Consider the following 71,397-nt stretch of genomic DNA (forward strand, 5'->3'; position numbering starts at 1 on the left):
CTGAAACGGTTGGCAGGTCTCTGTTCAGTCCGTTCTCTCTCACGGTCTCCTTTCCCCAACGGTTCCCCTTTTGAATTTGCCTTTGCTGATTGGGAAGACAGTTTCTCCGTGATGGAGTGTTTATAGTTTTAAAAGCCTTCTGCTCATTGCTTACGCTGTTCCTTATAGCCCTACTTAACCGCCCTGGCCTCTGGTGCCCTTTTCTCTTTCCCGCATGATCCAGGATGAATCACAGCCCCAGGCCCCAGCTGTTTGCTAGATAGTTCCCATATTTCTGGACCCCCTTTTCCCAGACTCTAAAAAAAGTGCAGCAGGAATTCCTTCCCAAGGGTGTTTCTCAGCTCTTCCGAATGACCGTTCCTGGAGTCTGAAACTGACGTCCTGAGTCTCCCTCATTACCAGATGTTTCCTTCTCTTGCCCCAGCTTCGCTCCTTATGCCAGGAGTAGGGAAGTAGCAGAGGCTGGTAGAGTGGAAAGCAGGACCCTGTGGAATTCCCCCTGGACGGGGCTCTCCAGTTTTCAGAGCTTGCAAAGAGAGTTCCCATCAGGTGTGCCTCCTCCTGTGGCAAGTTCATATGGACCCTGAGAGGGTTTCTTTCGCCCAGGCCTCCTCCATGTCCTTGTGGCTGCTTCATGCTCACTCTCCCAAAAGCCCCATTGCACACATGGGTGCTGATCCTTTCCTGGCCAGAGCAGTTACTCTTGACGCTTTGGGGGGATAGCTCAGTGGTTTGCGCATTGGCTTACTAAGACCAGCGTTGTGAGTTCAGCCCTTGAGGGGGCTATTTTGGGGTCTGGGGCAAATCTGTCAGGGGTGGTACTTAGTGCTGCTGTGAAGGCAGGGGACTGGGCTTGATGACCTTTCGAGGTCCTCTCCAGCTCTGTGAGATGGGTATATCCCTAAGTATTATATTAAGCAATGTGAGTTGCTCCAGCCCTTCTTGGGCTTCCAATCCAGTGAGCAAGACCAGATCCAGATCTTCTGGACTGTGTACATGGTAGGGGTGTAAAATCCTGTTTAATTCATTAACCAGTTAAAGATTAACTTTCACCGATGGGGCAGGCAGGCTAGAGGGGGCCCCCATGTAATCAGTTAATCACAGGGTCTGAGAAATGGCAGCCTGCTGCCAGGCCAGAATCAGCAGCTGGGGGGGGGGAGGCACCCCTTCTCTCCCCCAAGCTGCTAACTCCCAGCCCATGCAGGCTGGGAGCTGGCAGCCCCCCCAGGGCTGGAGCAGCCCTCTACCCATGGTGGGCTCTTCGCAGGTAATTCTTACCAGGTAACGGATTAACATCCCTAGTACATGGACACTCTGGACCTCAGTAGGGATCAAACCTTGGACTTTCAGCACCCAAAAGCACAAGCCCCTGCAGGAGTGATGCCATTACACGTGAATGACACTGCTTAGGTACATGCCAACAGACGGACAACAGCTCCCCCCCCCCCCCTTCTCCAGTTGTACCTAAGTAGCACATCTCTGGAGCCCTGACACCTCGGTGTATCATGGGAGAATCAGTCCAGCTGAGGAGCTGCCCAGAGAGAATGCAGGCCCTGGAGCTGCACTTCACGGGAGGCAGGGAATCCAGATTAACGCCGCGCTGAAACAAAAACATTTTGATTCCGTGGGTGTTGAAGTGGAGCCCTTTGAGTAGCACTTTCTCCAGGATTTTATGGAAGGAGTTCAGCTGTTCCACTTCTCCCACCCCTTCTCCCAACTTGGGGCCAAAGCAAATTCTGAAAGAGCAGAATTTTCATGAGGTTGGAAATTCTGATTACCCCCCATTCTGACACCCCCCCCCCCCAGCTCTGATTATTAGTCTGTTGAACCAGCCACCAGGGGGAGCGATGCCCGGTGACACCAATCCAGCCAGCTGCCAGCAGGAGCCAGCCCCCTCTCCATCCCCCTACGTGCTGCCTTTCCTGGTCAGTCTCGGGGATCCGCGAAAGGGAGCAGCTCTCTGTATCGGCTGCCAGAGCAGGTCCTGGAGTTATCGGTGCAATCCTCCTGATAGGGAGGTTGCTGTCGCTCGGCGTGCATTCCCCACTGTCTGCAGCCTCCGCCTGCCCTGGGAGAGAGCTGCTTTTTGCACTGCAGTCACACTAGCACTAGGGGAGTGATACCCGGCATCTGACTGCAGCCACTCCCCGGCCCCATTTTCAGGGCCCATCAGGCTGGCACCTTGTAAATGTCACCGGCTCACTCATCCTGCGTATCAGCCTTCCGGCTCGCTCTGCTCTGTTCCCAAAATAGGCTGTGCTGCTCTGTAGCAGAGATGCCCCGATTTCCATCCCCGGAGGAATGTGACAAGTGAGCCCTGGCTAAATCCCAGCCCCTTGTTTCCCATTGCGGAGGATGCTTCTCGTGACGAATCGTAGTCACGCCCCTGGCCTGGATTCTCCCTTCAAACAAGCGGATTTAGGGAATCAACATGCATTGCCTCATTGGGACCGAGGTAGCTGTAGTGGGGGGGGAGGGAGAAAGGGGAGGAATTTGCTGCAGGTGTACCCAGGCCTGGAGAACGTCGTCTGGAAGTTAAGGCACCATTGTAGGACTCCAGCATCAGAATTTAGTTCTTGGTTCTGCGACAGTCTAGTCCTGAGTTTCTCAGTCTGGGTGCTGGGACCTAAGTTGAGTCACCAGAATGTTTCAGAGGTTTGCGTGGACACTCCTGTCCCATGGGGCTGGCTGGGTTGGCCTCCCTGCTCCAGGTACTGCAACTTCTGGGCTCCCTACCCCTGTTCCCTGTAAGCTGTGCGCTTGTGTGGCTGCTCAAGAGAGAGCCAAATGCCACCCAGCAGATTAGCAGAGCAGCTAGGTTTGTTGTTTCTACAGGTGGTGTGCATCCCAATTCTAATGGGGCAGAGCTGCTTGCGAGTAAAAATAAACTTGTATACCCCGCGGACATGTGTACCCCGCGGGGGGGGGGGCGGTGTTTGTAAAAATGTGTATAACCCCCGAGTTATATACACTAATTCACAGTACTTGTTGTTTTTAACATTACAGACTAACCCGGTGACCCCTCTCAGCCTCCCTGGGTAAGACCCGGAGTGGCTCAGTGGATTTCAGTAGCGTGATGCTGGACTGACGCATGCGTAACGCAATTACACCCGTGTAACTGAGATCAGGGAAGCAGGATCTGGTTTTCCTCTTTTGCTAGCCTCTACGGTGCTGCAGGGCCATTCGTTGGTTTTTAAGTTTCTCCTTAAAAACACCCCCACTGGGGTCAGAGGAGAATCCAGCCTGTTGACTCACCTGGGTGAGGATGGCGGGGTCTGTAGCGCCTGGCAGGTCATCTAAAATCTTCTGGTGTCTTTTGAGATGAAGAAGGGAGTGATAACAGGTCCCATTGGGCTGCTGTGAAAAGCTCTGTTCCCTTCCCTTTCTCGTCCCATAAGATTCTGACCTTAGGCCGAGGATGGGCCAGGGGTGCAGATAGCAAGAGCCCCATTGATCATGCGGTTATCTTCAGTAGGAAGGGGAGGGCCGAAAGGAACAGGCGAGAGGAGCCAAAGGCCCCCGAAATAGAACGGTTTGTCAGCATTTTCCATCAGGCATTAAAAACTCTTTATCTGCCCCCTCCTGCTCTACAGACCCATCTCTGTTGTACACATTGCAGATGCAAGGGCCCTGCCACACCATGTATTTTCAGTAACTGCAGGCTGACATTGCTCGAGCAGTGATTAAAGTGCAGTCGGGGCGGGGGGAAGCAGCTGAGGCGTGCACGGACAAGCCCGCCTTTCACAGAAGGGCTAATTGGATCGAGGCCGCGTGGAAGGGAGTGATACCAGTTCAGCAAACGGATGGAATGCAGGGATCAGAAAGGTGATGAGAGCTTGAGCAGATCTTTGGCAGCTGGGCGTCTGGAGCCGTGAACAGAACACTCTCTTGGCTGGAGTTATAGGGCAGTCCTCTCCCAGCAGGTCTGCCGGGGCCTGGCGATTCGAAAGGAGCCCCGGACTCCCGGTTGCGGCGGCTACCGCGGTGATGAGCTGCTGCTCTGGGTGGCGCACTCCAGGCAGCACTGAGGGCTGGGGCATGAGGTGGGCAAAGGTCCAGGCAGCACTGCGCCTCCCCCCCCCGAGGCCCTGTCCCTTGCAGGAGCATGAAGCCCTTCCTTGTCCAGGGACCTGGCGAGGCTGGCGGCTCCCCTGAGCTCACAGAATGGTTTGCCTAGAATTGCCAGGTGTCGGGTATTGAACCGGACAGTTCGGTATTTTCGACACCTGTCCTGTAAAAAAAAATTCAGAAAATACCAGACACCTAAAATGTCGGTTACTTTCTGAGTTTTTCCTGGACAGGAGGTGAAAATCCCAGGCTGTCTGAGGCAGCCTGGCAACCCGAGTGCTTACTGGGCAGCTGTCCGGCCCAGTGCAGGGAGGCAAGATGGCAGGCTGCAGCCTGTTAGGGCCAAAAAGCCTTACCACACGATTTTTAAAGGGGCCATGGTGGTTTTTTTTTTTTTTTTTTCCTCAACAAACTTTTTCCTGGCATGTTTTTGTTGTTGTTGTTCGGTATTTTTTCTGAAACCATCTGGCAACCTTAGATTTGCCTGTGGAGTTAACCGCAGTTTCCCCAACCTGTGAATCCTAAACAAGAGGAGAATTTGTGGAAGGTGGGAATTCCATTTCTGCAGTATTTTATTGCATATGCCCTGGTCTACACTAGGGCTTTATTTGGAAATAACCCCCCTTAAGTTGAATGAATAAGCGGAGCATCCACACTACCAAGCCACGTTATTTCAAAGTAACAGGCTGCTTATTTCGAAATCTGTACTCCTGCTTTCCTCGGGGAATAACGCTAATTTCAAAAGAGCTATTTCAAAATAGCGGAAGTGTGGACGCGCTGGTGCCTCTATTTTGAAAAAACGACTCCCTTGAGTCATTTGAACTAATTACTCCCCAGTGCTTCCTGCGGCTTTAAGTCAAGGGTGCAAAGCCACATTAACAGAACCTGCCTCAGACTCATTTGGAGGCTTCCCTACTACGTGGAGAGGGATAGCTCAGTGGTTTGTGTATTACCCCTTCCCCCCCAAGCCAGAGTTGCGAGTTCAATTCTGAGGGGGCCATTTAGGAAGCTGGGGTAAATCTGTTAAGGATGGTACCTAGTCCTGCCACGAGAGCAGGGGACTGGACTTGATGACCTCTCAAAGTCCCTTCCAGCTCTATGAGATAGGTTTATCTCCATATATGTGTGGACATGCTAGTTTGAGTTTATTTCAGGAGTTATTAAATCGATTTTAGTTATGTTGAAATAGTTACCTTGTGTAGACGTGCTGTACAGCTGCTCGTGCCTTCCTAACTGCTGTAATATCTGAGTACTACCCGGTAGTGCATGGCACGACGTGGACCGTCTGTCATGTGAGGCTTGGTCTTTTCTCATGCTCTTCCCGAGCGGAAATAAGAAAATCTCCCCTAGGAATCTCTCCCTCTTGTTTGATGCCCTGAGGAGAATACTAGATCCACGGCCTGCCTGTTAGGTTCTCTGTGGGGGAGGAGGGAGCAAACCCCCAAGGGTGTTGCATAGAAAGGCCAAGGTGTCACAACTGCCCTGCCCTTCCAAAAGAAGCAGCAATAGGGCCTCTTTGAAAAGCCTGTGAATCACAATACAGGCCTTCTGGTTCCCAGGTGGCTTAAAACTTCGAGCCACTCTCTGGAGAAGAGGTCGCCCAGCAATACGAAGAGGCAGCGCTATGGATCAGAGGCATTTGCCCGGCAAGAATGCTGTAGGCCCATCATGCTGACCGGTTTCGTCGTCAGTGTTGCCCCAAGTATCTGCCTTTTTTGCCGGATATTTAGGTTGTAAACGCCTTGGCCCAGACACACCATCTGCCAGCACCCCACGGTGGGGCCCTGGCCTGTCCCTGGGGTACAAATCGCCATCATCTTCCTCCTCCCCTGGGTTTGGTGTGGCTTGGCTAACGGCAGCTGTGGCAGGGTTGGTATTATTGGCCTTGTGGTAGCGCTTAGAGGCCTAGATTGAGTCCTTGAGCCTTGTGCCAGGTGATGACAGACACCTTGTCAATGGCAGACTTTGCCCCAAAGAGCATAGCGTATAAAAAGTTTGCCCCTGAAACTTTTCCCCGGCTCCACATACCAGCAGTGGACCCCTTTCATTTATTTGGTTGCTGAAGCTTTGCGAGCAGGTCGCTGCGGGTCTGGAATCCCCTGTGGCCGCTGCCCGTCCATCTGAGCAGGATTTCCTGCAGTGCATCTGCACACCCGCTGTTAGCCCTGCGTGAAGGTGATGAAAGATCCTGTCATGGTCCATCTGACCCTTCCTGGCTGACACGCGCTGAAGCCTGGCTGTACATTAGCTCCTGATGCTCTACAGCAAACAGTTGTGGCTTTTCCCTCCTCTTCCCCCTTTGCAAGTCACAAGGATCTTTGGAACATGGGCTCCAGTTCCCATGTGCCTCAGAGATGCTGACCCGTCACTGGCCGGAGACTGTAAGTAGGTATTGCATTGTGGGGTGCTGCTTGTAAGCAGACTCGGCCCCTGGAAAAGGACGTTTGATTTATGGAATAGACGCTGATGATTGGGTGTTCATATGCTCACGTTAACACCTTTAAACAGCTCTCTAATTCCTGCCAAACCCCCGGGAAGCTTCGATCCCCCTTCCGGAATTCTGGGGGACAGCTGACGTTCTCCTAGGGATGGATGAGCTGGAAAAGGAAGATTGTGAAAGCCCCAAACTCCTTGTGTAATTCAAATCTACCCTAAGACGAGCTATGACAACTGGGGGGAGCCATTCAAATGTGGGTGAAATTGGAAACCACAAAAGCTCTGGTAGGCCCACCATCTCTTTACCATAGGGCCTAATTTATCCTCCTATGTTGCCACTGAGCGGAGTAGAGTTTCCCCAAGGAGGAATTTGGTCCAGACAGGGTAAAACCTAGGAAGTGGCATTTTCATGATCCAGCATGATTTCTTTATTGCCTTCTTAGACAATGGCAGCTGTTTCGTTTGTGTGTTATTCCATTGCCTTCCTTCACTGCTTGGCTCACCTCATTCAGCTCGGCAGCCTGGAGCTCTTACAGATCCGTCAGACACCTATTAGAAGCTGACAAGCAGTAGATCTGACCGTTGGGCAGCACATTATTGATTTCCTTTGCTGCTCAGACTTTCCAGTCCAGGTCCCTTTCCAAGACCTGATTCTCTGCTGTCTTGAATCTCATGAAGTCACTTACACGGGTATAAAAAACCCCATAAGAACGGCCATATTGGGTCAGACCAAAGGTCCATCTAGCCCAGTGTCCTGTCTTCTGACAGTAGTCAATGCCAGGTGAATGAACAGAACAGGGAATCATCAAGTGATCTATCTCCTGCCACCCATTCCCAGCCTCTGACAAACAGAAGCTAGAGACCTCATTCCTACCCATCACTCCTGTTTGTCAGAGGCTGGAGAGGGATGGCAGGAGACACATCGCTTGATCATTGTCTTCGGTCCACCCTCTCTGGGGTACCGGGTGCTGGCCACTGTCGGCAGACAGGCTACTGGGCTAGATGGACCTTTGTTCTGATCCAGTATGGCCGTTCTTATGTTCTTATGTACCCATCCTGGCTAATAAGTATTGATGGACATAACCTCCGTGAATTTATCTAGTTCTTTTTTGAACTCTGTTAAAGTCCCGGTCTTCCCAACATCCTCTGGCAAGGAGTTCCATAGGTTGACTGCATTGTATGAAGAAAAACTTCCTTTTGTTTGTTTAAAACCTGCTCCCTATTAATTTCATGTGGGTGACCCCTAATTCTTATGTTATGGGAATAAATAAATAACTTTTCCTTATTCTCTTTCTCCATATCTGTCATGATTTTATAGACCTCTATCATATCTCCCTTTAGTCTCCTCTTTCCTAAACTGAAAAGTTCCAGTGTTTTTAACCTCTCTTCATACAGGAGCCATTCCAAACTCCTAATTATTTTTGTCATCCTTTTTTGAACTTTTTCCAGTGCTAAAGTATCTTTTTGGAGATGAGGCAGCCACATCTGTACTTAGTATTCAAGAAGTGGGCATGCCATGGATTTATACAGAGGCAATAAGATATTCTTGGTCTTAGGCCTAATTTTTTTCAGGAAAAACGGCTCTTGCGCAAGACGGTTTTTTTGCGCAAAAAGGAGCTGTCTACCCAGCTCCTTTTTGCACAAAAGCCTCTTGCACACAAGCAGCTTCTAATTAATTATGCAAATGAAGTGCAGCGATATTCCATTCCACGCTTCATTTACATAAGCTTTTCCAGAAGAAGGCTACAATGTAGACGTAGCCTAATACACTATCCCTTTTTTAACGATTCCTAACATTCTGTTTGCTTTTTTGACTGCTGCTGCACACTGAGTGGATGCTTTCAGAAAACTATCCACAATGACTCCAAGATCTCTCTCTCTCCAGTGGTAACCGCTAATTTAGTCCGCTCAGCTGGGCCCCGGCGGGGGAGCAAGAGGTGGCAAGGGGAGCAAGTGGTGGGGGAGCAAGTGCGGACCCCAAAAGGCCATTTGCCGCCACTTGCTCCCCTGCTGGGGCCCAGCTGAGCAGCACAGCGCTCGGCCGAGCCGCCATGGAGGGAGGGGAAGGAGGGCGGGGCGCTGATGCGCACGGCCAGGGGGCATGGCCGTGTACGTCAGCATTTCAGACTCACAGACACTGTGCTACTTTATATATGATGGGGAAACTAAGGCATGGAAGCAAAATGACTTCCCTAAGGTCACCTACCAGTCCAGGTCTAGAACCCAGGTCTTCTGTTGCCTAGTTTAAGGCTATGTCTACACTACAGAGTTTTTTTAGGAAAAACAGCTGTTTTTCCGAAAAAACTCATGGCGTGTCCACACCTCAGGAGTGTTTTTGCACAAAAAAATTGGAAAGAACAGAGGTTTTTCCAGCATAGGTATTCCTCATTCTAAGAGGAAGAACGCTGTTTTGCGAAAGAGCTCTTTTGCAAAAAGGTGTGTGGACAGGGAAGGGGGTTTTTTTGTGCAAAAAGAGGAGAGAGGAAAAAGCACAGGTGCCCCGGTGTCCATTCTGTGCATAGCAATCAGCGCTTACTTTCGAGAGAGCATCCATGCAGTGTGGACGCTCTCTTGCGCAAGACGTTTTTGTGGAAGATCTCTTCTGATAAAAGCTTCTTGTGCAAGAAGCCTGCAGTCTAGATGTAGCCTAAGGGTCTAGCCATTAGGCAATACTACCTCAAGCCAGGGAATCTTAAGCTTTCAAGGCTGGAGGTTCAGTCTCTGGGCTGAAGGTCGTCATATTGGACTGAAGTGTCAAAAGCAGAGGCACATGTCAAGCAGATATTTAGGTCTTATTGCTCAGAAACCAGCTTTTAATTTTAGAGTGGTTCAGATGATCAGACCTTCCAACTAACCGGCCAACTGTTGTGCAGATCCATGGAAAACATTTAATGTCTTAAAAATACTTCGGGCGGGGGGGGAGGAAGGGAGTACTCCGGCTGTTGAAGGATTTCACTGGAGATGGCAGCTTTTTATGTTTTGGTGACTTCATTTATTCAGCGAATGCCTTTTGTTGACAGATATTTATCAGCCTGAACTTGCTTTTCCTGGCCTTGGAAAAATAAAAATCGTTGCTCCTGGCTCAGATGAAAAACCCAACCCAGTGTCCCTGAATGAGCTGTGCCGAAGATCAGTCCGACTGACATCACAGCCCTGGGACTTGTTACAAGAAAAAGGGAAGTGCCCCAAACTTCTGTGGCTCGATATTGTACTGCCTTAAAAGCAAAGCCAACCACGGTTCGAAACAAACGGGCTTGGGGGTTATTTTTCAGCCAGGAACATCCCCTGCTTAAAGAGCTGGCTGGTACAGCGTGCTCACTGCTGACCTCTAATGATGTAGGTCCCAAACTTTAATGCCACGACCTCCTTTGGGTTCACTTCTACTAACACAGTCACCAGGGGTATGTCTACACTACAAAGTTAATTCGAACTAACAGCCATTAGTTCGAATAACTTTCATAGCGTCTATACATGCAAACCACTAGTTCGAACTTAATTCAAACTTGCGGAGCGCTTAATTCAAACTAAGTAAACCTCATTCTACGAGGACTAACGCCTAGTTTGAATTAAGTAGTTCGAATTAAGGGCTCTGTAGCCCCTTAATTCAAACTAGTGGGAGGCTAGCCCTCCCCAGCTTTCCCTGGTGGCCACTCTGGGCACCACCAGGGAAACTCGTCTGCCCCCCTCCCGGCCCCGGACCCCTTAAAGGGCCACAGTCTGGCTACGGTGCTTGTGCCAGTTCCAAGCCTGCCAGCACCCAGCCAGCAGACCCTGCACCTGGCACGGGATGAGCCAGCCACCCGCTGCCACCCAGCCCTCCGCCTCTTCCCAGGACCAGGCTGGTGGCTCCCAGGAGCCTGCCCGGGGCTGCAAGAGGTGGGCACCTGCCTGGTTTAGTGCGGAGATCGTGGACCTCATTGAGGTTTGGGGGGAGTCCTCCAATGTCCACGATCTCGACCACTATGCGGGCCCTGGTGAGCCTGGCATTGAAGGCCTGGCGGGAGGGGTTGAGTGCCCCGTGTAGGGCTTCTTCAGTCAGGGCTGTAGGGGGTAGGCCGCATCCCCCACCAGGCAGACAGGCATGTTCACGTCCCCGACCCTGATGTGGTGGTCGGGGAAGAAGGTCCCGGCCTGCAGCCTCTGGCACACAGAGGAATTCCGGAACACCCTCATGTCGTGTGCCTTGCTCAGACGGTGGATCTCCCCGCACCGAACTGGTTCCTGACAGATCGGTAGCTGTCTGGCGTGGAAAGCTTCCACAGGGCGATGGCCACACGCTTCTGGAGGGGGATGGCGGGCCTCATGCGAGTGTCCCGTCACCGCAGAGCAGGGGCGAGCCACTTGCAGAGCTCCAGGAAGGTGTCCTCCTTCATCATGAAGTTCTGGGTCCACTGTTGGTCTCCCCAGCGCTCCAGGATGATGTGGTCCCACCAGTAGCTTCTGGTGTCCAGACGCCAGATGCGGCAGGGTATGCTGGCGTTCAGGCACTGCTGCCGCTCCTCCACGACCCCTGGGGAGGCCAGGGGGAGAGGCAGGGGGCTGACGTGCACCAGATGGTACCAGGCAGCCTCCACCCATTGCTGGCAGGCTTGCAGCAGCAAGTCCAAAAACTGGAGCAGCATGCCCAGGGTGAGCTCTGGCTCCGTGGTGCCAACTGCGGCGGCGTCTCCAATGGGAACCACCGACACAGGCAGACAGAGAGAAAAACGCTTTGCTGTCCCTCGGCGAGGTAGGCAAGCAAGCGGAAAAGCTGAGAACCGGCTGTCCAGGGGGGTCCCTTTAAGCACGAGCCTCAGACAGCAGCCACACAAAGCAACTACTAACCTGATGCCCTGCCGGAACCGGTTTCAGCTGCCCTTAAATGCGCCCCAGCCTCCAATCAGTGTGGACGCGCTAGTTCGAATTCGCAAAACGCTCATTCGAATTAGTTTTGGGGTCTAATTTGAATTAGCTTAGTTTGAATTAATTAATTCCAATTAAGTGAGTTCGAAGTAGTGCTGTAGTGTAGACATACCCCAGGGGACTGAGAGCCCTGCAGCCTGACCTCCACCGGAGATCCGGCAACAAGGGTGAGGTGTGGGATGGGTTGGCCCCTCGTGCTCGCTGTGAGTGAATTCCCTTTCAGCCTGGAGGAGGGGGAGAGGGGTCAGTTTGACAGTGATGGCAAACTCTACTCCTGCCAGCCACTGCCTTCTTGCTGAGCGGTGTTTGCCCGGGCACCTTTCATCTCATAGCAAGGTGGTGTTGGCTGGGGTACACAACTGCCTCTCACTGCATAGCATGCCTTCCCCATGGACACCCCCCCTCCTATAATCTTTGGTCCCAACCCATGGCTTAGGAATTACTTTGGCAATTGCTGTTCTAGTGGATGGAAGTTCCACCTGTACTGAAAGTAAACTTTGCTTCATCTGCACTGTTGAGGCTCATACATTAAGAGCAGGAAGAGCTGGGACATCTTTTTATAATACTGCAGCATAAGTGCATGTATTCCGCATATAGAACTCCTTGTTGTTCCCCCGCCTATCCTTCCGGAAGAAGCTCTGCCCCTCTGTGCCAATGTTCTAGTCATGAGATTTATCCCATGCGATGCCAATTCAATAATAATTTATCTTATGTACAAATACCTCCATTTCCTCCTGTCACGTCAGATGATGATGGGAAGAGATTGGTGACAGAATAGTCCCTCTAGGGCCGCGAGCAGGTGCAAGACAGAAATGAACAAACCCATTCGAGTATGGGATTGTTGGCGCTGGCGTGCTTCCAGGGCGATGTTTCTCTAGCATGAGCATTCAGCTTCCGCTGATAATGTGCCCTAGGTATGTGATTCCTCCCCAGGTGTACTCATGCCTGGATTCTGATCTCACTCTGGTATCAATCAGGAGTCACTCCGGTGGAGCTAGTAGAGATCTCTAGTAGTGTTCCCTGCCAGCTGAGTGCCAGGTGAGAAGAGAGTTGGATACCACCCAACTGAATAGCAGAGCGCCCACAGCCGATAAAATGTATTACTACTGATGGTGCACATCTGCTCATGCCCCTGTGTACGCAACAAAATTTATTCTGCACACCAATGGAAAAAATTCGAGAGAACATTGGCATCTAATATAAAACTTGATTAGAGATCAGAAATAGACTTATAATTATTTTCACTGACATACGCTCCTGGTGCCGTACCTAGCTGCTGTATGTATGTCATAGGTCCGATTCACTTCTCATCTGCATGGGTTTTACACTATCATCGAAGACAATGGAGCTGCCCCAACATACACCAGTGTAGGGAGAGAATCAGGCCCAGTATATCTAGACTGAGGTATGGCTATTTTACAGACGAGGGGCCATATCTTCAACTAGGACTAATCAATGGAGCTGTGACAATTTGCACTAGTAAAATATCTAATCTACGCTGGTTCATGTTGTTAGATCTCTTATCATGGAAGCAATCCAGAGCCTGCGATGTACTGAGCTTCATCCTGGGCATGGAGCGACACATTCCAGTGCAAATGGAGTGTCCCCATGTCGCCTTAGCTATGCCGACACAACATTAGAGACGTTTTTGAGGGATCATGGAATTCTAGGGCTGGAAGAGACCTCAGGAGTCATCGAGTCCAACCCCCTGCTAAAAGCAGGACCAACCCCAACTAAACCATGCCAGCCAGGGCTTTGTCAAGCCGGGACTTAAAAACCTCTAAGGATGGAGATTCCTCCACTTCCCTAGGGAACCCATTCCAGTGCTTCACCACCTTCCTAGGGAAATAGTTTTTCCTAATATCCAACCTAGACCTCCCCCACTGCAACTTGAGACCATTGCTCCTTGGTCCCCACCAAGAACATCCTCTCTCCATCCTCTTTGGAACCCCCCTTCAGGTAGTTGAAGGCTGCTCTCAAATCCCCCCTCACTCTCCTGGGCTGTGTCCAGACTCAGGGGTTTTTTCGGGAAAAGTAGCCTTTTTCCGAAAAAACTTCCCCTGCGTCCAGACTCAAGCCGCGTTCTTTCGAAATTAAATCGAAAGAACGCGGCTTTTCTTTCGATGGCGGTAAACCTCATTTGACGAGGAAGAACGCCTTCTTTCGAAAGTTACTCTTTCGAAAGAAGGCGTTCTTCAATGTAAATAGGGCTTCTTCAAAAGAGAGCATCTAGACTCACTGGGTGCTTTCTTTCGAAAAAGCGGCTTGCTCTTTCGAAAGTTCTGCGTGCAGTCTAGACGCTCTCTTTTGAAAGAGGCTCTTTCGAAAGTGCCTCTTTCGAAAGAGCCTCTTTCGAAAGAGGCTTGCAGTCTAGACATAGCCCTGTAGACTGACTAAGCCCAAATCCTTCAGCCTCTCCTCATAAGTCACATGCTCCAGGTCCATGGTACTAACATTTACTCAAGTGATATCTTACAAATAGTGCCTGTGGGTTTAAAATTGTCATCCCTCGATGGAGTCCAGGAGGGTTTTATACACACGCACTGAAAAGGAATCGGCCCCTAGTCTGCACAGACTAGTGATCTGCAAGTTCACTCGGTGAGTATTTTGCGCCAGCAATGAACTGTGAATAATACTTGGAATAATTTTTGTAATTAAATTGGCGCTTTAACCGCAGCTGCTGGATTTTGGCCACCGTCTTGCAGGGGAAATAGAATGACATCATGTGTGAGAGTTACAGTGTGAAATAAACCAGTGTCCCTCCTGGTGGGTGACTAAAGCATCCGCAGGAGAACTCAGGATTTCACAGGGCGTGGTGAATGGAAGCTGGGTGCAAGCTACCTGACATCATTTCCCATAAGGTCCAGGGTTGTCTGGGCCTGCTTTTGAAGCCTGAACCTGAGTTGACCCAAACTTGAGCCAGTATCACCAAAACTGCCAATGCGAGCAGCTCCATGCCTGGCGGTATTTGTGTTGGGCAGTGAGAGGGGTTGCAGCATACGCGGCGAGGTGGCAGCGACTGGCAGGAACAGGGTGTGCAGCTGCTGTGCCCACCCCATTGGGAGGAGGAGGAGGAGACCCGATCCATCCTGAGAGCGTAGGGTTGTTTTCTGCTCTGATTCAAACCTGACACTGGTCATTGGGGCCTGCCAGGTTCAGATTGAGTTGCAGGACCTATAAGATGGACAGTGTTGAGTTACCCAATAGTTAGGATGCTGGACTGAGACTTGGAAGGGTTGTGTTCCAGTCCTGACTCTGACTTGCTGTATGACCATGGGCATGTCACTTTGCCTCTCACAGTCTTTATCTCTCTTGCCTGCTGAAACTCTAAGCTTTCTGGCTGCAGGGAGCATATTTTATGATGTGCTTATTACGTGGGCTGGGCAGCAAAAGTTGGGTTACATGGAAACACCTTCAGAGGTTCTGTTCCCCGTCAGGACTAGCTCAAGACCTTTTCCATTTTTTAATGAAAAACCAACAAAAGAAAGATCCCACAGTCTAGGCACTCAGCCAGCACGGGCCAGACCTAGTTTTAAGTCACATCTCTGATCCGGGCAGAGCAGCGATTCAACATGGGTCTTCTGAACCCACGTGAGTGCCTTAACCACCGAGCTCTTGTGAGCTAGAGAGCTCACTCGCTTCCATCCTGGACCGGAGGAAGCATCGGTGACACATCAATAGCCAGGACACATTTCAGTTTGGACAAACGAGTCTTTTCCTATGACACAAATGTTGTCGAAAAATTCCTGGCTAGCTCCACCTCGCCCAATGCAGCTCTAGTCTCAAAACGGGTCACTTTTCCATCAGGATGGCTTGGAAAATGCCAGTCCCAAATGCAAATCCTTATTTCCCTAGTCATCCAGGAGATGACGAAGGGTGAGCAATGTGCTTTCTCAGCCATGGGGCTGAGTAAACGGGAATTCCACCCGTTCCAAGCCATTACAGATGGAGGACTGATGTGCGACTTACGTGGTGTACGACTCTCACACAGAGTCTGGTCATCAGGGGGGTTTGGGAGGAGCGGGGACATGTCATCTGTCATGAGCACATTGAAAAGGCAGCTGCAGAGACGCTGCCGTGTTCTCCAGGGGAGCGGGCACAGGACAGGGATGCAGGAGCGTTGGATTCTGTTCCTGGCATGGTTGGTAAATCGCTTTTCCTCCCACCCCTCAACAGCCTTGTACGTTTGCAAAACGTCTCTCTCGGTGGGGTCTGTGCAGTGCCCAGCACGATGAGGTTTCCACTTGCAGGGCTCGTGTCATCTAAATAGTAACACAGAGCTGGGGCAATGTCCTCCGCCACTTTAAACTGCCACAGCTTTCGGTTTACACCAGCCCAGGATCGGGGCCATGTCTGAGCACCCTGTCCAGCTGTTCTTAAAGTTTACACTGTGCATCCCAGGCTTCTGCCTCTTACAAGCCGTGCTGTTTCCTGTTCCCATCACCCTACCTTTGTTATGAAACAGACCTCGTTGGCTCCTCGCCAGGCACAGATTGGTAAGAAAAGAACATTTTCCACAGGCCCATCCCTACTGGCCCCTGTGAGCTCTGAAAGGCGGGTGTCTTACAGGACGGGGAAGCTGATCGGCATTACTCCTGCCACGTGCCCATGTGCAGTGCGTCAGCCTGGAGAAAGAAACAGTCAAGGGGAATGGGGCTATGAACATCACAGATCAGCCAGGACCCAAGCGAACTAATGCACGGAGGGGCGGTTAATTATCTGGTGACATACTACCGGGAAGAGCTGGGCAGTGAAGCTTTAATCTAGCTAGCACAGGTAAGATCGTAGTGAAGACATGGCGGCAGAGGTGTCAACATGGGCTAGCAACCAGACTTCCTCTTGGGCTTGTACTTGGGTGCTAGATGGGTACAGGAGTAGCTGAAGTTTCTCAGTGGAGAGCGCATTAGACTGCAGCTCTAAAGAGCCCAGGTTTCAGCAGATGTTGTGGGGGGCTGGACTTGATGATCTCCTGAGGTCTCTTCCAGCTCCATGATCTGCAACATTATTGCCTTGGCTAGCTGTGAGTATGCCTCACAGGGCTACAAGGACACTATCCCTGTGTCATTGAGAACAAATTGAAGTCCCGTCTTTGCTCCCCGGAAGATCGATGCTGCCATGATCGATCTTCCGGAGTTTGATGTAGTGGGTCTAGTTAAGACTTGCCAAATCAAACTCAGAGGGTGCTCTTGCCAGCATTCTACATAGCTGGAGCTGCATACCTTAAGCCAAGCTGCCTAGTGTACACCTGACCTGAGTCTTAATGCGCAGCCATTTGTTACTTAACTCCTTAATGTAACTCCATGGGGCCTGATACTGTATGATGCTCTGATCCTCTCTGTCACTACTGCCCCCTTCCTCACTTTCCATCTATCACATCTTCTCTCCTCTCCTTTTCTTCTTGCCCCTTCCTGCTTCCCTAGGCTCCGGCCCCTTAGGGGTAGAACGCCATGTTCCCATCTCTTTAAGAACAGTCCAGCTCAGGCAGGAGTGACCTGTTCTCACCGGCTGCTGGAGCTGTCTCAGGTATTCCCTGGTCATGCACTGGGCCCCCTTCCTGGAATCCAGTCGATCAGAGCCCCCCGGGCAGTCTGTACTGTCCTGGCTTGCAAAATTGCCAAAGGGATTTGGATGCCCAAATCTCATCTATTTTAATGGGCACTGAGCACCCAAACCCCTTAGGCAGCTTGCATAATCCCAGTCCCCCCGCATGTAACTGCAGCCACCTCAGTACAGTGACACCCAGTATCAATTTGGCCCTCTCCATTAAATAGCCCCACAAGCCAGTCAGCTGGCGGGATTTCAGTGCAGTGCAGACGAACCCTCCGAGCCAAAGTCTGCCCTGGCGGAAGCAGGTGAAACGCCCAGTGAAGCGGGTTTCTAATTGCAGTGTGGACGTACCCTCCGAGCTCCAGGAAGCGCCTGAGACTCTACTGCAGTGGCTTCCTCCCCGACAGCCTGTGTAGGTGTCTCAAATTGCACCCCACTTGTTTGTGCAGGCAGAGTGCGAGGGCAGGGTAGAAGGGGGGTTCAAAGCCAAGAAAAATAATCTTGGGTCCTGGCTGGGGTGCTAGGAAAACAGAAAGTGCAGTGACTAATTTGGTTTAATAAGTTCTGAAACACATCATCCGTCTGTCAGCACTTCCGGCAAGTGAAATGCAGCCAGCCGAAGCTTAGCCCGCAGCAGCTTAGTCACTCTGGATCTGGGGTCCCACGCGCGAGGTGCTAGGAAGGAAGGGCTGCACTGGCACGGTGCAAGCCAGCCGGTGTGACCGACTGCGCTGCCTGCGGAACAGCACAGGGACTGAATGGCGATTCACTGGCATCGTCATCTAGTGCCTGCTGGCCCTGGCGCTATGGCGGTGTGGCATGCAATGGCGGATCACTTCCCCCTCTGTGCCATTGGCTGGCATCCTCGAGAGGTGGAGCTAAGGGTCCGGCCACACCCTTTCCCTGCCCACCTGTACCGGAGAGGGAGGAGCGCAAGGTTTGGTGATGCAGCCAGCCAGGAAGGCCTGTCCCCCTGCATTCCTTTCCTCCCGCAGGTGGGGACATAGTCAGGGGCATGACCGGAGCTGGGAGAAGATTTTCAGACACATAATTCATCTGCTGATAAAAGGCTCTTTGGGTCGACCCCAAATCAGTCCCCAGTGCGGGGGGTGGGGGAGGAACCTTTTCTCCGGTCACGGGCTCAGTTGGGGGCCGCATGCAAGTGAGAAACAAAGTGAGAAGCCCCTGACTGAGAAGGGGAAAGACACTCCCCACAGTCCCCTCACACACCAGAGCCTGGGGGACCCAGGCTAGTAGGTTTTCTGGGCTTCAACCCCCCGGGTGGGTGGCAGGTACCCCAGTGCTGAGCCTCAGGGGGCTGGACCCAGGCAAGTTGGGGACAGGCCCCGGGAACCACCCTTGCTGTACTCAGGGCCGACTTCTCCATTAGGCACAGTGCCTAGGGCCCACGATACTTTTAGGGGCCCATGAAAATGTTTTAATTTCTTTTAAAATCAGAAGAAAAAAATGAACTTTTAGGGTCGAAGAAAATGTTTTAACTTTTTTCTCACATCAGAAAAAAATGAAACTTTTAGGGCCCACGAAAATCTATTAAATTTTGCCTAAAACAGAAAAAAATAAAATGTTGAAGTATTTAAAGTGATATCAAAAATAATTTTAAATATTTTTTTTAATGGAGGAAGGGGCTCATGAAGGCAAAAGTGCCTAGGGCCCACCAAAGTCATAATGCGGCCCTGGCTGTACTGTGACATTTTTGAGTTCACTGACTAGTTTCAGACCATTTCTTTGTTCAGGAGGCAGCTGCTAAGCATGAGTAGCCTTTACCTCAGTGGCTGTTCCCGACCCAAGTTCAATTCTACCCTTCTCCTTCCTGTAGGGGAAAGATTAGCATGTGGGTTTGCCATGTTACAGGAGAGTGCTTCATCTCTGGGTCTCCCTCAGTCTCTCCTGCTGACGCTGTTTCACTGCTTACAAATCACGAAGTCATTGAAGCGGGGACTTGAGTCTCCCACGTCCCCGCTAGAAAAACTCTCACACGCTTTCCTTGGCCCAACGACTGTTCATTGTCATTGTCACTCCGAAAGACCACGGATTGCCACCGTGAATAGCCCTGAGGAGCCAGGCGGGATGAAATCACTGAATATGTGTTAACAACTTTCAGGAAAACTGGTTCAAAGCAGCTGCAACAGCTGGGGGGAGCAGGAGCAAAAAGGACGGGTCTGCGGCAGGCCAGTGTGGTATCCGACAAACAGAAGATGCAGGCTGCGTGGCAGCTCGGGGGCGGAGGGGGGGTTAGCAGAGCAGCAGCGTCTCTCCTGCTGGCTGATAAGAGGGCACAAGAGGTTTGATGCATGAAGAACGCGCCCAGCTTAGTGAGTGCTAATCTCTGAAACGCTTCCAAGAAGGGCACTGGCAAGGTGAAAGCATGCGGCAGAAGAAAGAGAGGCGGGAGCTTTTAGAAACAAAATGAGGAGGCTCCGGCCGGGAGACGGCTCTCCAGGGAAAGAAAGAAAACTTTGCTGCAAAGCAGACAAGATTCCCAGACAGAAGCGTGGTGCAGAGTTTTGGCTGTCCTCTGCTTTAAGCAAGGGTGTCAAAGGGATTTCACGTGGCCCGCCAGCGCCGATACCTTGCCACTTGACACAGGCCACATTCCACCGGCAAAAGCCATTAAAAAAGAAATGGATCAAGATAGAATCACAGAATCCCAGGGCTGGAAGAGACCTCAGGAGTCATTGAGTCCAGCCTCCTGCCCGAAGCAGGACCAGCTCAACTACAGCATCCCAGCCGGAGCTTTGTCAAGCCAAAACCTCTAGGGATGGAGAGTCCATCACCTCCCTAGGGAGCCCATTCCAGCACTTTCCCACCCTCCCAGGGAAATAGTTTTTTTCTAATATCCAACCTAGACCTCCTTCACTTCAATATGAGCCTATTGCTCCTTGTTCTGCCATCTGCCACCACTGAGAACAGCCTCTCTCCATCCTCTTTGGAACCCCCTTTCAGGAAGCTGAAGGCTGCTATAAAATCCCCCCTCCCTCTTCTGTTCTGCAGACGAAATAAGCCCAAATCCCTCAGCTTCTCCTCATAAGTCATATGCTCCAGCTCTGCCCTCAGCCAGACTCACTCCAATGTGCCCACATCCTTTCTGTAATGGGGGGCCCCAGACTTGGACACAAGGAAAGCCATGTTGGTAATTCCTTACTTTTATTTTTGATTTTAGGCCCTGCTGCTCACCGATACCTGGCATCTTTTATTACAGATCTGTGTATCAATATTGAAGCGAACCACTGGACTTGACTGAGACTAAGTTGAATATCGAGTTCAGGAGTGGGCTAGTTGAGAACATTGTGTAAATGTGTTGATATTTACAATGAGGAATAACGATTCGCACACAGCGGTGCTTTCAATCATAGACAGAATTCTTGATGCAAAGAACTCCAGGTTGGGGTAATTTGATTCCAGATATTGAGAAAACTTGGAAACACTAATATCGGAAACGTACCCTTCCACAGAGCATGGTACTACTGTTTGTTAAGTTCCACTTGGAATAAGTTGCATTGAACTGAAGCTTAATTTTAAAAGCATTCTGTATTCTGTCACTGCTTGGGTGTGCCCCTGCATTTGTGTGCTGAGCTAGGGATGTTAAATTTTGATTAATCGGCTAATCGAGTAGTCGATGGAATTTCTATCGACTACTCGATTAGTTGATAAAGTGGGCGCTTGCTATCCCACTGCACCTCGCCCTTTGAAATGTACAAGAGCTGCCCACGGCTCTTGTATATTTCAAAGGCAGAGAGGCAAGGGTTCCCCTCTGTAGCGCTTCCTTTGAAATGTACAATCCTCGCGCGCACTGTTTCCCGGCTGCTCCCTGTCCTCCGCTGAGACGGTGCTGGCGGCAGAACCAGCTTTTAAGCTGGCGCCCTCCCAACACCGGCTCGTGCACCCCTACTTGCTGCCTCTCTCTGCTAGTGACATCTTTCCCTTTGACTCATGAAAAGTAGATGTCACCATGCAGTTCAAAAAAGCGTGTCCACACAGCGCCCAGATTAAGCCACCGAACTTCAGTGTGATACAACAGACCATGATGAATTGTCACGTTCTTCCAACAGCCAGCAGATCCATTGGGAGTAAGGATGTTAAGGACTAGTCCCCAGCTGACCCCAGGTTCTGGGGAAATGCAGCACAGAGCCCGGGATCAGCTGAGGAGTCTCCAGCTGACCCCGGGCTCCATGGCTTTGAAATGCACGAGAACCCCCACTAGGGGCTCTTGTACATTTCAAAGGAGGAATGCGGAAGTGTCTATTGACTAGTTGAGTAGTTGATGGAAAGTCCATTGAATACTCGACTAGTCAATTAACCGCATTTGAACATCCCTAACTGGAGGTTGAGATCCCATGCTCAAATAGAATTTACAGTTTTAAGAACCACATCCTTCACATGAATAAGGACAAGAAGCAAGGGGCTTAAATTGCAGCAAGGGAGGTTTAGGTTGGACACTAGGAAAAACTTCCAAATTGTCAGGGTGGTTAAACACTGGAATAAATTGCCTAGGAAGCCTTGTAGAATCTCCATCACTAGAGATATTTTAGAGCAGGTTGGATAAACACCTGTCAGGGATGATCTAGATGGTGCTTGGTCCTGCTGTGAGGGCAGGGGATTGGACTCAATGACCTCTCGAGGTCCCTTCCAGTTCTAGGAGTCTAGGATTCATTTCAACTTTAAAGCACTGTTATTGGGAGGGTAATGAAACCTAGAGGTAAGGTTCTTCAAAGCACATTTAGCTCGTGCTTCCCCCTCCCTTTGTTCTGCTGCAGGATTGCTAGCTTGGTCCATACTGCAGGGGCTGAATCACAGCTCCCCAAAGCTGAAAGCACAAGTCTCCATGATTTGAGTGAAAGACCCAGGCTCTCCAGTAGAGAGCGGTAGCAGACTTATATCTTCTGTAGGACTGGCTCAGGAGGCCTGACTAGGGATATAATAGTGTAGTTGATTAACCGATTAACCAATAAGCAAAAGCTTATCGGTTAATGCTATGGGCTACATGCATTTCCTGCCCCTCACTCTTGCCAACAATTTTTTTAGCAGGCTGGCCAGCAGCCTGGCTTAGTCCTGGCTTGCTCTGGGTCTGGGACCTATCTCTGCTGCGGCTCTGCATTTAAAGTGTATTTGGAGTCAGGCAGGCAGGCAGGCAGGCAGCCTGGCTCAGTTTTGGCTTGCGCTGGGTCCGGGAACTCAGACCCCCACCCCAGACAAGGATGCTGCCACCCCGCGCTGCTGCTTCTGTATCAGAGGAAGCAGCACAAGGTGACAGGCAGCCCGTCCGCGAGGGGAGCTGGTTTTTCAACTGGCTCCCTAGTGGACCAACTCCCGCCTGGCATCCCGCGCTGCTGCCTCTGATACAGAGGCAGCAGCATAGAGTGGAGGGGGCTCCTCGGTAGTGGGTCTGGAGCACACTGGCTGCTGCCCCCCCCATGCCCAAGAATAGTTGAATAATCAATAGGAATTCATGAGGTTACTTGACTATTCAATTAACCGATATTTAACATCCCTAGGTCTGACCAGTGGGTTACATATTGCTTACAAAAGATCTCCACCAGGGCTTCTTATCCAAGCATGGGGTGTCTGCTTCATCTGTCTCCGGCATCCTCCAGCTGTCTTCGATACCCTTGATTGGTCTCTTCTCCTTGGTTCTGCCCTACTTTGGCTTCCAGGGCCTCTCCCGGTGCCCTTTATTCCTCTGCTGTTGCTCCCCTTCTCTGCCGGTGTTCTCACAGGATTCTGTTTTTAAGGCCCCTCAGTGATGTTTCCTGGGACTGTGAGTCACTTTGGTGACCCCACCTACTCCCGTGACTTCAGCTTCCTGACTGATGACTCACAAATTACTCTCTGCCTCGACCTGTCTCCGGTCTAGCTTTGTGCCTCTTGCACGTTTTTTTTGGCTTGAAAAAGTTATGGGCAAAACCCCATTGCTTCCAACCTGAGCAGCACTCTATGCTCATGAGCCTTCATAGAAAGCCACCCAGGGTATGTCTACACAGCGGGGCTATTTCGGGATACCAGAAGTATCCCATAATAGCTCCCCTGCATCTTTTGAATGCACCTGCTATTTCGAGATAGGTCTTGAAATAGTGGATGTGTTATTTATTTCAACATCCCTGGAAGCCCCATTCCAAGAGGATTAAGGGAGGTCTCAAAATAGCGCGTTATTTTGAAGTCCGGCACTGTGTAAGATAAGCCAAATTTTGAAATATGCTAGTTTGAACTTTAATTGAAATAAGATGCGATTTGCATAGCACAAATTGCATATCTTATTTCAGGTTTAGGGTGCTGTGTAGATGCACCCCCACTGGCTGACATAGGCTTTGAATCCAGTCTGTGAAAATCAGACCCCCTGGAAGATGGCAGACCCCCTAAAACACTAAGGCTGTATCTAGACTGGCCAGTTTTTTCAGAAAATCAGCCGCTTTTCCGGAAAAACTTGCCAGCTGTCTATACTGGCTGCTTGAATTTCTGCAAGAACACTGACTTCCTACTGTAAGAAATCAGTGCTTTTTGCAGAAATACTATGCTGCTCTCGTTTGGGCAAAAGTCCCTTTTGCGCAAAACTTTTGTGCAAAAGAGCCAGTGTAGACAGCTGACATTTGTTTTGCGCAATAAAGCGATCGCGAAAATAGCGATTGGGGCTTTTTTGTTCAAAAGCGCGTCTTTTGCGGAAAAGCGTCCGTGCCAATCTAGACGCTCTTTTCCGAAAATGCTTTTAACGGAAAACTTTTCCATTGAAAGCATTTCTGGAAAATCATGCCAGTCTAGACGTAGCCTAATTATGTTTGACAACCTTGGTCCCTGGCATTTCTTCAGTCCATGTTTACTCCCCCCGGGAAATGGATCTTGTGCTTTTGAATCCCTGGCAAGCTAGGGCCGGGTTTTCCATTCCTTGCTCTGGAGGAAACTGTGTCCCTGGCTGCCCCAGGGACACCTGCCTCTGGGAAAATTGCTTCATGTGGCAGGACTGGCTTCTGGGTGTAAAGGAGAGCAGGATCAGACTCATCTACTTAGGGGAGTGTGACAGGGTGGACCAGCTCCTCACTGGGAAAGCTGGGCCTAACCAGGCTCACCTGGCTGATGAAGCCCCACCCCCCCAGTCCTGCTGGGCATGCTCAGACTGCAGCCCAGGTATAAAAGCCTGGAGAAAGGCTCAGTCTGGGCTGGCTGCTGAGGAGGAAGGAGGCCTGACCAGAGCTGCTGCAGGCGAACCGCCAGAGGGACCGGCCCTGGAAACCAGCCAGCGAGACACCAATGGAGGAAGGACCCTGGAAGGAGGCCTGCGGAGACCGGTAGGAAGTAGCCCAGGGTGGGAGGTGGTGTCCCATGGCTCTCAGCGTGTTGCGGTGGGATTCCCCAGTGAGAGAGAGCAGTGGACTGTGCCACTGTTAATAGGGCCCTGGGTTCGGACCCAGTGGAGATGGAGGGCTTGGGTCCCCCTACCATCTCCAACCCTGAACTCAGGGGCTGGCACCCATGTGCTATAGACTCTGGCTGCTAGGCTGCACTGCCCTACTGAGAGACTTGAGACTCCGGCCGTTAGGTGTGAGAGATATTTACCATAGACTCCAGCTGCGTGGCCACACTGCCCTGGTGAGAGGGGCGTGGGTGTATAACCACATTGCAGGAGATACAGGGATGGTCGTGGTCTCAAGAAGCCCAAGGACTCAGCAGCGCCCCCTGGGAGAGGGACGAGTGTAGCACCCCACGACAGGGAGTCACTCCGGATCGACATCGGCATAAAATAGCTGGAACCTCTGTCCAGCGCATCGTTTCCTAGCAGAGCTGGGGCCTGTGCTTCGGAAACACACCCACACTAAAGGTACATCTGCATTGCAGTCATGGGGTGTGGGTGCAGCTCCTAGACCCGTCCTCGCTGGATTTAATCTGCCTCACTCGGATAGTGCTAGGTGCCAAGCCCGCAGCACAGGCTGCAGCAGGGGCTGGGTTACCTGTCTGCATAATTACGTGCGGTTCTAGGGGGCTGGGACACAGATGTGTGCACTGCTGCAGAGTCACTGTTCCAACACCCAAGCAAGCTAGAGCAAAGCGAGCCCAGTGGTGTCTACATGAGCCGCAATCACACCCCAGGCCTGCGGTGTGGATGTTCTCTGCGACTGGGTCAGGGTTCTAAGTCCCATAGGAGACCCCGTGGATGCTGGACTCTCTCCTCTCTGGACACAGATTCCAGCACCAAACCGGAGAAGCCGCAGGGTCCGTCGCAGCAGCGTCCCGACTGCAGACACATCCCGGCTGGGCTGGGCTGGACTCCCTCTGTGCACACAGTGGTTTGTCTCTGCATTTGGCCAGCCAGATTGCAGGGGCTTCCCTTGCGCTTTGCCCACCGAGCTTGACGGTGGGTGAGCTGCGTCTCCAAGTACAAAGAGCAAGCAAACCCAGGTGAATGGTGGCTGCTTCCCGGTTTGTTCCCAGTGGCGCTGAAGTGCGATTCCACAGACCCTTCACCCAGTGGCTGCACGGTAGCTGGAGAGAACTTGATTCTGCTTCTGGGACTTGATTCTTTGGCACCGCAGCTTTACCGGCTGAAGAATAAACGCTGTGGGTATGTCTACACTAGCCCCCTAGTTCGAACTAGGGAGGCTAATGTAGGCATTTGAAGTTGCAAATTAAGCCTGGGATTTAAATATCCAGGGCTTTATTTGCATCTTTCCATCCGGGCGCCATTTTTAAATCCCCTTAGTCCGAACTAACTGCCCGCAGCTACATGCGGCAGTCAAACGTGAACTCGAACTCAGTCCTTAGTTTGAGTTAACTGTTACACCTCATTCCACGAGTTCGAGTTCACGTTTGACTGCCGCGTGTAGCCGCGGGCAGTTAGTTTGGACTAAGGGGATTTAAAAATGGCGCCCGGACAGGAAGATGCAAATAAAGCCCTGGATATTTAAATCCCGGGCTTCATTTTCAACTTCGAATGCCTACATTAGCCTCCCTAATTCAAACTAGGGGGCTAGTGTAGACATACCCTGTGATAGCTGGTGGGCCCTCCGATGCAGCTGGCTTTTATCTCCGCATGTACATTGAAAATAGAAAGAGCACGAGGCTGGATTCTCTTTTTCCATTTCCAATCCCTGCCGCATGGTGCTCATTTGGAATGAGAACGTCAGCGCTTGGCCTCTGGGAAGCGCCAGCTGCACTGGGTTTCTCCTGCCCATGCATTCGCTCTGCTCTTCATGTTGTTTTAAGGCCCGGAAGAACCATTGTGGCATCCTGCTGCTTGATACGCCCTCCTGTCCTCCATTTTCCCAGGACATGCTGCATGCAAAGCCAAGCCGAGAACCACTGTGAGCTGGAGCCAGGCAGTCCAGGGCAGCCACCTTCACTCTCAGATGGAGAACTGAGGGACAATGAAATTAATTCAGTGGCGCAAGGTCGCTGGGAACTGAAGCGAGAACTCCTGCAGCCCAAATCTGTGCCTTAACAGCCATTGGATTCGCATGCCCTCTGCAGCGACAACAGTATTAGCGCTAATTATGATGGTGGATACTTGCCCAGTAGGAAACGAATCAAGGGCTGATTTGTTGGCCAGCCAACTACCATGAGGTGTTACCACCCTGGACTGGATTTGGCCAGGAAGCACATAGAGGAAAAGGCTCTGGCATTGTAAGTGTAACCCACACACCTGGTGGGCATGGTGTACTAGCCTGTATGGCACTCAGACCAGTTACCACAGGCCTACTCAACTTTTCCCATGGCAGTAGGAGACTTGGCCTGTATCCTGCAGGGCCTCTTACTGGGCCTTATCACCTCCCAAGGTTCACTTTGTTCACAAAGCACCTCAGATAAACCCATTGGCAAAGACTCTGTATTCTGCCCAGGCATTAAGAACTCAGGGCAGTTTTGTTATTAACCTCTGGAGTCCCTCAGAAAACAGAGCCCAGGCAGGCCGCGAAGCTGGGACAACAAAGACAGGCCCCATTCCCTAGAAACAGCAGTTACAACAGGTGGCTGGCTCGCTCGGGATCCTGTCTGAAGCAGCGACCAATGTCAGATGCTGTCAGCCATCTTGGCAGAAGAAAGCAGCTCATCAGAGTTAGCCCTGCCTAAGCCAAATACAAATCCTAGCTCTGGTGAAACCTCGAACTTCCAGCTAATGAAAAACAGGAAACGAGACCCACTCATCGGTTTATCTCAAGGGGAAACGGATTTCATACAGCCCTCCTCTTTTTGGCAGGCGAGGGACATTGTCCTGCTCTCAAGAGGTTGACTGTGTGTTTCCAGGTTGTGAACATTCTGGGAATTGGAGCCATTTTTAGAAATTGTAAAATGAATGGAAAGGCTCTTGGGGGAGATGTTTACTCCTTTCTGAGCATGGGGGTGTTTTTTTAATTTGAGAAGCCGCCTCTGAACAAAACCTCCCCGCCCATCAGCGGTCTGAAAAAGCAGCAGCAACAGCTGAACACCACATAAATATCTCACACACATCCTGGTGAGGGACGGGCACCTCCGGAACATCACACGTGAGGTAAACACGTGACTGTCATGCGTGCACACGTACTGTGCACACGTACTGTGCCACCATAGAGCATTTCACCGACAGGCTAGCCATGGAGCCATCACATATGAACACCTCTGAGGTCCTGATGCTCTAGATCGGTTGTGCCTGGAATGGCGACCTCGTGAAGCTAAGAAAGCCCAGGATGCTGAGCCGAGTTTGGTTCTCAGGGAACTTGTCGACTGAAAAGTGAATCTTCCTCCAGTGGTTTCCTGTCTCTGCTGGGCTCCATTGTGCTGGACAGCCAAGATTTTAAACACGAGACGTGTGATTGTTGACTGTCCAACCTGAGACACCGGCAAAGGCCTGATTTCTGGAAAATGCCAAGCACCTGCCTAGCTTGAATCAGGCCCTTTAAAAAAGTGTGTGTGTGGGGGGGGAGGGGGAGTGATGTTTACGTTTCACAATGTCTGCCTGGCTGGGGGCTACTGCCCCCTTCCCTCACCACTCCTGCAGAATGCATTTGCCTTCATTACCCTGCATTCACCCTGCATGCTGGCTAAACAAGATGGAATGGACCAGAGCCTGCTGGCTCCTCCACCTGCCAAGAGAGGAAAATCAGGCTAGCGGAGACCGTGAGGGCTGCAGTGGTAGCTGCTCAATTGCCTAGTGTTCCTCTTCAAAGACAAGGCCGGGATGTGGTCTCCATGGCAATATGTGTGTGGGAGAGGACTGCCCAGACTGTTCCTTACACGGATCTCTTGACTATCCCCCCGGAGGGTTCAGCTGGAGTGACATGGACGTCCTGGAAAGAGGCACAGTGGGCTACCCTCCTGTATTGGGGGAGAAGGATCAGCCACTTGGGGCCCATGAGATAGCTGGTTTGTGCTATATTCCACACTAGAAATGAGCAAAGACTGGGAGAGCATGGGGCCTTGTTTTAGAACCATAGAACAATAGAATTGGAAGGGACCTCAAGAGGTCATTGAGTCCAGTCCCCTGTCCTCACGGCAGGACCAAGTACCAGATTCAGGATCATCCCTGAGAGATGTTTATCCAACCTGCTCTTAAATATCTCCACTGATGGAGATTCTACAACCTCCCTGGGCAATTTATTCCAATGTTTAACCAACCTGAGTGTTACGAAGTTTTTTCTAATGTCCAATCTAAACCTCCCTTGCTGCAATTTAAGCCCCTTGCTTCTTGTCCTGTCCTCAGAGGCCAAGGAGAATAATTTTTTCCCTCCTTCTTGTAACACCCTTTTAGGTACTTGAAAACTGCTCTCACGTCCCCTCTCAGGCTTCTGTTTTCTAAACTAAACAAGCCCAATTCCTTCAGTCTTCCCTCATAGGTCATATCTTGTAGACCTTTCAACATTTTTGTTGCTCTTCTCTGGAAATTCTCCAATTTCTCCACATCTTTCTTGAAATGTGGTGCCCACAATTGGACACAATACTCCAGTTGAGGCCTACTCAAGAGGGGAAGAGGGGAAAAAAATGAATGGAGATGCCTGTCTCCTAGAACTGGAAAGGTCATTGAGTCCAGTCCCCTGCCTTCACAGCAGGAACAAGTACCATCAGGAATAATCAGCATGGTTTTACCAAGGGCAAGTGATAAGGAATAGTCAGCATGGTTTCACCAAGGGCAAGTCATGCCTGATCAACCTGGTTAGCTTCTACGATGAGGTAACTGCTTCTGTGGACATGGGGAAGTCGGTGGATGTGATATACCTTGACGTTAGCAAAGCCTTTGATACGATCTCACACAGTATTCTTGCCAGCAAGTTAAGGAAGTATGGATTGGATAATGGTCTGTAAGGTGGCTGGAAAGCTGGCTAGATTGTCAGGCCCAACAGGTAATGATCAACAGCTCAATGTCTGCCTGGCGGTCGGTTTCAAGCAGAGTGCCCCAAGGATCGGTTCCAGGGCCATCCCTGCTCAATATGTCCACCAGCGACGTGGCTGAGCGGATGGATTGTGCCCTTCACTGCTTTGTTGATCCTTTATCCAGAGATGTCATTATTCCCCTTTATTCGGCTTTGGTGAGGCCACATCTGGAGTATTGTGTCCAGTTCTGGGCCCCCCACTATAGAAAGGATGTGGACGCATTGGAGAGGGTCTAACGGAGGGTGACCAAAATGATGAGGGGGCTGGAGCATATGACTTATGAGAAGAGGCTGAGGGACTTGGCTCTGTTTAGTCTGCAGAAGCGAAGAGTGAGGGGGGATTTGATAGCAGCCTTCAACTTCCTGAAGGGAGGTTCCAAAGAGGATGGAGAGAGGCTGTTCTCAGTAGTGACAGATGGCAGAACAAGAAGCAATGGTCTCAAGTTGTGGTGGGAGAGGTTCGGGTTGGATATTAGGTAAAACTATTTCACTAGGAGGCTGGTGAAGCACTGGGATGGGTTCCCTAGGGAAGTAGTGGAGTCTCCATCCCTAAAGGTGTTTAAGTCTTGGATTGACAAAGCCCTGGCCGGGTTGATTTAGTTGGAATTGGTCCTGCCTAGAGCAGGGGGCTGGACTTGATGACCTTCTGAGGTCTCTTCCAGTTCTATGATTCTATGGAAAATCTGTCTCTTGGGGACCATTTTTAAACCCCACCGAGCATCTCTCCCCCCCACCCCCCGGAAAGTAATAATTGACTCTTGAATTGGTACGGAGACCACAAAAGACTACCCCCCCTCTTCTTGATTGTCTTGCTAAGCCCCACGGGCTCATGTCCATTTCTAATTTTCATGCCTCACTTTGCTTTTCTTCTTTCACAAGCACTGAGAAGCTTCGACTGAGGTTACGTCTACACTACATCTTTTAGTGACACTGTTTGTCGGCACTTTTGAGGACACAAACATCCACCCTCTACGAGCAGCATTTGCTTTGTCGAGAGCGCTCCTGCTGACACAACCCTGTGCACACTGGTACTTGCAGCGGGACAACTTGTCATCGTCATGGAGCGGGAGGTGTGTGTGGAGGGGATTTAAGCACCCGTGAAACGACAAAAGCTTTAAAAACGAATAGTTCTGTGACACCTTAGAGCAGGGGTCTCCAACCTTTTTAAGCACAAGATCACTTTTTGAATGTAAATGCAATTCAAGATCTACCTCAGACCCAAATACCTTTACCCCACCTCCTTCATGCCCCTTCTTCAAGGCCCCACCCCTGCTCACTCCATCCTCCCTCCCCCATTCTCACTCACTTTCACGAGGCTGGGGCAGAGGGTCGGGGTGCAGGCTCTGGTCTTGGGTTAAGGGATCGGGAGTGTGAGAGAGGCTCTGAGCTGAGCTTGGGGCAGGCTGTTGGGGTGCAGGAGGGGGTTGCAGGTGCCGGCTCCTGGAGGGTGTTTGGATGCAGGGGTGTTAGGGGTGCAGGACGGGGTTCATGTTCATGGAGTAGGGTTTTGGGCTCCAGCTGGGCTCTGTTTACCTTAAGTAGCTCTTGGGTGGGGGTGCAGTGGGGCTAAGGCAGGTTCACCCCTGTCCTGGCCCTGCACCCCTCCCAAAAGCAGCCAGCCAACTCTCCCCTGCCCCAGTCTTGTTGTGTCCCCTCTCTGCTCTGTGGAGATAGGATTCAAAGCAGGAGAAGAGGGCACCTTAGCATCAGCACCCCTCTTCTCCCTCCCATGCCCTACACATGGGGAGGGGCCAGCTCCAAGGCAGAGGGCAGGAGATGTGCAGAAGTTGTGGGGAGGGGCAGCTGACATGCCCTTGGCCTTGACAGCATCTTGGCCAAACTTGTCAGGATCACCTGTCAGAGGCTCCAAGATCCACCAGTAGATCCTAATCTACTGGCTGGTGACCACTGACTTAGCATCTAATAAAAATAGCATCATGAGCTTTCAGGGGCAAAACCCACTTCCACCCATGAGCTTGAGTCACTCAAAAGCTTTGTCGCTGAATTGCCAGTGTAGACAAAGGTTAAGCTCAGACAAAGGCTGTGTCAGGTGCTGCCCAAACCGAGCCAGAGCCTGTCCTAGGGCGCTTCCAGTCGGATTGGAAAACGGGTGGGAAAAGAGACGAAGCAAGGAGGTGACTTGTGCAAGGCCACACGGCCACTCGGAGGCAGAGTGGGGAGCAAAACCCAGGTCTCCTGGGCTGTGCCCCATGTGACCACACTGCCTTCCAGCTGGATCTCTTTAAGAGCTGCTGTTATTTAGCTGGATCAGAGGGTTTTGTTTTTAAACGTTGAAGAACAGATGGGCCCCTGGGTGCTGACAACCAGCTGTCACAAACAGGAAAACACATGCACTTTCCAGCGTGCGCCAGCAGCAGAAAATGCCTTTTTCCTGCTCCGGGAAATGCCGTTTGATGTAACATTGTGCTAGGAAAAAACCCATCTGTTGTCGTTTTGAAAATCGAGGGAGGTGCTCTGGGGAGCCAGGCATCGTGAAGCAGGGCAGCCCAGACCTGGTAGGAGCGCCTGGGTGTCTCCCTCAGTGTCGCTGGATCTCACCATCTGCAGCTTCCACTAGCAAATGATGGTGTCTCTGCATGCCGCAGACCCGAGCCGAGGTCCAGGGCTCACTGTGCTTTGTGCGTTGCCTGGGCCTGGCTTGCCTGGCCACAAGCAACACGTTAAAAATAGGATGGGGCCAGGTTTCCACCTTAGTGGCCGTGCTGCTGGGCCCAGATGGTAGGATTGGTCCTAGTGAGCCTGAGTAGGAACTGACGATTGGCAATGAGCCAGCCCAGGGTTCTCCGGAGGGGTGGGTGGCCCCTGTACAAGGAGATGGGCCCAGACCTCCACCCCTCTGGGGTCTGAGCCAACTTTCTTTCTTCTACTGGGGGAGAGGTATCAGCCCCATGGGGCCTATGAGATAGGCCCCCTTAAGGACACCAAGGTCCAGTTAAGTACAAGTGGGAAACTGAGGCAGGACATCACAACGCTGCCACAGGCCACCAGGGGCCACTTGGGAGGAGACCAACCCAGCTTCCCTCAGGAAGGCTCTCCTGCGGGAGGGGACGGGTGGCTCTTTGGCTTCTGACTTGGCCCTCGCGTGTATCACGCATGCATGGCTGCAGGGAACCCTCACACACAGCGGAGAGCATGTTGTTCATCCATTGTGGTCGATGAAGACCTCAACACCACTAAGTGCTTTGAGACTGGATACAGTGTGTCCGAAGATGACTTATCAGGTCAATTCGGGCACCAAATGTCCTGGAACATGTCGGGCAGACATGTGTAGGCATTGCAATCGTCGCGCTGGTAGCTTTGGACTTGCGCAGCACGCGCTTGTGTTGTGCTTCAGAGATGCGCCTTGTTTCGAGAGCTTGGCATCCCTTGTGGATGAGACTGCGCCAGGCAGGGCGGTTGTGTGCCAGCGATTCCCAGGTGGTTGTATCAATTCCAAACAACTTCAGGGAGGCCTTGAGTGTGTCTTTGTAACATTTCCTCTGTCCACCACGCGAGCGTTTACCAGTAGAGAGTTCCCCAAAAAGGAGCTGCTTAGGTATACGTTTGTCCGGCATACGAATGACATGATCTGCCCATCTAGTCTGTGCACCGGAGAGCATAGAACCTTCTGGAATGCCTGAGAAAACGGACCCATCCGGAGCACCTGCAAGCACGGAACTGCTGCTCGTGGCTGCTGCTCTTTCACTCTGGCTGCGGCCTCAGGCTGCGGGCTTTCCAATATGGCAGCGGGAAAAGGCCTTATCCTTACACCGCCTGTGCTGAGGATAACAGCCTGCTGCTTGCTCAAGCCAGCGGCTGCTCCTTGTGTTAAATTGTGAGGGACTTGCGTGGCTGGCGCTGCGGTTTTTGGGTCCGACATAAGAACGGTCATATTGGGTCAGGCCAAAGGTCTATCCAGCCCAGAGTCCTGTCTTCCGACAGTGGACAATGCCAAGTGCCTCTGAAGGAATCAACGGAACAGGTAATCGTCAAGTGACCCATCCCCTGATGCCCATTCCTAGTTTCTGATCAACAGAGGCTGGGGACACCATTCCTGCCCGTCTTGGCTAATGGCCATTGATAGGCCTAACTTCCATGAATGTGTCTAGTTCTTTTTTGAATCCTGTTAAAGTTCTGGCCTTCACACCGTCCTCTGTCCTTTAAAGACCCACCCTGACTCAGAGCCTTTTACTGAGATGGCTGTGATGTTCACTGCCCTTCTGTCTCCAGGTGTCGTAGCCGATCTTAACGAGAGAGTGCACGTTCTTGCTAGCAGTTCAGCCACTCCATTCTTCAGCTTGGTGCATGTTTGAACTTTACAGGGACAAAAATAGATCTGGGGTGTGAAAAAAACACCTCCAACCAACAGCTGTCACTCAAAACCCCTGAGGCTGCATCTAGAGTGGCATGATTTTCCGGAAAAGTTTTCCGTTAAAAGCATTTTCGGAACAGAGCGTCTAGATTGGCACGGACGCTTTTCCGCAAAAGCACTTTTTGCGGAAAAGCGTCCGTGCCAATCTAGACGTGCTTTTCTGCAAAAAAAACCCGATCGCCATTTTCGTGATTGGGGCTTTTTTGCGGAAAACAAATCTGAGCTGTCTACACTGGCCCTTTTGCGCAAAAGCTTTGCGTAAAAAGGACTTTTGCCTGAACAGGAGTAGAATAGTGTTTCCGCAAGAAGCACTGATTTCTTACAGTAGGAAGTCAGTGCTTTTGCGGAAATTCAAGCGGCCAGTGTAGACAGCAGGCAAGTTTTTCCGGAAAAGCGGCTGATTTCCAGAAAAACTGGCCAGTGTAGACACAGCCCTGCTGTAAAAGCCCAGAACAGGTCTTCCATCTCCTTAGCTAACGTAATTTGGGGAGGTGGTATACCTTCATGGGCCGAAAAACTCCTTCTATTGATATCCCCACTGGATTTCTACCATCTAATCCTGGGGACCGGTTACTATTTCACTATGTTCCAGCTCCACCTCTTTTGACATTGCTCTCTGACAGCACTTCAGCCGATTATCTCATGTCCTGGCCAGAGGGACCCTGACCATGGGCTGTGTACAGCAAAGGAAGTGGGGAATTGTTCAGCCGGGGGCAAGCACGAATTCTGTTAGCTAGTGCCTGTGCGTTCAGGGTTTGCTTCTGGCTCCCTTCCAGGCCATGTGGGGGATGCCTCACAGCTGAAGGACACCTCAAGGTCATAGCGGACTCACTTGGGGACACTGCCTCCATTCACACCTGCTTTCCAGGTGAGAGGAAACAAAGGAACCCAAAGCATTTGAGCAGGAAGTCAGACTCTGTAAAACCGTCAAGGAATGTATTCTCCAGCCACAAGATTTCATTTGGCTCCAGGCCTGAAGGGAAGGTCGGTGTTGGTGAAAGTGAGAGTCAGAGAGAGGAGGGAGACGGGTGGAAATGCAGGCTATTTCTTCACTTTACTCTGCCAAAACTCTCCCAGACCTGAAGCTGTTTCTCCTCTGTGGCTCCAGCAGCCTCTATTCCCAAACTTTTTGCCGGCCGAGCCCTATTTTAATGAGCTATTTCTTCCTGCAACCCAGACAGCACTGAGGACTGCATTTTGTGGACCTTACCCACCCCATACAGGCGAAGTGAGGCTGTGCAGAGACCACCAGGGACCACCTCCGCGCCATCTGCTGAGGGTGTGACCCCATTTGGCATCAGAGGAGGAGGCCACGAGAAAAACACCTGGCTGGCCAGGAGGGTTGAACCACTTGAGAACCAAGCCAGGTTTCAGTGAGTTCTCCGCACCCTTGGAATACAGATGCTACCGATTCTGAGCAACATAAGAAAGCTCCACCCTGGCCTCCTGCAACTGATTAATGAGTGGTCTTGCCCTGTGACTGGATGTCAGCCCCACACTTGCCCTAAAGGGGCTAATGGAGGCCAGACAACCCAATGAACCTCTTAAGCAGCAATTGAGGGAGATACCGGCTGGGCGAAGAGCCCTGATTAGAAGGAAGTTCTCCTGAGCAGCGGTGGGCCAGGCTAGTATAAACCTAGGGAACTGGCCACCGCAAGGGTGGCCGGGAGGAAGTTTGTGGTCACCCTCTTCTTAGTAGAGAGGAAGGAAGGAACCAAGGGAAGGAGCAGGACTTGGGGGGCGGGTCCAGAGGGTGGTGAAGAGAGCCCTGGGGACGAGGCAGCCCAGGGAATAAGCAGCCTGGGTGGGCACAAAATGGATCATGGTTGCATGTTGTAGGGTCCCTGGACTGGGACCCTGAGTAGAGGGCAGGTCTGGATCCCCCTCCCTGCTGCAGGGGAAGCGGCTTTGGAGGGGCAGTGAAATGGAAGATGGCCTGAGGCACTGGGGGAGATTTTGAAGCCTGGAAGGGGAGGGACGGGTGCTGAGTGACCTGGCCAGAGGGCCGAGCCACAAAGAGGATGCTATGGGACCTGGAAGCAGAGGGGCTGCAGGCTGATAGGAAGACAGCGTGCAACCCAGAGCTGCTGGCGGGGGGTGGGGCAAAGAGGACAATTGCCCTAGGACCTGGTGATTCAAAGAGGCCTGGGGCAGCAGCAGCCCAGTCTTTTATATCACTGCTGCGGTGCAGCACTGCATGCTCCGGGCAGCGCTAAGGGCTGGCTTCCCTGGCCCCACCCCTATCACCCTTGGCCCTGCCCCTTTTTGGAGCGTGGTGCTGGCACCCCTCCCCCACCTTGCCCAGTGGCCCGTGGACGCTTTTGGTGCCCCGCTGCAGCTTCCAGGACGGGGAGTTGACTGGGCAGAACAGCCAGGGGGAGGGGCCATCCCTGCGGCGAGTGAAGGACTCGTCACACAGGGAGCAGGATTGCCCCATGCCACCCCCAGAGGCCAGCATGGTTGGTATGACCCTGCCGGACTGACAGGCCGGGGGCAGTTCCTCAAAGTGGGCGGAGCTCTCACAAGATTGTGCGCTCCTGGGTCAGGTGGGGCACGGTCACAGGGAGCCCGTTCTTTGCCACACAAGTGATGGATGTGCTGGAGAGCCTTCCTAAATGTAAACCGCCTGGCATAGAATCAAAGAATACTAGGACTGGAAGGGACCTCGAGAGGTCATCGAGGCCAGTCCCCTGCCCCCATGGCAGGACCAAATACTGTCTAAACCATCCCTGACAGACATTTATCTAACCTACTCTTAAATATCTCTGGAGATGGGGATTCCACAACCTCCCTGGGCAATTTATTCCAGTGTTTAACCACCCTGACAGTTAGAAACTTTTTCCTAATGTCCAACCTAAACCTCCCTTGCTGCAGTTTAAGCCCATTGCTTCTTGTTCTATCCCCAGAGGCCAAGATGAACAAGTTTTCTCCCTCCTCCTTATGACACCCTTTTAGATACCTGAAAATCACTATCATGTTCCCCCTCAATCTTCTCTTTTCTAAACTATACAAACCCAATTCCTTCAGCCTTCCCTCATAGGTCATGTTCTCTATACTTTTAATCATTCTCGTTGCTCTTCTCTGGACCCTCTCCAATTTCTCCACATCTTTCTTGAAATGCGGTGGCCAGAACTAGACACAATACTCCAACTGAGGCCTAACCAGCGCAGAGTAGAGCAGAAGAATGACTTCTCGTGTCTTGCTCACAACACACCTGTTAATGCATCCCCAAATCATGTTTGCTTTCTTTGCAACAGCATCACACTGTTGACTCATATTCAACTTGTGGTCCACTATAATCTCTAGATCCTTTTCTGCCATACTCCTTCCCAGACAGTCGCTTCCCATCTGTATGTGTGAAACTGATTGTTCCTTCCTAAATGGAGCACTTTTGTCTTTATTAAACTTCATCCTATTTACCTCAGACCATTTCTCCAATTTGTCCAGGTCATTTTGAATTATGACCATATCCTCCAGAGCAGTCGCAACCCCTTCCAGCTTGGTATCATCTGCAAACTTAATAAGCGTACTTTCTATACCAATATCTAAATTGTTGATGAAGATATTGAATAGAGCTGGTCCCAAAACAGACCCCTGCGGAACCCCACTTGTTATGCCTTTCCAGCAGGATTGTGAACCATTAATAACTACTCTCTGAGTATGGTTATCCAGCCAGTTATGCACCCACCTTATAGTAGCCCCATCTAAGTTGTATTTACCTAGTTTATTGATAAGAATATCATGCGAGACCGTATCAAACGCCTTAGTAAAGTCTAGGTATACCGCATCCAACGCTTCTCCCTTATCCACAAGACTTGTTATCCTGTCAAAGAAAGCTATCAGAATTGTTTGGCATGTGTACCTTGGCTTCTCCAGAACATGCCGAACCTCAGCATCCTCTGGAAAACCATTGGGCATTACGCAGACAAGCATTTGAGACGGAAGTTTACCCAGTCCGGGCCTGGCCTGTCTACGTCTGGACAAAGCTGGCACAGAATAGTGCGGGGAATGTCCTTTAGGTTGCACAGACTGATCCAGGGTTTAATCGTTAGGTGGCAGGGAGGGCTGAGCCGGCCGAAACGTTCAGAACAGACAACTTTTTTTCTTTGCAAAACGGCCTTGTTGACTTTCACACAACCCCCTCCTCCCAAGTCTGTCTCGCCATGTGTAAATGGGGGGCAGCACGACACCCGGCTGGGATTCCCCCTGGCACTGCAGGGAGTTGGTCACCCAACTGCGGGCAAATTTCAGCATGCGTTGGGAATGTCGATTCCCATGTAGATCAATCCACTTTGGCAGCAGAGTAAGCTAAATTGGGAGAAGGAGGTGAGTACTTTAGGTGATCCAGAGTGGGGAGGTAAAGCTGCAAGTGACAGAGGGCTGTGGTTCTCAACCAAGGGTATACATGCCCCTGGGGGGTACACCAACGTCTTTTGGGGATATATCGTCTCATCTAACTATTTCCATAGTTTTACAAGTTACTAACATCATTAGGGCTTTTTATGTAGCATCAACTAAAATTTCACAAGGACAGTGACTTATTTGCGCAGCTCTATACACTATGCACTGAAATGCAAGTACAATCTATTCCAATTGTGCTATTTTATAGGGTAAAATGAAAGAGGAAGCAATTTTTCAGTAATAATGTGCTGCAACACTTGTATAGTTTTTATGTTTGATTTTGTAAGTAAGTAATTTTTAAGTGAGGTGAATCTTAAGAACTAGCCAATAGCTCGTCATAAAACGGGATTTTCAGGTCTCTCCTCCATGTCCATCTCTCTGTCTCTCCTCCTCCTCCCTCCCAGCTCTCCTCTGCCTCCTGCCTCTCTCTCCGTCTCTCTTTCTCCTCTCCTCCTCCTCCTGCATCTCACTTTGGGGGACTGCGGAGCCCAAACGGCCTCTTGTGCTGTTTGCTCCCTCGCGGCGGCCCGGCTGAGCGGCGCAGAAGTCAGCCGAGCGCCATGGTGGGAGGCAACAGCGCCCCCCAGAGGCAACACGTAACACTACAGCATTACAGAGTCACAGACATTGGGGGTATGTCTACACTACCCTCCTAGTTCGAACTAGCAGGGTAATGTAGGCATACCGTACTTGCAAATGAAGCCCGGGATTTGAATTTCCCGGGCTTCATTTGCATAAGCGGGGAGCCGCCATTTTTAAAACCCCGCTGGTTCGAACCCCATGCAGCGCGGCTACACGGGGCTCGAACTAGGTAGTTCGGACTAGGATTCCTATTCCGAACTACCGGTACACCTCGTCCTAGTCCGAACTACCTAGTTCGAGCCCCGTGTAGCCGCGCTGCACGGGGTTCGAACCAGCGGGGTTTTAAAAATGGCGGCTCCCCGCTTACGCAAATGAAGCCCGGGAAATTCAAATCCCGGGCTTCATTTGCAAGTGCGGTATGCCTACATTACCCCGCTAGTTCGAACTAGCAGGGTAGTGTAGACATACCCTGGGCTACTATATATATGATACACAAGGCTCCTGAAAGGGGAGCAGCAGTCTGGAAAGGCTGAGTCACTGCAATAGGTATGTTGGCATGAGAGACAGACAAGATCTAGCAGTGCTGGAGAGAGCATGCTAAAAATAGCAGCATAGCTGCCGTGGCACAGACAGATCCCCTGAGGACGTGTACAAGGTTTCAGGAGGGTTTGCACCTGGGGGCCTGGCCCATATATACTCCTATGGCCATGTTGCTGTTTTAACATGCTGGCTTCATAGGAGGTGGCTGAAGGTAGGCCTGCCCCCAGCCCTGCCCCTTCTGCCCAGGCTCCGCCCCTTCTGCTTGCCCCACCCCCACAGGAGCCAAGCTGCACCCCTCCACACATAAGGAAGCCTTCTTGGCCCAGAGCACGGGATGGGGGGGTGCTAGGGGCAGCAACACTCCGTTCCCAGTAGGTGTTCTGGGGGCGGAGTGTGGGCGGAGCCAGACTGGAGGTTTGGGAAGGCAATGCATTCCCCTGCCTAGCGTACCCGCCGCCCATGACTGGCTGGAGGAGAACCAACGTGTGTCTTCTAACCACGCTGGGATCGCGCTCTCGGCTGCTGCGTAGATGTATCCTTAGATAGTTTTACAACTGGCATCGTCAGCTGAAGCATCCTAGTGGCCCAGGGGATTCTAGGTGGGAGGGAGAGCGAGAAGAGAACCGCAAAGTAGTAGAGTTTTCCTGGACCCTCCTTGATGGCCACCTCTGAGTCCAGAGCCAGCTAAAATATTCTAGGCTTAGAACCCATTGCTCAGGGTAGCAAAATCTTCAGCGAGTCTTTGCTGGGGGAGCAGTTGCGGGCTCGGAAGGGCGGCCATTTCCCACTTGGCCTTCACCAACATGAGACCTGCAGCCAACCCCATCTGGATTTCATCAACCCATGTGAGCTGTCGAGGCTTTCGTGTTAGACACAGATAGTCACGGCTGAGCCTGCCGGAAGGTCGCGACCCCCTTCAGAGTGAGCGTGTGCTCCACTTCCAGAACATAATTGCGTGCGGGTGTGTTTACAGAACAAGGGCCTCATTCCAGGCATCCCTCGATCGCAGCTGTCACGTCAGCACCTCCCAACGAAGGGAGGGATGGGCTGGTTCCATTGGGCGTTGTATTGGTCGGCTGAGTAGTGTATTACCCGTGAGCAAAGCGATGCAGTCAGACACGGGGGCCTAAACTTAGCCTCCGACATTCTGCCTAGTTCAGACACCTCAGTCTGAACATTTTGTCTAGGACGTTTCAACTAGCGCAGAGTCTATCACAGGCAGAGAATTCCATGGATTGGCCTGCGGGATGTTAAAGTTGATGCCCCTGTAGAGCGAGTTGGGGGTGATCAGTCCAGTTGGCAATGGACAGATGGCCATCTCAATGCGCCCAAGGGCTGGGTCTCTCTGGAGAGTCGCAGGGAGGTAGGTGCTCAACTCCTACCAAATTTCAGTGGGAGCTGGGCACCTCATAAAGTATCTTTCTCCGATTTAGCTTGGGAAGCAGGTCAAACTAAACTGAGAAGAGACACCCTTCTTCTGGAATCAGCCCGGGGAGTGATGCCGTCCAATTTCCCCATGTAGATGAACCCTAATTCCCTTTGGCTTCCTTGAAATTCCCAGCCTATTTGCTTATCCCTTTTAACCAGTGGCAGGAAGAGAGACCAGCATCAGACAGGATATTAAGAATTACTACCTAGTTCTGATAGAGCACCTTTCAGCAGCAGCTCTCAAAGTGCCTAAATAAAAACCACATTTTCAACACTTAACAACTCCCTTCGTGACACTGGGAGTCTCCAGAGAGGTCAGCACTAGGGCTGCTCAAAAGTTTTCATTAAAAAAAAAATTAAGTGAAATATGACTTATTTTTGTCAAAACAGAAATTTCCATGGGAAGTGGCTGATTTTGACTTTTCATCAAAACAAATAAACAGACTCTAACCCTGAAAAATTTCCCTTTTTAAAATCCAGATCCTTAAAAACCATGAAGAAACATTTGGAAACAATGAAAACGTTTTCATCTTCCTCGATTTGTTTTGTAGGAACAAAATCTCCCAGTGAGCTGCATTCAACATAGGAGGGTTTCTCTACACTGGCAAGTTTTGTCACCAAAGATCTTGTTTTGATGACAGAACCCAGAGAGCGTTTGCATTGCAACATGACAAAAGTCACCGAAAAATGCCCAGTTTCGGTGACAAAAAACTTCCACCTACAAGGGACTTTTTCTCTCCCCCTTCCTTTACTGCTGACAATCATGCAGTGTGTACTACGGTAGGGTTTTGGGTTTTTTTTTTAGTTTATTATATTCCAGGATGTTTCCCACAATGTCCAATTAGCCGCTCTGGCCAGTGCTTTGAACTCCACAACTCTGCGGCCACAAACAGGTGAATGGATGTTGATGAACCACATCATCCCAGCCCTTGGCCGGTGGCCGCTGGAGACCCCGGCTATGCTGGCAGCAGACGTGCCGACGGTGGCTGGGGATCTCCAGGGAGAGGGATCCCCTGCCACGCTGGTGGTTTGTTGACATTGAAGCTGGGGATTCCCGGCCACGTCAGCCATAGTGGGGATGGTGGCTCCAAGGATCCCCTGGGGATGGGCGAGGCATGGTAGGGCTGAGGGAGGCAAGTCCCCAGCCCCACCCCTTCTGCCCAGGCTCCACCCTGTCTGCCTGGGCCCCGCCCCCCACAGGAGCCAAGCTATGCCCTCCCCCCACAAGGAGGGGGGCCATGCCAGCAGCAGGGAGGGGCAGCAGGCTAGGAGGCTAGCGGCAGGGGACCACACCAGTCCAGCAGAATCCCTTGTTTGGGATTGGTCAGGGCCCGAGGGTGCCAGACCAGGAAGGTTCAATCTGCCATCTGCACGGATGTGCTAAGTGCCTTGAGTGAATTGGCAATCAGTGAACTTTGAAGTGAAAGGCCAGTGTGGACATGCATGTTAGCTTGACATCACCTATAAAATGTTCGGCTCTTTGAGCTTCTCAGCCAGTGTTTAGGCAGGAGCAGAAACGCCCGGCTGACACAGAAAGCATGTGGACAGCCCCTCTTCTTCTCCCCTCCCCTCGTCTATTTCCCCCCTTTATTGGCCGGTTAATTTTTGCTCATAAACAAATGTCAAACCGTTACTGAGACTCTTAAGGTCGCTTTTGGCAAGGGATTTGAGGGAATGGGGCAGTAGAGTGGAGCGGGGTATTTCTGTGTGTAATGAGCTCTGGTTGTAATTATCCTACTATAATTACTCCTATGCAAATACACAAGAAAGGGCAGCGTTAGCCTGAAGGCACGTGGGCTTATGCAATCTTTGCAGAACTTATATAGGCGGATTGCTCACACTTAGGGCTGGGGGAAGGGGTGACAATATGCATCCCCAAAATCTGAAACAAAATGTGTCAATAGAATGGAATGGGAAGGGCATTGGGAACGAGGCACCGGCACCTCGTATTTCTCTTGACAAGCCTGCGTACATGAGACACCAACTTGAAAGTTTGGAAAGTAACAGGCACATATGCTTAATTATGCTTAATTATGCCCAGGCCCTGACAGGGAAATTTGGGAGAGACAGGAGCAATTTAGGTAAATGTGGACTGGATCCCTGCTGATATAATATTTGAAAGTCTGTCATCAGACCCCTGGGGAAACAAGCTTCCTACCAGACAAGAGGGAAAGTTGCGATTTCTTTGCCTTGATGTCCATAGAGCATTGGGAAAGAACACAAAGGCAGCTGCGTTCGCATGGGGCTGCCTTGTCATTGGATCAAAACAAAGAGTTCTGGGGAAATGTAAGGAGAAACAAAAGGAGATTTTGGTCTCTATTTCATTAGTGACAAACACAGGGCTCCAGCCATGGAGAATCAAGTCCTCCTCCACCGGAGGAGTATCCCTTTTTAGACCCGGGCTGTAACCCCAATTAGCCCTTGCAACTGGGAATGGCTCCTTCCGTTTCAGCAGGACTATTTGCAGGAAACTGAATCCCTTTTCTGGGCAACGGTTGCATAATTAGGGCATAATACAGCTCAGCTGAAGGTGATCATGAAACTCTCCCTAATTTCAATGTCTCCTACTGTGCCAAAAGTACGACCCAAGTCACTGACTTTCCCAAGAGGCAAACACCATTTCTGCACCCCTGGGCAAGTTCGCTCTAGTGGAGTTGTCCGAAGGTAGAGCAGAAAGTCTTTTTCAAACTCCCTAAGACACAAAGCAGAATGTAAAAACAAACATTGTGTTATTCATGTTTTCCATGTCATGTAACAAAGACTCCTCCCCCACCCCAAACCCGGCAATGCAGTGAGCAAGACCTTGGAATTATACATGGTCGTTATTAGTAACACCAGGAGAGAGGCATGCGGGCATGCACTTCTGCATTGGGTTGGAGGAGGGATCGTTTTGTGGTTAAAAGGCATTTATTTGGGTCCAGGAGATGAGAATTCAATTCCCATCACTTGTATGACTTTCTTCTTTGACTTTGGTCAAATCACTTAGCCCCGCTGTCTTGATGTAGCCTATTTCAGGGTACCGGAAGTATCCCGAAATAGCAATTTTGCGTCTTTAAATGCACCTGTTCTTTCGAGATATACTTTGTAATAACGGGCGCACTATTCTGGTATCCCTGTAGCCCTCGTTCCATGAGGGTTATGGGGTTTGTTGGAATAGTGCTTTATTTCAAAATTTGGCACTGTGTAGACAGCACCGAATTTCAAAATAAGCTATTTTGAAATTACCTCTAAATAAGCTACGCAATTTGCATAGCGCAAATTGCGTAGCTTATTTCGAGGTTAGGGTGCTGTGTAGATGCACCCTTACTGTCTCGGTGCATCAGTTCCTCATCTGTAAAACAGGGAAACCCGCATTTCTGCTGTCTGTCTAGCAGTTGATTTAGCCAGGAACTCCTGTGTTCTATTCTGAGGCTATGCCTACCCTTAAAATACTAAGGCACTTCCGTATAGACACTCACTCCAATGACAAGAGGGATTCTCCCATCGCTGTCATCAATCCACCTCCCTGAGATGGGAAGCTAGGTCAATGGAAGAATTCTACACCTGAGGTTAGGTTGGCATAGCTACTTCTTTCAGATTTTTCACATCTCTGGTTGCTGTAGATATGCTGATGTGAGTTTTAAGTGTAGACCAATCTTGAGTATATGTCTACACTATGGAAACTGTATTGACCTCACTGGTTTGGCGCAGTCCAGTTGTCTTGATGTAGCCTGCACCAACAGAAGGGTTTTTTTGGTCTCCTGTAGCAACACCACTTTCCTGAGCAAAGTTGGCTATGTTGACCAAACTGGTCAACACCATGTGTCTACGTTGAGTAATGTCAGCATAGCTAGGACTGGTCAGGAGCATGTGGGTTTCCACACCCCTGAACGAGGGAGCTATGCTGAGATAACCTTTTAGCACAAGGCAGGTCTAACTCTCTTTGCAGACATTGGTAGGTCATTAAACCCAACCACCTTCATTTCCCTGTATCTGTGGGATTATGATACTGACCTGCCTAACAGGGCTGTTCGGAAAATTAATTAATTAATGTGCCAGGCTCTCCTCTTGTGAGATCGTTAATGGCCACCTTGATTTGGCCTCTCCTTCAGAGCATCCCTACCAGCAGAATGCCCCTAGCACTGAGATGGGATAAGAGTGCAGCATAGATTAGAACAGGGCTACTCAACTTTGGAAGTCCTGGGGGCCACGATACTCACAGCACATGTCAAGGGCCACAACTTAAGTGTGGTTGGATATACATGCAAATATGTATGGAAATATATGCAAATAACTTCTTTCACACTGACGGCATAAATTCAAAGATTAAGGCAAGACTGCACAACACACAGGCCCCATTTAAGTCAGTTCTGCTGATATTAACAAAATGCAATATTTACCCAATTTTCACCCATATGACAGCACTTTTAATGAGCAATGACAGTCCAGGAATTTAACTACTAAAACACCTCTCAACACAAGACCATTATATCGACTACTTTTTTGTTTTGGCTTCACAACAGTCCAGGAATTTAACAACTAAAACACACATCAACCCAAACCTCACCATCAACCCAAACTGCATCGTGGGCTGCAAACAAATGGGCCGCAGGCCGCATGCAGCCCACGGGCCGTGTGTTGAGTAGCCCTGGATTGGAACATCTCCACCAGGCGTGCAACTCAACTTCATGGGAGTGTTCCTCCGCATACGAAAATCTTTATAACCAACCGTGGAGATGGTTGGGGCTGGAGCTGATGGGGAAGTGATGTCAAGAGAACAATATGTCCTCAACATCTGGTTAGCATCACGCCGCGTTTGACATCAAAGGTAACAGCTGAACAGCACTGTGTTCCATGCGTTTAGCTCTTCTGCTTAGCGTGAGGTTGCGATGGATGTGGGACAATTATTAGCATCTCTTTTTCCCTGAACCCTTTCCAGCTGCTCTTGGCCAGTCAAAGCCCCACACTTAGAAGACTCCAAATGAATCAGCAGTCATTCTCAGCTTCATCCTAGACACGCAGCAAAGAGTAAACAAGCCACTTTGGACCCCTCAGGTGATCAACCCTTCCAACATCCACAGATTGAAAGATTGATTTTTAGCGGGGGAACGGGCTGTGCCAGGGGACTGGCAGTGGAATAAAGAGCCTTTTGTTTCCAATCGGCTCTTCAAATCCAGCCCGAATTGCTCATGACCAAGAGTCTTCACTGTCGGGGAGATGTGTGGTGATCTGGGAGGAATGAGCTGGTAGGTCTCAGGCTAGTTTCTACCACCACAACTGGAACTAACTTGCTCCTTGCTTGGAAGGCCTGGCAGTCAGGCCAAGGACTGAGTAAGTTATCAAGAGAGAAGCCCCTCTTGACCCCAACAAGCATAGCCAGTCAACAGGGCTGTGCAGTCATCTCATCATAAATATATAGGGTTCTCGCCGCTTTGTTGACAAACTTGGATTCCCACCCCACTGTAAATGATTCCTGCATGTATCCTGGGTTACCATCTTCCAAGTTCCCAAATTGAGGACACTACTGAGAGATGGAGCTGGAGGAACCATGTCACCCATACTTCTGCACTGCTGCTGGGCGCCTGGCCAGCAGCTACCACCCAGTTCCAAAGGCAGCACCGCAGCCAGCATCAGCATCAGCACAGAAGTAACAGGTGATAATGCCAAAACCACAGACATTTGCTCATATTTCAAAAAACTGCCCAGACAAAGACCAGAGGACCAAAAAAAGAGGTCATGTCCAGGAAAACCTGGATGTATAGTAATCCTATTCAAGTATAAAAGAGCATACAGTGACCAGGCAGCCTTCTTAAACCACCCATTATCAAGACAGTTTCCCCAATTATCACCTGTAATACCATTAACTCACAAACATCCCACTCTCCCTACCTTTAATATCAGCAATTCACAGACACTTACCTTCCTTCCTCCCCCTTCCCACCCCCCCGCATCCTCCTTCTGTTCTGCAATGTGATTTGTCCTTTTCATATTTGTTCATTTTTTTAAATTGTATCCTTTGGTATATATGGTTGTGACTACTTTCTTCCACTATTTGATCTGAGGAAGTGGGTCTGGCCCACGAAAGCTCATCATCTAATAAACCATCTTGTTAGTCTTTAAAGTGCTACATTGTCCTGCATTTTGCTTCTTAAACCACGGTATTGATTATTTTAACAAAAGGAATAAAACATTTTGAGAAAAAGGATTCTTTAAAAAAACCTACTCTACAGGCATGTCTATCTTTTGAAGGGCTCACTTCATCCTCTTAACAAAGAGGCCTTAACAAAGATGCTAATTATCTCACCCATTACAAAAATAGCTTCTCCAATTATCACCTCTAATATCATTACTTCATAGACATTAATCTCCCCCCCTCATCTCCCCTCTGTTCTAAAATCTGATTTGTCTATTTTATATGTGTTCACTTTTTTTTATTGTATACCTTTAGGTCATGCCAATTTTCTTCCACAATTTGATCTGAGGAAGTGGGTCTGGCCCCTAAAAGCTCATCACCTTATAAACCGTCTTGTTAGTCTTTAAAGTGCTGCATAGTCCTGTCTTTTGTTTCAGCTAGACCAGACTAACACGGCTACATCTCTATTACCATTCATCCTCTGATAGCTTGCTAGGCAAGTCTGTCTTCTTCTGACATCCCAACAGACTTAGTTTGCATCCCAGCAATAACCCATGGCCCCCATCTTTAAGTGAGTCCCTTTATGAACCACTGTAGTCTGTAAGATCTTCTGGTTCCCTGGCCTTTTCTGATCCTGGAATTATCTCTTAACAGCCTTCATGTGTTTGCAGAGAAGTGGCTTAACTTGAGCCATGCTGTTTCTTTCCAGCTTGCTTTCCTTCCAGCTCCTCTATTAAGCTAACCCACAAAGTACGCATTCCAAATAACCAGCTCATCTCACAGCATTCATAAATGACGACTGAGCAGCTGCTCTTCCACAATGTGGGAATTTGAGACCCAAGGCATTGAACCAGCTTACTCAAGGTCTCCTCCATCCCAGATCTCTGCCCTATTTGCTAGACCCACATTCCCAAAAGGGGGTCCCTGGAACCTTTGGCGTCTGCCATGAGTCATGCAAATGTTTACCCCTAAAGCTGGGGCTGGTATGATGTTTTGGCACTTTCGCTGCAGGGGGGATGCTATTTTTAGAACAAAATGGCGGCATAGTCCATGTGTGAGCACTGTGGGAGAGAGGTCACATTGGCTGGGGCTTTCCCATGATGACAGAGGTGTTCCAGGCATATTGGAAAGGACAGGCGTCTGGGGCCTCTCGGCAGACACCAATGGGGAAAAAAGGTTGAGAACCACCGTGCTAGAACAGGGTAATACGTAGCCTTGTGTGAACCCCATTACTTCAGACGACCACCTGGGTCCATTGTCAGCATTCAAAGCAGTATTTTAAACCAGGCAACGTTCTGAATGTTTCCTGAGTGCCTGCAGGGTTTGTCTCTGCTGGAGCAAGTGATTCAATGGCTGGTATTTGATAATGAGAAACATTCCTAAACATGCCGTTTGTGTTGCAGCCTGGGCAAGTCCGTAAGACTGTGATCATGGTATTGTGGTGGTATTTACTCCCAGGACCTCAGCACCCAAGTCATGAGTGACTCTTATAATTTCACTCACGTCCTGTCTCGTGCTGTCGTTCCCATCCTTGTCCAGATGTTGGTGTCCAGCTTGTTGTCTATTGGAAAATATATTGTCCGTTGGACGTACCCCTTTGGTAATGGGATGCTGGTGAGCTGTAGCGGCTGGAATCCACTTTGATTTTTCTCATGCTGGCACCCAATTGGCACAACCCACAAGCAGGTGGTTTTTTTGCTTTTCTTAGCTGTTGTGGGGCATTTGGTAGGCATTGTGCTAGAGGTGGTTTTGGAGGCGAGGTTCCCATGGCAGAAGGGGATTTAGGGACCCAGTGGTGGGGTCAGTGCACTCTGTCATAGGAACCGGATCACGTATGAGAAGAAAGAGAAAAAATAAAGAATTGTGTGGCCGTTTGCTAGGACCTGTGTGCGTGAACCTGACCGCCAAACGTGGCAGTGCGGTCTAATGGCCAGCGTCAATAATCAGGCCTTTTGTTCAGGGTGGTATGTCCTCGTGGCATGTTAGGGAAGGACCCTAGCGTGGTGCTCACCACCAAGTCAGTGGGGATCCTTCCAAAACCCAGTGGCTGGTTCCCCTGTTCATTCACCGAAGACAAGTCTGAGCCCCTCATTTCTCCCTCAGTGAAGTTCCATGGTTCCCTGAGGCCTCTGTGGTCCTCAGCTGGTCTAGCTCTGGCTGGCATGGTCTCTTCTCCAGCTCGTCAGGCAGCTTGTACTCCACCTGGAACTCTGCATGCCGTGGAGCTGTAGTCGGGGCTGGTAACAGCTCCCTGTAGAGAGCCTGCACTCCACGTCCTCCCCCTTCAGCAGCCTGCCCAGACTGAGCCGAGCTGCTTCCTTTTATACTCTGCCTCTGGGCTGAGCATGCCCAGCAGAGTTGAAAGGGCGGGGCTTCCTCAGCCTGCAAAGCAGGGTTAACCCTTTCAGGTTGACCTATGCCCTGTCACAGATCCCAATGGAATTGGATTTTTTTTCCCCTGCAGATTCTCAGAGCTGCTGCTGATAAATGTGCGTGGAAGGGGTGGAAAAGTGTGACCCTTCCCTGGGTACCCAGCGTTGTGAGCACCTTGGTCTCCTCTGCCTTTAGAGTGAGGGTCAAACAGTCTTTCAGACTACGCAGGCTCTGGCTATCCCTCTGCAGGTAAGCAAGAGACTCACTCTGCCTATTGTATCCTGAGTGCCCTGTCCTTGGCCCACTGTGCAGATCTGCTACTCCCAAAGGAGTCACTTCCCAGTGTCACGACAGGAGCATGCTCTGCTTAATGCCCCATCCTTAGAGATGCTGGCAGAGAAAACAAGAACACGTTTCTCTGAACTGAGATTCGAGAAGGAGCAAAGACAATTGAAGGCAGCAAAAAGTGAGGTGCAAACTCACTTATCGCATGTTCTAGTGCCTAGACTTCTCCAACACAGTATTTTTCCGGTCTGTAGAATTTAACTCCGCCCAAATTCTTTCTGAGTATTGTACAGCTGTGACCTTCTGTTCCCAGCTGGTCAGAGTGCCGGTCAGCCAGGTAGCCATGTGGCCAGGCAGACCTGGGGCCAGGCAGCCAGATGGCCCCGGCCTTCCCGGCTGGTCAGAGTACCAATCAGCCAGGCAGTCATATGGCCCCAGAGCACCACCAGGCTCTAGCTTACCAGTCCTGAAGCACCGTGGCAGATAGGAAGTGCAGGCCACACTACAAAACTCCACCCCTGTCATCCCCCCCCCTTCATCCACCAGCCCCAGTTCCAGGCCAAGAGCAGCCTGCTGCAGGCAGACAGGAGGGGACCTGGCTGGGAGTGGAGTGTGGGCAGGGTCACCGGTGTCTTTTGGGGCAGGCCGTGTCTTCCCTTGCCTCCATTACCCACCGCCTATGTCGGGACATACATCTCGCAGCGATTAAAACCATCAGCACATTCAGAGACACCAGACCCAGGGGGATCCTTGTAGACACCTCTTATGCCCTCTGCTGGTTGGCAGCCAGAGGTCTTTGGGTCCCAAAAGGCACAGCTTGAAGAGCACACGCTGTAACTGCCCCAAGGCAGAACCTCGCGGGTGGGACGGGAGGGTTTAGTGGTCCTTCCCCACCGGCTGATGGGACTCCAGCAAGTCTAGCATGAGGTTTGTGCCACGGCCCAGACTGTTGCTCATCAGCCTGTCTCCGCTCCCCCACCAGGACACGAGAGCGGAGGCTGAATGACAGGGAAGGCAGGGCATTCAGTGGCGCAAAGACGCGGCAGTCGGCCGCTGCCCCGCGGAGATTCTTCTGCTTATTCCTCCCATGTTGGAAGCCTTCAGCAGGGCAGTAACCGAGCGCCCAGTAACCACTGTCATTACAGAAACCAAGAGCGCTCCTCGGGGCGAGCCGCCCGGGCCGAAGCAAATGGAAAACGGCTCATTTGCTGTTAGCTCTGGGGCTGCTATTCCAGCAGCACCTCCAGTCCCAGGGGTGTTGGGCAACAATAATACTAGGAAGGAATCTTAATTCCAAACAGACCTGCCGGCTGCGGTCAGTCCCTGTTCTCCGGCTGCCAGCTTGCCCCATTTTCACCATGGGATCACCAAAGGCCTGGAAGCTCCCCCCTGGTGCCCTGCTGGCTGAATGGCACAAGGGCCACTGGGATTTGAAGTAGGCGGGGATAAAGGAGAAAAGTTAGGAAGCTCGGAGGTGATGTACAGAGTGTGGGAGCTCTGAGTCCCTCCCGGAGAAGGGGAGAGTTCGGAAAGTGCACTGCGCGGCCACACCGGGCTAAAATCTACTCACCACAGGTGAGTAGATTATATTCATTGTCGAGCCCTGGGTATGGGTATAAGCTCTGACGCACTGGGGAGAGGTGCACAGTGTGGGTACAAGCTCTGACGCACTGCGGAGAGACATGCAGTGTGGGTACAAGCTCTGATGCACTGCGGAGGGGCATGCAGTATGGGTGCAAGCTCTGACACTGGACAGGTGTGCAGTGCGGGTACAAGCTCTGACGTATTGGAGAGAGGTGTGCAGTGAGGGTACAAGTTCTGACGCACTGCGGAGAGGTGTGCAGTGCGGGTACAAGCTCTGACGTATTGGAGAGGTGTGTGCAGTGAGGGTACAAGCTCTGACGCACTGCGGAGAGGTGTGCAGTGCGGGTACAAGCTCTGACGTATTGGAGAGAGGTGTGCAGTGAGGGTACAAGCTCTGACGCACTGCGGAGAGGTGTGCAGTGCGGGTACAAGCTCTGACGTATTGGAGAGAGGTGTGCAGTGAGGGTACAAGCTCTGAGGCACTGCGGAGAGGTGTGCAGTGAGGGTACAAGCTCTGACGCACTGCGGAGAGGTGTGCAGTGCGGGTACAAGCTCTGAGGCACTGGGGAGAGGTGTGCAGTGAGGGTACAAGCTCTGACGCACTGGGGAGAGGTGTGCAGTGAGGGTACAAGCTCTGACGCACTGCGGAGAGGTGTGCAGTGAGGGTACAAGCTCTGAGGCACAGGGGAGAGGTGTGCAGTGAGGGTACAAGCTCTGACGCACTGGGGAGAGGTGCACAGTGTGGGTACAAGCTCTGACGCACTGCGGAGAGACATGCAGTGTGGGTACAAGCTCTGATGCACTGCGGAGGGGCATGCAGTATGGGTGCAAGCTCTGACACTGGACAGGTGTGCAGTGCGGGTACAAGCTCTGACGTATTGGAGAGAGGTGTGCAGTGAGGGTACAAGTTCTGACGCACTGCGGAGAGGTGTGCAGTGCGGGTACAAGCTCTGACGTATTGGAGAGGTGTGTGCAGTGAGGGTACAAGCTCTGACGCACTGCGGAGAGGTGTGCAGTGCGGGTACAAGCTCTGACGTATTGGAGAGAGGTGTGCAGTGAGGGTACAAGGTCTGACGCACTGCGGAGAGGTGTGCAGTGCGGGTACAAGCTCTGACGTATTGGAGAGAGGTGTGCAGTGAGGGTACAAGCTCTGAGGCACTGCGGAGAGGTGTGCAGTGAGGGTACAAGCTCTGACGCACTGCGGAGAGGTGTGCAGTGCGGGTACAAGCTCTGAGGCACTGGGGAGAGGTGTGCAGTGAGGGTACAAGCTCTGACGCACTGGGGAGAGGTGTGCAGTGAGGGTACAAGCTCTGAGGCACAGGGGAGAGGTGTGCAGTGAGGGTACAAGCTCTGACGCACTGGGGAGAGGTGTGCAGTGCGGGTACAAGCTCTGAGGCACTGCGGAGGGGCATGCAATATGGGTGCAAGCTCTGACACACTGCGGAGAGGTGTACAGTGCGGGTACAAGCTCTGAGGCACTGGGGAGAGGTGTGCAGTGAGGGTACAAGCTCTGAGGCACAGGGGAGAGGTATGCAGTGAGGGTACAAGCTCTGACGCACTGCGGAGAGGTGTACAGTGCGGGTACAAGCTCTGAGGCACTGGGGAGAGGTGTACAGTGCGGGTACAAGCTCTGAGGCACTGGGGAGAGGTGTACAGTGCGGGTACAAGCTCTGATGCACTGCGGAGAGGTGTGCAGTGTGGGTACAAGCTCTGAGGCACTGGGGAGAGGTGTGCAGTGCGGGTACTAGCTCTGACGCACTGCGGAGAGGTGCAACAGAAGGGAGGTGTGATGCGGCAGAGGGGGACAGAGGAGCTTGGAGGCAGTACAGAATGGCCATGAGTGGGCAGTTCTACCCGAGCGGGGAAGGTGCAGAGCCGGAGCTGAGAGGAGGTGGAGGGGAGCCCTGGAGGAAGGCACAAGGCAAAGGCCAGGGTGGGGAAGTGCTGCTGGTGGTGTTGAGCCTGCTTTGATCCTAGCGGTGGGGGCCATGAGGTTCGGGGGACTTGAAAGGAGGGAAAGAAGGAAGTGGCCGGGGAGCGAAGGCCTGGGATAGGGCGCAGGCGAAGCGGAAAGAAGCCGGCGGCTGGGGACCGATTGAGAGGAGTCAGCCAGTTTCTTGGTGACTTATCATCACTCCAGGAGCATTTCTTAGGAGGCCTCTGAGCTGAAGGCACGAATTGCTGCAGCTTAAGCGAACGAGTCAAGAGTCTCCAGCCAAGAGTGGGAGCAGATTCTGCGGACCAGGCTGCCGGGATACCCTGATCCGAGGCTTCCCTGGTCCTGTGGATCCAGACAGCTGCGCCCGAGGGTCTGAAGCTCACAACGGTCCAGGTCCCAGATGAGCCTCCCTCACGTGACGGCCCACGTCCAGCCTCTGGACCGCCACATGCACCTGACCCAGGGTTCATCCCTGCCTGAACTAAACAGCCAGCGCTGAGAGCTGTACTAAGCCCACCCCTCCGTGGCTCAGTCACACAGGAGAACGTGTCAGACTCCGTCAGACACCTGACAAGCCCGGCAGGGGCCAGGCCGTGGTGTGTGGCCGAATTCGACCCCACACGCCTCATTGAGTTTGCTCTGGCTGGGGATTCTTCTCAGCTTCCCTTAGGCATCGCTCACCCCTCTCTTGGGTTTTGTCCCTCGGAGCTGGCCCAGCGGTTCCCCTCGCCAGCTGCCCATCACCGTCACCTCCCCTGAGCCACTGAGCAGCTGTCAGAAGGACCCCGGGCTGCAACGTGTCAAATATTATTGCTCAGGACGCTTAGAAAAAACAACCTTGAAATCGGAAGCAGCGGCCCAGCAATGCAGCCGCCCGAGAAGGTGAATTCCTCGCCTTGCGAGGCATGCGGCTCGCATGCGCCTCAGAGCCTCCAAGGTCAGGACACGGCTGGCTTCAGGACCTCCTCAGCAGCCCGTGGTTTGGCTGAGCACGAACGCTTGGCCGGCAGTCGGATCATTTCAACGAGGGATTAAAACCTCGTTGAATTAGTTCAGCGGTTAAACGTAATGTTAACCGATTAAAGTGGGGGGGGGCGCAGGAGCACCCCTGCCTGAGGTGCCCATGGGAGCTGGAGCAGCCCCCTGCCCACAGTGGGCAGGAAGCTGCTCCAACCCCCACCGGTTGACCAGAACCGGTAAATCTCCCCCATTACCGGTGAGGGTAATGGTTAACCATTCACAACCCTAACATCAACCGTTCACTCAGAGAATGTCTAGACTAGTTCTTCTTTCGAAAGGAGATATGCAAATTCGACGCTAAGTGGCATATCTCCTTCCAATTGCTTTTTCAAAAGTGGTTTTTTTTCGAAAAAGAAAGCAATCTAAATGCAGTTCTTTTGAAAAAAAAACAAACCCTTTTTCAAAAGAACCCCTCTTCAAAAAATATGCTGTGCAGGGTTCTTTCAAAAAATGATTTTTTTCCCGAAAGAACCACATCTAAACTGCTTTCTTTAAAAAAAAAAAAAAAAAAAAAAAAAAAGCTTTCGAAAAAGCGATTGGAAGAAGATATGCAAATTAGTGCTTAATTTGCATATCTCCTTTCGAAAGAAAAAACGTAGTCTAGACCTACCCTCAGGGTTTCTTTCAAAAGAAACTTGCAGTCTAGACGTACCCTCAGGGTATATCTAGACTGCAAGTTTCTTTCGAAAGAAGCTTTTTTGGAGGATCTCTTCTGAAAAACCTTCTGGAAGAGAGTGTCCACACTTCAAAAGCACATCGAAAAAGCGATCTGCTTTTTCGAAAGAGAGCGTCCACACTCATCGAATGCTCTCTTGCATGTAGGCTGTGATTGCTATGGACAGAGTGGCCACCACGGCGCCTGTGCTTTTTCCTCTTTCCTCTTCTTTCAAAAAAACTCCCTCTTCTGCGTCCACACACGCCTTTTTTCCGAAGAGCTCTTTCGGGAAAAGGTGTTCTTCCTTGTAGAATGAGGTTTACCAATATCGGAAAACCCCCTGTGTTCTTTTGATTTTCTTTCAAGGAACACAATAACAGTGTGGACGTAAGTGAAGGTTTTTTTTTCAGAAAAACAGCTGTTTTTCCAACCCCTCCTCTCCCCGAAGTCTAGACGCACCCTCACTCTGCCCTGCCCTCCCTCAGCTTTCTGTGCTGGGGGTACACAGCCCGGACTCAGGTTGTTGGATGAATCAGCACCAACCCCACTTTCCCTCCCTGTCTCCTGCCTCACTACCTGTCTGATCATGCTGAGCTGAAAGGAGCATGGCCCACATAGATGGGACAGGAGCCATGGCCTCCGCCCAATGTCCTGACAAGGGGGCAAGCTGGCGCTACAGCACAAGGGTGTGTGTGTGTGTAGGAATAGACGCCTAGAAAAGGGTGTTTCGCTGCCTGAACGTAGATGCGGCTTTAAAGCGCATCTAGAAGCAGCCTCGGGTGCCGGAGCCAAGGCAGCGAGCGGCGTTCTTTGCTAGCGGTGCAGGTTAGGAAACTTTCTTTAATTGCTCGGGGATTACCTGACTTTGTTTGCTCCAGTCAAATATAATCCGATTGGCTTCCTCCCCCCCTTCCCCTTTCCCCTCCTGGAAACGAAGCTCCGGTGCCACCAAATTATCCAGTCGCTTCTATAATTGCCGGTGGGGATGCAGTTTGTGCAGTGAGCCCCTCTTTGTCCAGGGCAGGCTTGGGCCGCATGAGCGTGTCTGGGGGGGGGGGGGGGTTCTGGCGGTGAAGCTGTGATCCCTCCCTCCCCCAGGATTTGTGTGTGTGTGTGAGAGAGAGAGAGAGAGAAGGAGAGGGAGAGGGAGAGGGAAAGGAAGGAGAGGAAGAGGGAGGAGAAAATAGAGGGTGAGGGAGAGGAAGGAGAGAGAGAGGGAAAGGAGGGAGAGGAAGAGGAGGACAGAGAAGAAGGCGAGGGAGAGGAAGAGTGAGAGGAGGGAGAGGGAGCAGAGGGAGAGGAGGAGGGAAAGGGAGGGAGAGGAGGAGAGAGAAGGAGAGGGAGAGGAGGGAGAGGAAGAGGAGGGAAAGGGAAGGAGAGGGAGAGGGAGGAGAGGGAAGGTAGGGAGAGGGAGAAGAGGAGGAAGGAGAGGGAGAAGAGGGAGCAGAGGGAGAGGGAGAGGAAAAAGGGAAGAGAGGAGGGAGAGGGAGAGAAGGAAGGAGAAGGAGGGGAGGGAGAGGGAGAAGAGGGAGGGGAGGGAGAGGGAGAAGGGGACAGCGACTCACTGCGTACTGAATAGCAATAAAAGCCTTGTGTGTCTGGAGGGCTAATCATGGCTATTTCTCTCCAGGTTGCAGCTTGAATCCACCCCCCGGAGACAGGAGCCATCAGGGCTTGTCTGTGCTGGTGTGCACCCACCATGCAGAAACTTTGTGCGAGTGTAAAACACAATGGGCACCATCTCAGCCCACTACTGCACGGGTGCCACAAGGCAAAGATGTGGAGGAAGAATCCTCTTAGGTGTTGGGCAGAGCTGGCCGGGAGGAAAGGGTTTCTCTGCTCAGCTGTAAACAGATGGCAGATCCCCAGGCCGAGCCATTAAGCCTATTTTGTGCTTTTGTTGTGGGAGGAAAAGGTGCTTTGGCCAGATATTCCTGCTAGCTGAGGGAGGGAACTCGGGGGGATGCAACCTGGCTTCCCTCGCCAGGCACAGTCTGTGACTCCTGTCCCAACCCTTGCTAATTGACTCAGAAAACAAGCTCGTTCTCATGCATCGATTTCTGAGTCAGACGGCACCTGCAGCCTGGCTGGGACTCCCTGTGGCCAGTTGGAAGAGCAAGGAAGGTCAGGCCGTGTGTGCCTGGAACGGGGACTTCTCCTACTCACCCCCATTTTCAGGGCCTATTAACCGTCTCCCACAGATAGCAATGGGCCAACAAAGGGAGATTTGGAGGGTCAGGTTGTTAGAATTTGTCTCCTTCACCAGGACTCACTCCGCTTGTAGAACTCACCTGAGGCGTTTTGCTGGCCAGGCGGAAATCGCAGTCCATGCTCCCTCCGGAGTGGTGGAGCCAAAAAGCCCTCAGACCCATCCAAGCAGCATGACTCCCCCCAGAGCAGCCACCTCTCTCACCTTCCCTGCACCTGGGGCTAATTCACACTGCCCCCCTGGCCTGCAAAGAGCGAATGTGCTTGGGAGATGTGAGACGGCCATAGGGTTGCCAGGTGTCCGGTATTCGCCCGGACAATCCGGTATTTTCGGTTACCTGCCTGGTAAAAAATTCAGAGAATATCGGACACCAGGAGGCGAAAATGCTGGACACCTGGTAACCCTACAAACACTCAGTGCCCAGCCTCCCCCTCTGGCCCCCAACACCCCGAGCCCCCCGACCCCAGCCCCCATACTTACCTGGTTCACAAGGATGCCGGCACAAAATGTCTGCCAGCCAAAAGACCTGGGTCTTAGTGCTTAACCACTCCCCTGTTTCTATCCCTGCACATGGAAAAAGGGGGACATGCTATTTTAATGCTGTTTTATTTTTAAAAAAATTTTTGGCTTAATAAGTCCTTTTTTTTTTTTTTTTTTGCTCAACAAGTTTGGTTCCCCCTCCCTTTTTTATCCCTTCAGCAGAATTTTTTCCCGTTTTTTTTTTTGTGGGGAGGTGGGGTGTTCGGTATTTTTGTTTCAGCCATCTGGCAACCCTAGAGACAGGTCGGCGTTAAGTGGTTTATGCTAGCTGCCATCTTGCCCTATGCCTCAGGGATTGAAGTAGAGACCTCTAGGCCTGAAAAGCCTTCGCACGGTGCACTAAAAAGATCCCCCCATGACACCACGCTGGAACAAACTCACATGCCCCAAGAGGGGACATGCCACGGGGTATGTCGGAGGTGGGGAACATTTTATAGGTCAGGGGCTGCTGACCCACAGAAAAATCAGACGGGGGCTGCACCAAACCAAACCCTCTCTGACGTGGCCCCTGACTGAGAAGCAGAAAGTCTTTTCCCACGTTCCCCTCACACACCAGAGCCTAGCGAGGCAGCCTAGTAGATTTTGTGAGCTCCAGTCCCACGGGGAGTGGCAGGGGGACTGAAGTGACAGTGTGGGCTCCCCAATGCTGGAGGAGGGAGCCCCGAGCCTCAGGGGCCAGATCCAGGCAAGCCAGGGGTCGATTTTGGCCCCTGCGCCTTAGGTTCTCCACCCCTTGGGTATGTGCTCCCCACTCAAAGAGTGCACTGGACAAAGAGTGCACGGGTCAGTTGGCGCTTGTGGGAATTTTGCTCAAGGCTGGAGGATATGGGCATGGGCTATAATGCATCGTCCTGCTGGAGGCCCTCATTATATGAGCATATTCATAAGAATAATGAGTGAGGTTTTCTAAAACACCAGAGCGGAGGGGGAAGACGCAGGTGGACTCCGGTTCCTTTGCAGCCTCCTTTTGGCAGCTCTGAATTCCATCCCTCTTGCTCCTAAGGGCAGATTGTGGCCTGCCCCGGGCACAGATTCTTTGGCGTAAACACCTTTCTGGCCGGGCTGCTTCCAGGGCAGCACGGCGAGGCTCAGACACCTAACTACCCAGGCCTCTCCGGCTCTGCGACAGCTGCGAAAGCTCAGCCAGCACCGGGTTTGCACGTGGGCCAAAAAGACAGGAAGGCAGCACGTTCCAACTGGTTCTGCTGTTTGAAAGGGCTTATCCACGGGCTGGAATGTAAACTGGAGGAGAACGCGCAGCTCAGGGCTTCGGAGGAGCCTGGCAGGGCCACCCAAAGCGAGCGTGTCAGGTGAGTCTTTCACACGTTGCTCTGCTAGGAGGAATGCGTCCCCATGCTGCAACCTCATTCATCAGCGCAGGAGCCAAGGCTGAAGTGGGAGTCGGCAGGGCTCAGCTGTAATGGATTTAAAGCCTGCCTTCCTTTGGGAGGCTGCCGGCCACAGGAGTTCTCTCTGGGTCTCCAGCATGCCACAGGGGTGTCTACTCCGGGGAGTCATTTCGAAACTACTCCCCTTATTTTGAAATAACAAGCCGAGTGTCCTTACTGTCAAGCCCAGCGTTTCGAAATAAAGGGCTTGTTATTTCGACTTCGTAACGCCCGCTTGTGAAGAGGAATAAGCTTATTTCGAACTAGTTATTTTGCGAGTTCTTATTTAGAAATAACTCCCTAGTGCAGACATGGCCCGCTTGTGCTACCTCTCAGGTCCTTAAAGTGCGCATTCTAGCCCCTGAGGCTGCTCTGAATCTCAAAAGAACTTGCACTGCACCCAGCTTTGCCTTTGGGGAAGGGAGTTTGTTTATAAGCAAAAGGGAGGCAGGGTGATTAAGATAATACAAGGCTTGTCATTCAAGTAATTAAAGGATCATTGGATGATCTTGAAAACATTGCTGGGTACTCCACTTAAAAGATCAGAAAAAAAAGAGCCGGAATAAACAGTGGTGTGCTCCAGGGGTGTGCGTTGGGACCAGCGCTGTTCAATGTATTCATAAATGCTCTTGAAAAGGGGGTACACAGTGAGGTGGCAACTTTTGCTGCTGATTCAAAATAAGTCCAAAGTTGGCTGCAAAGAGTTACAGAGAGATCTCACAAAACTGGGCAGCACAAAGGCAGATGGAATTCAGTGTTGATAAATGCAAAGTACTGCACATGGCAAAATATAATCCCAATTCTACATACAAAATGATGGGGTCTGAATTAGCTGTTAACACTCAGGAAAGGGATCTTGAAGTCATTGTGAAAAGTTCCCTGCAGACATCTGCTCAATGTGCAGTGGCAATGTAAAAAGCCTAACAGAACATTGAGAATCAGTAAGAAAAAAATAGATAATAGAGCAGACTAGATCATATTTTGTCTCTATAGTCATGGCATGCTCACGTTTGGAATACTGCATGCAGACCTGGTCATCCCATTTAAAAAAAAAAAAAAGATGGACTAAGAAAAGGTAAAGAGAGGGGCAAGCAAAATGATTAGGGGTAAGGAACAGCTAATATATTAGGAAAGATTAACAAAACTGGGACTTTTCAGCTTGGAAAAGAAATGACTAAAGGGTAGGGGATTTATAAGAGGTCTAGAAAATCATGAATGGTGTGAAAAAATAGAATAAGGAAAAGTTATTTACTCCTACACTAACATAGCACAGGAAGGTCAGCCAATTACATTTATAGGCAGCAGATTTAAAACAAACAAAAGAAATTATTTCTTCATGGTCAACCTGTGGAACTCTTTGCTGGAGGATGGCAGAACAGCCCAAACTATAACAGGGTTCCAATAAGAACAAAACAAGTTCAGTGAGGGTAGGTCCATCAATAGCTACTAGTCAGAATGGGCAGAGAAGGTGTCACTAGCCTTTGTTTGTCACAAGCTGAGAATGGATGACAAGATGGATCATTTGATTATTGCCTCTTCTTTTCAAGCCTTCTGAAGCACCCGGCATTGGCCATTGATGGAAAACAGGATCTTGGGCTGAATGGACCATTGGTCTGACCTGGTGTGGCCATTTTGATGTTCTTTTATAGAGCCCAAGGGTATGTCTAGACTACAGGCTTTTGTCAAATGAAGTTTTGTCGACAGATACTGTGGACAAAGCTTCTGTCGACAAAGAACATCTAGACTACATCTAGTTCTGTCGACACAGCAAGCCACTTTGTCAACATGAGAGTGTAGATGCAAAGGACAGTGTAGATGCAATAACGCCTTCGGTTGACAGAACTCTGTCGGCAAAAGGCGTTATTCCTCGTAGAATGAGGTTTACAGCCGTCGACAAAACTGCTGAGTTCTGTCGACGTTATGTCGACAGAACTCAGCGGCAGTGGAGATGCAGGTATAGTTTTGTCGACAAAAGTCCACTTTTGTCAACAAAACCTTGTAGTCTAGACACACCCCAAATGTATCTGCTGCCTGCTGTAACCCACTAGACTCCCTTCCACTCCCAGATAGCAATAGAGCCCAGGAGTTCTGACTGAGTGGGTGTCCGCAGAGTTAGTAATGAAGTAAGAATATAGATTAAAATTGTAAGGTTAACCAGTGTCCCTTAAGTCACTTACCACAATATGTCAAAACATATGAGAGTGAAGAGGGGCTAATATTTATTGAATTGTATTTCTTTTATATAGGAATCAGACACAGTGCTCCTGTTAGCTAATTGCTAATTTATCTGCCAAAACCCCTAGATTTTTCCAGTGCCTTAGTAGACCCTGGAAAGAGGTGATACGTGTGTGTGTGTGTGTGTGTGTGTGTGTGTGTGTGTGTGTGCGCGTGTGCGGCTGTGTGTGGTGGGGGAAACAGGGCCGATCTCCTTTCCAATTTGCTGCTTGGCTTGTACAGAGCATGCTCAGTAACACTGCTGAACCTGCTGGTCCTCAGTTTGACCCATCCATGCCCTCTGCCCCTCCTGCATCATGGCATGCACAGGTCCCTTCTTCCCCTGCCCAATCTGAAATGACACACCTACACCTAATGTCTGAAGTGGGTTTCCGTAGGCCCTGGCCTGGATGAGGCAGACCTGGAAGGGGGTGACTATAGAAACCCAATAGTGACACACATGCCCCATAAACTCTGCAAAGCCAGTTGGGGGAGGGGTTTCTCTTAGGGTTGCCAGGTTTTGAACCAGACAGTTTAGTGTTTGAGCTTTCTGTTCGGGAAACAAACTGAGAAAATAGAACAGTCCGGTATTTTCTAAATAAGATGTAATGTAGATTGTGATGTAATGTCAAGCATGTCCGGTATTTTTGTTTAAACCATCTGGCAACCCTAGTTTCTCTGCCTCCCCATTGTAATGGGGTATTCACCCCAACACCTGCCTTGAAAGTGTTACTTCAGACTGAGAAGGGGGCTAATTAACCCGACAGGCCACAGCTGAGGGTGGCTGTGAGTAACTTAGCCAATGAGCGATTCCCCTGTTCGTAAAGTAGGGTGCTACTCCGAGGCAACTAGGTACCACCAGTTAGCCCTTCATTTTTAACTGTGGCAGGACACTCCACGGAAAGTGTTTCTGGACAGCCTGGGAATGTCTTCCTCCCGTTGCTGTTCAGGGCATCACTTGTGCGGGTGATGGCCCTCCAATGCCAGCAGGTGTCTGTTAGCTGTGTGGGTTTCTTATGCAAACACCTGGCTTTCCAGGAAGAAACCCTGCCATATCCAGAATATTCACTTGTTTAAAAAACAGGAATAAGGAGCAGCAAGCAGCTCCCGGGTTTGGGGGCTGAGAAAAACACGCTTGGAGCATCACAAAGTCACCACGTTATGGTTAGATTTATGTTTATGGCGCGAATGATCCTGGGTCCCCTCTCGCGTTTCGGTAACTGGATCCCTCCCCGCCTCTGTATCCAAAGGGCGATTAGGCCTCTCTGATCAGGACACGAGTTATTTCTGTACAAATGAGAGGAAACAGGCTCCAGAACAGCTCCTTGTGGGCCCGCTCAGCCGCCGGAGGTGAGGATCAGATTCCAGGCTGCTCCTTTCAATATGTTTCCCATTAGACAGATAAGAGCGGGTCTAATGCAATTCTCCTTTGCAAACACGTGTCACGGAGATTAGCGTATTGTACTTGACGGCATCAAGGGCATTAGATAAATCCCTTGGAATAGCAGCCCTCCCACGAGCCCTCGCGAAGTGAGTGGCGTTCAGCTGTTCCCGTGCCAGCGACACCACTGCAGGCCAGATCCCTGCCGCGGAGCTGAGACTCCTACAGACAGCAACCCCTCCAGAAGGGCAGCTGAGCCCATCTCTGCTGGAGTTCCAAGTTCTCAAGAAGGAACTAAATTGGCCTGTCTAAGCTCCGTAAGGGATTTCTGTGCTGCCCAGCCCCTTGGGGTGTGTCTAGATTACAGGGTTTTGTCGACAAAAGTGGACTTTTGTCGACAAAACTATACCTGTGTCCACACTGCCTTTGAGTTATGTCGCCATAACGTCGACAAAACTCAGCAGTTTTGTTGATGTATGTAAACCTCATTCTACGAGGAATAACGCCTTTTATCGACAGAGTTCTGTCGATAGAAGGCATTATTGCATCTACACTGTCCTTTGCATCCACACTGTTATGTCGACAAAGCGGCTTGCGTTGTCGACAGAACTGGATGTAGTCTAGACGCTCTTTGTCGACAGAAGCTTTGTTCAACAGTATCTGTCGACAACACTTCTGTTGAGAAAACCCTGTAGTCTAGACATACCCTTGGTGTCCAACCACCAGTCATCCGAGATGGCTCCGGGAAATGCAGCATGCCCCCCGTTTTTCCTGTCCCAATCTTGCACAGGATTGGTCCTGCCTTGGGCAGGGGACTGGACTTGATGACCTTCTGAGGTCTCTTCCAGCTCTAGGATTCTATGCACAGAGTCTCCGCCGCTCCCCATGTCAACTGGAGAGTCACAGTGCCGTGTGATGAAGGGAGGAGCCTTGTCCGCTGCCACCGCCAGCCCATCAGGGCATGTTTCGTTTCACTGCCACATGGTTTATTCCCTTGGGCTGTCCCTACTCTGTCCCGGGCCCAAGCATCTCTAGCTACCAGCACCTTTCTGAAGCAAAGAAGAGGCTGCGGCTAAGGGGTGTGACAGTCCCACCTGAAGAGGTGGGACACGGCTGGAGACCTCCGCAGCAATCCAGCTGCTTTTCAGCGACTCATTATCACCTCCCAGCTGTGTCCGGGCAAAGTCCTGGGGAAGTGCCGCGGCCTGAAGGACTCACAGAGACCGCCTGATGCCACAAAGGGGAGGAGGGTTGATACTCGGAAAATTCAGACCCCTAGTTCAGCACTGATGCGGCTCCCCAGAGGGGGAGGGGGATTAAGGGCTCAATGCTGCAGTGTAGACGATGTGTCCGGGCGGCAATTGCCACAGAGCTCAGCAGGGCACGGTTACGGGAGTGCACGTGAGGTCTGCACACGCCAGGGCCCCGATTCCCTGTTCTCTTGCACCATGTGTCTACACATATAATGCAAGGGTGAGTCAGGCCCCGGAAGGCCCATGCGATGCATTGGCACGAGGAGCCCGGACCCAGATCCTGAGCGGTGAAGATCGGTTTTTGGTTGCTGTGTCCCGCTCCCTTCTCCTCCGTTTGTCTGCGGCTGGGCTCCCGCCTCCAGTCCGCAGCACCTCCATGTGGCCGGCAGAGCTAAGAGCGGCTCTCCTGCCTTCCTGCTCCCACTCATTCCGTGGGCCCCAGCCCCTTCTGGCCTCCCTGCTCATACTCAAGGAAGCCCCCACAAGCGGTTGCATCCCATGGGGACATACGGAGCCTGAAGGAGGCCACAGACCTCAACGACCACGCAGCACTCTGAGGAGATCTTCCCAAGCCCAGGGCATAGACAAGCCCAGGACATGGAAGGGAGACTGGATTGTGCCAAGAGCTTCCGCCGCTTCAGTCCCCACCCGACTGCCTCCTCTGGCACTGATCCAGAGGCAGGAGGCGGCGGGTGGCCACCACTTGAGCAGGGGCACAGCCGAGTGGCTCATGAGGGGGCAGGAAGCCCAGCAGTTGGGCCATGTAGGCTGGCAGGCAGGAAGGAACCACGGGGGATGAAAGCCGGGAGCTCGAAGGAAGGCCGGACTGGCTGCTGCTGTCACTGGGGTGGGGAAGCTGGCTACTGATTGTGCCCAGTATCCTGGGCAGTGGGTATCAGAGGCAGGGGAAGGCCAAATTGGGAAGCATGGCCCCGCCCACACTCCGCCCCCAGCTTCAGCATGGCTCCCAGGCTTCAGCCGTGAGGAGTCTGGCAAGGCTAGGTCAGGGCTGCAGGCCAGGGAGGCTGGAGGCTTGCTCCTGGGATGGGGGATGGGCATGGCTCTTTTGGGGAGCAGGGCTTTGGGGCTGGAGCGGCAGGCCAGGGGCTTCCCTCCTCCAGCCCTACGTTCACCCACTGCCCATGCCCAATACGCAAATAGCTCTGCAGGGGGTGGGGCTGCGGCGTGGGGCTGTGATGGTCAGTTACTGAGGCTGGCGAGGACTCTCTGGGGGTCCCCCATGATGCTCCTCAGCCCTGGAACCATTCCACAACAACCTGGGGCTGGGGGAAGAGATGTGTGTCGGCCTCCCCCACCCTGAATATGCCCAGAGAAGCAGTGACAGGGGGAGGAGAGTCCCAACCTCCCTCAGAAGAATCCTGGTAGAACTTCCTACCCCCGACCCACCCTTTTCCGACTACTGGCCCGTGCGGCCCCTTTCACCGACACACCACCAGTCCCCACTTCCAATCAGGGGAGCTGGATTACAATGGCCCCATTGTGCTGGGCTCTGTCCAGACACGAGCTAAAAGATGGCCCCTGCCTCCTGGAGCCACATTCTTTAGGGATGAAGCAAAATGGGTGTGAACACCAAGGAGGGATGATTTGCCCAACATCACACAAGTGGAGCTAGCAATAAAACCCAGGTGTCCTGGCTCCGGCTTTAGAACTCTAACCATTAGACCACAAAGCTTCCTGTTCCCTTGACTCCAAATTTTCCCTGGGGTAGATGCACTCAAAACAGCTTATGCATGGAACAAGCACAAAGGAGATGGAAAGAAAGAACAGAAGCATCGGAGAGTCTGGAAAATGCCTCAGTGAAGAGATGGGTCCCTTCACCTGGGCTTCCCAGCACCGCCAATGGCTCTAGTTTGCTCTTAATGAATCAGCTCTTTGCAATTTGAATTTATAACCTGCTAATAATCTGACCCATTAATCAAAGAGCAGCATGTGGAGCAACTCCCTCTCTGTACGTCATATGTCCAGCGCCCAGCCCCGTGTGAAAAGAAAAAGGGTCATAAAACTATTATTAGGTTTATTCTGTCACATTTTAACTCGAGCATGCTCATAATTCATGGGCTGCATGAGGGAGTTCACCCGTCCCTTCCAATAACAGGACTTTCAGTAACTAATTTCAATAGGATGTTCTCATCAGATTCCTGACTTTCTGCGTAAGGCCATCTCAACACTTCATTTCAGTCAGGTCTGCCTTGCGTATATAATCTACCTTCCCTCACCCCCACCATAGTTCTCCCTTATACATGCTTCTTCCTCAATCCCACCTGCTCAAAGAAAAGGTGACTCAGAAGGGGCATGATAGAGGTCTATACAATCATGACGGATTGGAGCAAATAAATAAGGAAATGTTATTTGTTCCAAATGGAATTAATAGGCAGCAGGTTTAAGAAAGACAAAAGGAAATATTTCTTCACACAAGGCATGGTCAAGCTGTGGAACTCCTTGCCAGAGGATGATGTGAAGGCTAAAATTGTAACAGGAGTCAGAGACAAACCAGATAAGTTCAATGAACAATAATTAAGGAATCCATCATTAAGGAATCAATCTACAAACATCTGGAGGATAATAAGGTAACAAGTAACAGCATGGATTTGTAAAGGACAAATCATGTCAAACCAATCTGATAGCTTTCTTTGAGTGGATAACAAGCCTTGTGGATAAGGGGGAAGTGGTAGATGTGGTATAGCTTGACTTTAGTAAAGCATTTGATACAATTTAGGGACATACAATGTAGATAGGGCTATGTGACAGGGTACACTTGCCTTGTAAGGGCAGGAGTGGGTTAACCCTGCTCTGATTGCTGAGAAAGCCCCACCCCTTCCACTTTACTGGGCATGCTCCAGATGCACAGATATAAAAGAGAGCAGCTCAGCTCAGTTGGGGCTGATGGCTGGAGGGAGAGGACATGTGAAGCCTGCTCCAGGCAAGCTGCAATGAAAATCTAGCCATAGAGGCACTGCAACCCAGGCTGAAGGCCAGAAGATTCAGAGGTCTCACAGGATCCAGAGGCAGCCAAGAGCAGACAAACCCCAGACTGGGGAGGGAGACGGAGATCCGCATCGGAGCTGAGGTGACCACAGCAGGAAGTAGCCCAGTGGAAGGCGATGGTTGCTTGGTAAGTGAGCTGAATCCAGGGATTCAGTGTATTTTGGTCAGAGTTTTCCCCCTCTGACTCAGTGGTTGGAACTACAGCCACTAATAGGGCCTTGGGCTTGGGTTCCCCCTGCTGGAGGATGTAACCTCCTCCCCTGTCTCAGGTCCCTTTCCAGAGAGCTACACAACGCTAGGCAAACTTATTGACTCTGGCCATTGAGCCACACTGCCCTGCGAATAGGGGTGAGTTTCTGACTCTGGCCAGTGGGTCACACTGCCCTGTGGATCAGAATGGGTTTGCTGGCTTTGGTGAGTAGGCCACCCTGCTGCAGAACTGTGGGAGGACCTAGAGACACAGGTTGGGGAGAACAAAATAGGACAGTATATGTGCGCTTTGCGAGGAGAGAGGGGTGTACTTGCCCCACACTGGCTATTGTAAGGTGGGTGCATCAATGGATATTCTCAGAGAATAGTTATCAATGGTCCACAGACATGCTAGAAGGGCATAACAAGTGGGGTTCCATAGGGATCTGTTTTGGGTCCACTTCTGTTCAATATCTTCATCCACAATTTAGATCATGGCATAGACGGCATGCTTATAAAGTTTATAAGATGTTACCAAACTGGGAGGGGTGGCAAGTACTTGGGGGGATAGAGTCATAATTCAAAATGATCTGAACAAACAAGAGTAATGGTCTGAGGTAAATAGGGTGAAATTCAATATGGACAAATGCAAAGTGCTCCACTTAAGGAGGAACAATCCGTTTCACACCTACAGAATGGGAAACGACTGTCCAGGAAGGAGGACTGTAGAAAGGGATCTAGGGGTCATTGTGGACTACAAGCTAAATGAGTCAACAGCGTGACCCTGTTGCAAAAAAGCAAACCTCATTCTGCATTAACAGGAGTGCTGTGAACAAGACACAAGAAATAATTCTTCCGCTCGACTCTGTGCTGATTAGGTTTCATTTGGAGTATTGGGTCCAGTTCTGGGCACCACAGTTCAGGAAAGAGGTGGAGAAACTGGAAACTGTCCAGAGAAGAGCAACAAAAATAATTAAAGGTTTAGAAAACATGACCTATGAGGGAAGACCAGAAGAATTAGGTTTCTTTAGTTTGGAAAAGAGAAAACCGAGAGGGAATATAACAGCTTTCCAATAACTAAAAGGGTGTTACAAGGAGGTAGGAGAAAAATTGTTCTCTTTAGCCTCTGATAGGACAAGAAGCAATGAGCTTAAATTGCAGCAAGGGATGTTTAGGTTGGACATTAGAAAGATTTTCTAACTGTCAGGGTGGTTAAACACTAGGATAAATTGCCTAGGGAGGTTGTGGAATCTCCATCATTGAAGATATTTAAGAGCAGGTTGAACAGACACCTGTCAGGGATGATCTAGACCATGCTTGGTCCTGCCATGAGGGCAGAGGACAGGACTCCTGCGGTCCCTTCCACTGCTAGTATTCTATGTTTCTATGCGGGATGGGTCCATCAATGGCTATTACCCAAAATGGGCAGGGATGATGTTTTCCAGAAGCTAGGAATGAGTGCCAGGGGATGGATAGTGGATCTGTTCATTCTGTTAGAGAAGAAACAGGCGACCCGGGAGCGGATGGGGTAAAAGGGACAGCTTTATTACTACGCACATTTACCTCAGACATTCAACACACTGTCCGAGAGGCAGCAACCTGGTGTTAATCACACCCTTTTATCTATTTTAATATGTTAATTCGTCTGTCTATCACTACTTTTCCTACAGCCTTATTTAGTAATGTTAACTCCCATAAAATGAATATTAATAAGCAAATAACGAATACGATTATACCCGCCCCTAATTACTACTTACAGAATTAATTAAATCAACACTTTCCTATGCTACAAACTCAGAGATTACAAGGATTTTTACCCTGAAGAGATTTATACAGCACCAATGAGGATAAGCAAAAGACACAAGGAACTAGAGCAGCTGCATGCTTATCTATTTTCCTAGGCTGCAAAATGAAAGGGGGAAAGAATGTTTTAGCATAATGCTGTGGCTGAACCCTGAACCCCTAATGCAACAAGGCCATTCCAGACCCCTATTCATTTTACACCCCCCAACACATTCCCTCTGGGGCACCTGGCATTGGCCACAGTTGGAAGACAAGATAGTTGTGTAGATGGATCTTAGGTCTGAACCAGCATGGCTGTTCCTATGTTCTTTCTTATATACCTCATCTTATATTTACCTTCCCCCCAAGCATTCCCAGAGGTCAAGGGTTCGAGCCCCGCCCCCTGGGAACAACCACCCCCAGCTTGGTCATGGATGGACCAGGCACCCTTGGAACAAAGGAAGGATAAGGGGAGCCCAAAATGTAGGGAGGTTGGGGGCTTCCTCCAGTGGGACAGTGGCTAAGGTACCCAAATCCAGAGGTCAAGGGTTCAAGCTCTGCTCTTCTCCCAAAAGCTGCCACCATCACCAGCCTGGTGATGGATGGACCTGGTATACACTAGCTTGGCTCTCATCAGCTATGTCTAGACTACATGGCTCTGTCGACGGAGCCATGTAAAATAGTTTATTTGGCATAGGCAAAGAAGCGGGATTTAAATAATCCCCACTTCATTAAAATAAAAATGGCCGCTGCCCTGTGCCAATGATCAGCTGATCTGGCACAGCGTGACAGTCTAGACGCGCCACAGTTGACAAAGGCTTCCCTTGTCGACCGCGGCGCGTCTAGACTGCCCCGCTGTGCCAGATCGGCTGATCATCGGCACAGCGCGGTGGCCATTTTTATTTTAATGAAGTGGGGATTATTTAAATCCCGCTTCTTTGCCTATGCCGAATAAACTATTTTACATGGCTCCGTCAACAGAGCCATGTAGTCTAGACATAGCCATACAGTCCACTTCTAGCTTTCTTCATGGACACACAGGAGAATGAAGATTTTATTCCTCAGGGATGTGAAAGGTGTGACATAAATAGTACGGAGAGATGGATATGACTGTTTATCGGTGCAGGGCCACATTTTTCTGAAAACTTTCTTTCTGGTTGAAACTTTCTGGTTTTTCCAATGGAAAACCAGAACAGATTTTTCTGTTCGTTAAACTAAACTAAAATCAGTCAAATTGGATGTTTTTGAACTGAAAATTGTTTTTGAAAACCAAGGAGTTCTCAGATTTTCCTTGACAATTTTTTGAGGGCACAAACATTAACGGTTCCATCTTTTCCAGCACTGAACTTGGGAGCCTTCCCTGGTCATGCTGAGATTGAGTCCTGGGTGTGCCAGCCAGATGGTAAAGACTAGTGCCAGCCATTGTCACGGGCACTGAACCCTGGACGAGATGAGCCAGCTCTCCAAGACAGTCTGGCAACACCTACGCTCTAGATACCCAGAACATATTGACCTTTAGAGCATGCTACTGGGTTAATCTATTTCCCCTTTCCGAGAGTGGGGAGGCATGGACAATGTCTTTAGAAGGGTGAGAGAGTCCCATGACAGATCTCATTCACTGCAGGCTGGTGGCGTCTAGAGATGTAAGCAACTAACCGACTATCCGATAAGCAAAAGCTTATTGGATAGTCGACACACTGGTCGACTAGTTGCTCCTCCCGCCTTGCTGCCTCTATCACAAAGAGGGGGGTGAGAAAGAGGAGGGGATGCTGGGGGGAGCCAGCTTAACAGCTGGTTCCCTCCAGCTCCGTGGGAGGGGGCAGGAGCGCAGTGGTGGCGTTCCAACTTTGAAATGTACAGGAGTCCCCACTGGGGCTCCTGTACATTTCAAACCAAAAGTGCTCGCATGGAGCCAGGTGATAGAGGGGGACTCCCCGTTGACCCTGGGCTCCATGCGGCATTTCAGTCTTTGAAGTGCACAAGAGCCCCAGCTGGGGCTCTTGTACATTTCAAAGGCGGAATGCGCTAGTCCTTGTCGACTAATCGAATAGTCGATGGAAATCCCATCGACTATTCAATTAATGAATCGAAATTTAACATCCCTAGTGGCGCCAGCTTGCATCTGGCATGGGAATGCCAGAAAGCACCAAGCAAGCCAGATTCAGCTGTCTTATTGGCTTTGCTTCATTTCCCAGCTATTGACACAGCTGGAGGAAGGCCGGCGAAGAGAGACTGAGTGAAAGTGCAGAGGATGCCATGGAAGAAGGGCATAGAAGGAAAAATAGGGAGGGCTGCTTTATGACGAGAAAACTGAGCTGTCGTAACTGAAAGAGGCAGCGCTCCTAATACAGAGCCAATATTTGAGGCCAGATGACCACATGGAATATAACATTTAAAAACCCTTCCAGGGCCGACACAGCTGGTCCCTGGCTCCTTTTGAACTCCTCCAGAATAAGTGAGATAGGTGTGATATCTGCCCGTTTTGTTGCTGCTCTGTACGCCCGTCCCCGTGAGGCTCACGCCGCCCGCCTCACCTGGAAAGGAGAAAATCAGCAGCAGCGCTGCACAATTCAACTCCCTGACGTCTGTCGGGAGCCACTCCCTGGGGTGGGCACAGTTTATGGGAGGAGTTGGGACAAGGCAGGGTACCACTCTACAGGGGCCTTCAAGGCATCTTCAAGGAAGCAAGTCCTATTTGGGGAGTGGGCATTGCCCTATGAAGACCTGATTCAGCAAGTGACTACTGTTCGCATTCCAGTTCCCCCTTACAGCCGTGGTGATACACACGCTAGCCACAAGTGGCTATGTGGCCGGTTGAGTGTGGCTCGTTTGCCTGGCTACTGCTTCAGC

General features: G+C 50.9%; 1 long non-coding RNA gene across 1 annotated transcript; it reads left to right on the top strand.

The window, feature by feature from the left end:
• The first annotated feature begins 30,178 nt into the window (after window positions 1-30,178).
• Window positions 30,179-51,094, top strand: LOC142819070 (uncharacterized). Its single transcript, XR_012896770.1, has 3 exons — window positions 30,179-30,364; window positions 49,194-49,351; window positions 50,370-51,094. It is a non-coding gene; the product is annotated as an uncharacterized LOC142819070 (long non-coding RNA).
• The last annotated feature ends 20,303 nt before the right edge of the window (window positions 51,095-71,397 follow it).

This window comes from Pelodiscus sinensis, chromosome 19, assembly GCF_049634645.1.
Source record: "Pelodiscus sinensis isolate JC-2024 chromosome 19, ASM4963464v1, whole genome shotgun sequence".
Lineage (NCBI taxonomy): Eukaryota > Metazoa > Chordata > Testudines > Trionychidae > Pelodiscus > Pelodiscus sinensis.